The following is a 71,510-nucleotide window of genomic DNA, read 5'->3' as shown; positions in this document are numbered from 1 at the left end:
TTACAGACGCCGTTACAGACGCACCATGACTACCACCGAGGCGTTGCAGTATTTACAGGCGTTGGATAGCAGCCATTTTAAATTGTTTAAAAATAGTATTAAAGTTGTTAAAATGTTAATTTTGTTGTCAGTTAGTTTTTTCCCCCTCTTTTTTTCCCCAATTGTACCCGGCCAATTACCCCACGCTTCCGAGCCATCCCGGTATCTGCTCCACCCCCTCTGCTGACCCAGGGAGGGCTGCAGACTACCACATGCCTCCTCCGATACATGTGGAGTCACCAGCCACTTCTTTTCACCTGACAGTGAGGAGTTTCACCAGGGGGACGTAGTGCGTGGGAGGATCACGCTATTCCCCCCAGTTCCCCCTCCCCCCCCGAACAGGTGCCCCAACCAACCAGAGGAGGCGCTAGTACAGCAACCAGGACACATACCCACATCTGGCTTCCCAACCACAGACACGGCCAATTGTGTCTGTAGGGATGCCTGACCAAGCCAGAGGCAACACAGGGATTCAAACCGTCGATCCCCATGTTGGTAGGCAACGGAATAGACTGCTATGCTACCCGGACGCCCCGTCAGGCGTTTCCTAACAGTCATACTAACATATGTAATGCATTCATATCTCACTTGGGTATTTATCTTGACAGATTATAGAGTTTAAAAACCGGCGGTCATTTTGACCGCCCATGGTCGTTTTAAGTAGGAGTGGAGTCCCGGTCGTTCTAGTGTTAAAACAACAAGTGTAGAACAGGCGTAGAGAAACTCCTTCTTCTACACCTGTTTTCTGACCATATGTTTTACTTATGAAGAGCTTTTCTCATACCGTCATGTTACAGGGAGAACCTCAGTCTATGGCAATGATCCTCCAACTAGTCACACAAGCCTGTGAGCAGCTGGTGCATAGTGAGTCTCTCTCTCTCTCTCTCTCTCTCTCTCTCTCTCTCTCTCTCTCTCTCTCTCTCTCTCTCTCTCTCTCTCTCTCTCTCTGTCTCTCTCTGTCTGTCTGTCTCTCTCAAATTCAAATTCAAATGTGCTTTTATTAGCATGACAAATATACATTTGTATTGCAAAGCATTTTCACATAAAGGACAATAACAGTGCATGAACACACAACATACACTCACCGGCCACTTTATTAGGCACACCTGTCCAACTGCTCATTAACGCAAATGTCTAATCAGCCAATCACATGGCAGCAACTCAATGCATTTAGGCATGTAGACATGGTCAAGACGATCTGCTGCAGTTCAAACCGAGCATCAGAATGGGGAAGAAAGGTGATTTAAGTGACTTTGAACGTGGCATGGTTGTTGGTGCCAGACGGGCTGGTCTGAGTATTTCAGAAACTGCTGATCTACTGGGATTTTCACGCACAACCATCTCTAGGGTTTACAGAGAATGGGCCGAAAAAGAGAAAATATCCAGTGAGCGGCAGTTCTGTGGGCGAAAATGCCTTGTTGATGCCAGAGGTCAGAGGAGAATGGCCAGACTGGTTCGAGCTGACAGAAAGGCAACAGTAACTCAAATAACCACTCATTACAACCGAGGTATGCAGAAGAGCATCTCTGAACGCACAACACGTCGAACCTTGAGGCAGATGGGCTACAGCAGCAGAAGACCACACCGGGTGCCACTCCTGTCAGCTAAGAACAGGAAACTGAGGCTACAATTCGCACAGGCTCACCAAAATTGGACAATAGAAGATTGGAAAAACGTTGCCTGGTCTGATGAGTCTCGATTTCTGCTGCGACATTCGGATGGTAGGGTCAGAATTTGGTGTCAACAACATGAAAGCATGGATCCATCCTGCCTTGTATCAACGGTTCAGGCTGGTGGTGGTGGTGTAATGGTGTGGGGGATATTTTCTTGGCACACTTTGGGCCCCTTAGTACCAATTGAGCATCGTGTCAACGCCACAGCCTACCTGAGTATTGTTGCTGACCATGTCCATCCCTTTATGACCACAGTGTTCCCATCTTCTGATGGCTACTTCCAGCAGGATAACGCGCCATGTCATAAAGCTCGAATCATCTCAGACTGGTTTCTTGAACATGACAATGAGTTCACTGTACTCAAATGGCCTCCACAGTCACCAGATCTCAATCCAATAGAGCACCTTTGGGATGTGGTGGACCGGGAGATTCGCATCATGGATGTGCAGCTGACAAATCTGCAGCAACTGCGTGATGCTATCACGTCAATATGGACCAAACTCTCTGAGGAATGTTTCCAGTACCTTGTTGAATCTATGCCACGAAGGATTAAGGCAGTTCTGAAGGCAAAAGGGGGTCCAACCCGGTACTAGCAAGGTGTACCTAATAAAGTGGCCAGTGAATGTATATACATCAACACATGCAATACAACAACTTACACAGCTACGTCATGGCAACAAGATCCTGTGTGAGTGGATGTGTGTGAATTTGTCAGTCTGCGTGTGTGTGTGTGTGTGTGTGTGTGTGTGTGTGTGTGTGTGTGTGTGTGTGTGTGTGTGTTTGTGTGTGTGTGTGTGTGTGTGTGTGTGTGTGTGTGTGTGTGTGTGTGTGTGTGAGAGAGAGATAGAGAGAGAGTGTGTTCACATAAAAGACAAGAACAGTATACAATACAGCACACATACACGTCAGCAGATGCAATAAAAATCTTTCTGCCATCGTCTGTGGCCCTGTGAGTGTGTGTGTGGGGGGGGGGGCTGTACGTGTGTGTGTGTGTGTGTGTTAATGTGTGTGAGTGTGTGTGTGTGTGTCTCTCTCTGTCTGTCTCTAGCTCTCAAAATCACTACTAAATCATATTCTCTCTCATACAACTCGTGCAGTGCTGTCTGTCTGTTTTGCAGACGAGGTGCTGAAGCTGGACTTGTTCTTAAACGAGATGAGTCGAAAGCCGGCCCCTATTGTGGAGCCGGTTGGGCCCCCAGGAGAGCCTGGTATCCCAGGAGCCAAGGGCCCGCCTGGCCCCAGGGGTGACCAGGGCCAACTCGGAGCGAGGGGAAGGCCCGGGAGGCCGGGATACCCGGGAGAACAGGGTAATACTTGATGATTCTTTTACAGGCCCGAGCACTTGATGTACTATATACCATATGAAGGCCCTCAGCTCTTGTGGTTATTATCTATTTGTGAGTAGAGGAAGCACTTTTTCCACCATGTTGTGACTCCAGAAATGAATGTGATGCATTTAACAGTCTTTCAATATTATATTTGTATCTCATATCTTTCTCTTTTTCAGGGCGGAGAGGTGCGTCAGGGGAGAAAGGTGCCCCAGGGTCCAATGTCCAAGGACCGCAGGGGGTCAAAGGATTTACAGGTGCAACTTTCTTTTGACAGTGTGTTTCATTGCTTCATTAGTAGTATTATCTCTGCTGTGCCAGTATGCTACTATGGGCTGCACGGTGGCGCAGTGGTTAGCGTGGTCGCCTCACAGCCAGAAGGTCCTGGGTTTGAACCCCGGGGTAGTCCAACCGTGGGGGTCGTCCCGGGTCGTCATGTGTGAGGAGTCTGCATGTTCTCCCCGTGTCTTCGTGGGTTTCCTCCGGGGGCTCCGGTTTCCTCCCACAGTCCAAAGACATGTCGGTCAGGTGAATCAGCCATACTAAATTGTCCCTAGGTATGAATGTGTGTGTGTCAGCCTTGTGATGGACTGGCGGCCTGTCCAGGGTGTCTCCCCGCCTGCCACCCAGTGACTGCTTGGATAGGCTCCAGCATCCCCGTGACCCTGAGAGCAGGATAAGCGGTTTGGATAATGGATGGATGGATAATAGTGGAGTCTCCATCACCTCTTTTAAACTGATGACCAACAGATCTTTCAAATAAATGAAATACTGCAGGAAATGCCTCAGTGTGTTTGTGTCGGGGGTCTGGATCTGACCAACAGTATTTGTTGCACGTCATTCTCTCTCCGTCCTTACTGTATTTGCACATTTCTATGATCAAAATGTTCTTTTAAAAGATTGAAGTGTGGTAATGGGGCTGAACCGCGCAGCACGGGAATCTGACAATTACACATCTGGATGACGTGTGACACAGCGTTCAGAAATGCCTTTATGCTAAGTAGCCCTGTGAGTGGGGGCATCCGGGTAGCGTAGTGGTCTATTCTGTTGCCTACCAACACAGGATCTCTGGTTCAAATCCCCGTGTTACCTCCAGCTTGGTCGGGTGTCCCTACAGACACAATTGCCCGTGTCTGTGGGTGGGAAGCCGGATGTGGGAAAGAGTGGGATAATTGGCTATGTACAATTGGGGAGAAAAAATGGGGGTGACGGCTGGTATCCCCGTGAGTCCTTCTTGATGCTTACACTGACTTTTGATCATGAACCCCCCCCACACACACACACACACACAAAAAGTGCTTGAAAACTCCTAATTCTCTTTGGAATTAAATTCATGTTAGATAATGAGGCTACTACCCAAGACTAACGTGTGTGTGTGTGTGTGTGTGTGTGTGTGTGTGTGTGTGTGTGTGTGTGTGTGTGTGTGTGTGTGTGTGTGTGTGTGTGTGTGTGTGTGTTTTGCAGGTTCATTGGGTGAGTCAAAGCTGGGAGACCCAGGTCCTAGAGGGGAACTTGGTAAACCAGGACCCCCCGGGATCCCTGGGCCTGCTGGCCAGCCAGGCGAGATCGGACCCCCGGGTATATGTGACAGTAGTGGTGGCTGCCAAAGGGGCCCCCAACAAATAGGTGGGTTACTGTGCATGGATACTTAGTACACTTTAGAGGGGTGAGATGTACAGTTAACAACATGTGCATGTGGTCGTATGAGGTGGTTCATGCCTGTACGTCATTCCTCCAGTACAGTATTTTACTTCCTGCTGCAGTACACAGCACAAGATACACAACTTGAGATACACAACATGAGAGACACAGCATGAGATACACAACATGAGAGACACAGCATGAGATACACAGCATGAGAGACACAGCATGACAGACACAGCATGATATACACAGCATGATATACACAGCATGATATACACAGCACGAGACACACAGTACGAGATACACAACATGAGACACACAACATGAGATACACAGCATGAGATACACAACATGAGATACACAGCATGAGAGACACAGCATGAGGCACACAGCATAAGATACACAGCATGAGATACACAATATGAGATACACAGCATGAGATACACAGCATGAGACACACAGCATGAGATACACAGCAGGAGATACACAGCATGAGACTCACAACATGAGATACACAGCATGAGATACACGGTATGAGATACACAACATGAGATACACAACTTGATACACAGCATGAGATACACAACATGAGATACACAGCATGAGACACACAGCATGAGATACACAGAATGAGATACACGGCATGAGATACACAACATGAGTTACACAACTTGATACACAGCATGAGATACACAACATGAGATACACAGCATGAGACGCACAGCATGAGATGCACAGCATGAGACACAGCATGAGATACACAACATGAGACACAGCATGAGATACACAACATGAGAGACACAGCATGAGAGGCACAGCATGAGAGAGACATATATGATGTGTTACGAGTTTCAGTACCATGTGTCTGTACAAAGAAAGAAACATGTGATGTTCCATCTGTACAGAGGAATGATCACTTAACAATTTTAACATTTTGGGCGTCCGGGTGGCATAGCGGTCTATTCTGTTGCCTACCAACACGGGGATCTCCAGTTTGAATCCCCGTGTTACCTCCAGCTTGGTCAGGCATCCCTACAGGACACAATCGGCCGTGTCTGCGGGTGGGAAGCCGGATGTGGGTATGTGTCCTGGTCACTGCACTAGCGCGTCCTCTGGTCGGTCGGGGCGCCTGTTCAGGGTGGGAGGGGGAACTGGGGGGAATAGCGTGATCCTCCCATGTGCTACGTCCCCCTGGTGAAACTCCTCACTGTCAGGTGAAAAGAAGCGGCTGGCGACTCCACATGTATCAGGGGAGACTTGTGAGACTTGTGGTAGTCTGCAGCCCTCCCCGGATCAGCAGAGGGGGTGGAGCAGTGAGAGTGGGGTAATTGGCCGGGTACAATTGGGGAGTAAAAGGGGGGGTGGTTTCTTTTACATTTTGGCAGTGTCACATTTGATGTTGTGTCCCTCTTTTCCCATAGAAGACCCTTATTATGGATACCAACCTTAGTGTCTATCAAGAAGCTTGTGATGCTAAACCAAGCATGGTAAGGTGCAGCTGCCACATTGTTCCCCTCTGCCGTTGGAAGGGACAGGGGTTCCACTGGGGATGAGGAGCAGACGTGGGCGGGGGGAGATGAAGCACTAAGAAAGAAGAGGAATGTCTGGTGTGTTGAACCTGCCGGCGACTGACGAGAGGCCTCACACACTCTGCCATTCACGAAAAAGAAAATGGAGGAAGGAACACACTAGATCTTGTTTTTATGATGCTCTGCTTAGCAACAAACATGTCTAACAACAGTAGTGGACTCTCAGACATCAAAGTGGTTGTCTGTTATTATTAATTAAGGAGCGTAAACCATCCTCGCACTGAAGTGTTTTTATTTGTTACTATGTATCTTATTAATTTTTCATGCACTGCTACATGTATCGATGACAAGTAGCGCAGTATAGCTACCTTTACTTCAGAGCTACAGCCCTGTTTGTTTATTTCAGTTTCATTTTGATTTTTTTGCTTTTCTAACCTTAAACTGCCTCAAGAACAACAAAAATGCAATGTCTGTGGTGTAAATGCCCATTTGTTCCATGATATAAATGATACTGTGAGAATGTCTGTTGGTATCTGTGTATGATAAGTTGTATATTGTTGATTATATTTACATTATACTGTATGCAGTTATCGCTCTCTTATATTTGCATGTATTCTCAGTGGTAATCCATGTTTACATTTTCTGCCCTCTTTGGATTTAGGTAACCAGCTTTATGCATCTGAACATGTGTGTGTGTGTGTGTGTGTGTGTGTGTGTGTGTGTGTGTGTGTGTGTGTGTGTGTGTGTGTGTGTGTGTGTGTGTCTGTGTGTGTGTGTGTGTGTCTGTGTGTTTGAGGGCTGCGGGACTTTGTATATGCCTTTGTTTTTGTCAATAAAAATGTGTCTGTTCCGACTTTTGCTTGGTTTTAGTAAAACGCTTAGCTTATCAGCCTATATGCCGACGATATTCTGCTTTTCATAACATGTCGGAATGATCTAAAAGGCCTGGCGGCCTGTCCAGGGCGTCTCCCCGCCTGCCGCCCAATGCCTGCTGGGATAAGCTCCAGCATCCCCGCAACCCTGAGAGCAGGATAAGCGGTTTGGATAATGGATGGATGTTGTGTAAATTACTTGCAAATTCAGCCCTTACAGCAGTGTTTCTCAACCCAGTCCTCAAGGAACCCCTATCCTGCATATTTCCTTTGCAACCCTGAATAGGTACCTGTTTGTAGTTATTCAACCAATCAGCAATGAATTTTGTCAGATGTTGCACACCTTGCATAACTAAGTGCTGCGAGATGATTGGTCAAGTAAGTACAAGCAGGGCTACCTATGCAGGGTTACAATGAAAGTCTGCAGGATAGGGGTTCCTTGAGGACTGGGTTGAGAAACACTGCCTTACAGGAACTTCACATGCAGGAATCAACAGAACAGCAGTGTACATACAACTTCAAACAGAAACTCGCAATGAACAAAACAGAATCCCCATTTAATTTCTATAAATTTATTTCTGATTTTCCCCTTTTTTCTCCCAGTTTAGTGGCCAGTCGATCCCTGTTTTAGTTCAAACACCCACCCTCGTCCTGCATGCGTCCTGCATGCGTTCGCCAACTGCATCTCTCCGGCCGGCAGTCTGGAAGGAGTCGCGTGGCAAGGCGACTCCAGGCCGAACCACTGCTTTTTCCGTCGAGGCTAGTTCCCATCGGTGCAGAGAACGGAAATGGAGTAGAGAACGGTCAACTGAGCATGCGCGAAATGCCTCTACCACGCCTCCACACGCCCCGCGTAGCATCCAGGCGCTGGGATTCTAGGAAGACCCGCCCCTACTCTGCGTCTGATTAGCTAACTTTAACCCTAACCCCGCCCTAACCCTAACCTACCCAAACAACGGAGGCGACGAGTACTTGCGCATGCTCAGTTGACCGTTCTCTGCATCGATGGGAACTAGCCTCTACCCTTCTTTTTCCCCCAGAGCAGTGGTTCTCAACCTTTTTAGGGTCCTGGACCCCCTGCGTATTTTTGATCTACCCTGAGGACCCCTCCACCTGATCTTGGGGGAGGGGGGTTGCAATTTGATAGAAACAGTAGAAACTGCATTTTAAATTGCATTATAGCATTTATTCACTCTTTGAGGCAAAAATAAGAGCTTTCAGTTGTAACTTAGATATAGTTAACAAAACAGAACTCTTATGCAGTAACGTTCAGATATATGTAACAAAACAGAATATGTATTCAGTAACTTTCAGATATATGTAACAACAGAATTTTTATGCAGTAACTTTTAACAATGCAAACGGGAGCAAGATCTCTTATTAAAATACAATAAATTACACTTGTGAAACAGATGTAATTAGAGAAAAAAGTCCTGTTACCCTTTATAGTTTAGGTAGATAAAGGTCTCAGTCACATTTGAGTAAAACAATCCTATTTCTATAAATGTCATAGGATCTTTTTTTTAAAGATATTTTATTTTCACTGACCCCTTGCAATTACACCACGGACCACTAGGGGTCCGCGGACCCCCGGTCTAGAAACACTGGTCTACATGGCCGATGCTGTTAAACTGCACAAGTTTAAGGATAACACTCCTGATACTTGTATCAAGTGTAACGAGGAAAGAGGGACACCGTACCACTGTATACGGGACTGTGTGAAAGTGAAACCCTTTGGGCAGGATATTATTAATGTGATTAATCACATTTTATCAAAGAAATGACCACTGAATCACAAGCTTTTTGTTCTGGGTATACGTACTATATCCGACCAACCCACACTTACAAAGCAAAGAGCTGAGTTTTGTAGACACGTGTATATCACAAGCTAAACGTGTAATTGCTCTTAATTGGAAAAATGTTGATGGGCCAAGAATTGGAGTGTGGATTAAAGAAATGGCTTCAAACGTGTGGATGGAAAAGATGACATATTGTTAGACGTAAGCAACATGTTTCTGATGATATCTGGAGACCTTCTGTGTACTTCTTAAGACATGATGGTCATGTTGGCAGGGGCGGATCTACAGGGTGGCAAGGGGTGGCAGCTGCCACCTCTGGGACACAGTCTTGCCACCCCATTTATAAATCAGATAATATGTTTTTAAAGTATATTTTATGTACATGCATGGTGAAGGTCAATGAGACCCGCACCAAACTCATCTCAAACAGAAGTCGCCTATTTAGAATCCCCCTCCCCCTCACAGGCGCGGATCTACAGGGTGGCAAGGGGGGACAGCTGCCACCTCTGGGACACAGTCTTGCCACCCCTTTGCCACCCCAGGAAAAAATCTCTAGATCCACCACTGCATGTTGGTAATCTGCTCCAGCAGCAACCAGCTCCGAGGGAGTAGGCTGCTATTATGATGTTGTGCATTGATTTTAGAAACACCTTTTTTATTTTATTACCATTTTGTTTGTTTGTTTGTTTGTTTGTTTGTTTTATGTCTGTAATCAGTTTGTAGGGATGGAGAGAGGGGAGGGAAAACAGGGTGGAAAATGTTTGCTGCGTTTCTATATAATCGTTATTCACCGTATAATGTTCTGATTTGCAAACTGAAATCCAATAAAAATATAAATACAAAATAAAATAAAAGACTTGGTGTGGTATACTGACTACCTGTTCATATTATACTTACCTGCAGTACCAATGTTTACCAGTAACCCTAGTAATGAAAATGAGAGCAGATGGGAGTTTTAGAAGTATGAGGTTAGTTAAACCGCTGCTAGAAGAAGTAAAGAACTGAAAAGTGTAAAACACAAAAAAACGAATTTGAAAAGTTAACCCTTACAGGAACTTGTCAAATCGACAAGCTTTTTTTATTATTGAACATTGTTCATATTCATGTACGGATTCTTGAAAAAAGTTCATTACAAAACAAACATGGCAAATATACATTCCATCCAAAAATACATAGATATATCCAAAGTGCCAAAGGGAACAGTATGTAAACATTTCTACACAGTATATCAGGAAGTGCATAGAGATTGAATGTCACATGACAAATATACGGTATGTATTAGGAAAATAAGGGTACAAACAATACACTAATTGAAAATAATAAAACATAGTCCATCATACAAGGGGGAATTAATAAGGATATCAGTCTTCTGATTCAGTGGGAAAATGTCTTAACACCTTATAAATCTTCAGAGCTTTTGTATCGGTCATTAGTTTTAAAGATTTCAAGTATAATCTAAATTCATTCAAAAAAACAACAAATTTGGGGGACGACTTAAAGTATCTATTTTTATGAATAAAGAATGTGGCTAAGCAGAGGATTACATTACAACAGAGTTCATCGTTTTTGTTTTGCAAAATCATACCAAATGTTATATTGTCTCTAGAAATCCAAGTTGGAAAGGACAAAATCCTTTGCTTTATCCATTTGTGAACGTCAAGCCAGAACACAAGTACCACACCACATGAGAAAAATACATGGTCCGTAGTTTCTATGTCATTTTCACAAAATGAACATATTGTAGCGAATTCGGGGGACAACGCAACCACAGGAATTGCCGCGGCCGGGAAGCGAACCCATATCGCCCGCACCGCAGCAGACGTCGCTAACCGCTCGACTGAAGGGTCAGACCCGCCAGCCAGCGGCCAGCGTGTCTTCGTATCCATGCATGTTACAATATATTATCGTCAAAACCAAACCGTGATCTAAGTAGTTCTTTGGAGGGATATATTGTAAACTACTAATAACACACGTTAGCCCCTAGCTAACGGGTCCGAACCTTTAGCCGAGCGGTTAGTGATGTCGCCTTGTGGTGCAGTACACCCCGCATCGAATCCCGCACCGGGCAAGAAAATAATCAGTTACAATATGTTATTCATAATTCTGAAGTGTGTTTCCTTCGCTTTGGGGGGGTAGGAAATGTTAGATACATTGTTCTCAATTTAATAATTGAATTTTTATCAAATTTGTGTAAAATGTCATTTTTGTTTTGTCTTTCAGGGAATAAGTTTTCAGTGAGACAGTTTCTAATAAAATGATTATCACATTTTTTGTCCAAGATTATCAAATCGACAGGCGCTTCCTCCACTCGCGTGTATTTCGAAGGGGATCCGTATCCGGGGTTGCCAAACTTTCAACCTGATACTATTTCCGCTGGTTCCACGGGTCCATTTACACTACAAAATAAAAGCCTAAAACATAACGTGCTGCACATAAATTCCCTCAGTCTCAGATTGCTTACAGGAGGACCGTCCCTTGGCTATTCTTTTGTTGTGAAGAAGTGCAACATCGTGTATTTGTGCCACTGCTCGTATTGGTCCTAACGTACGGCCATGTGGAGACAGGGTCGGTGAATTCATACTACACATGTCTTGAGATCCAGCAGTTCCTTTTAGTCCACTGTAGTGGACGTAGCGTTTTTGCTCAGATCTCTTATGCTACTGTATTCAGTTCTGTTGTCCCTTAAAGGGGTTGTGTGTTTGGCTGTACGAATCGCTACTCTACCAACAGCGGACTGAAGTTTTACCCAATCCCGACGGGATCACGGCCATTTCAGAGCCACCGGAGGCGCCTGTGGCTGCAAGCCAGCAAACGTATTGATGAAAACTGGACAGAGGACCCGATCCAAAATGCTGGCGTTTGCAGTGTCCATTTTCTCTCAGGTAAGTTATCTATCTACTCGTTGGTTTCACTGGTATGCCCGGTTTAGATGGAGACTAGTATCTACAGTAACCGATAAGCAGCGTTAGCCGGTATTATTTGGCTAATGTGGTGTGTCTGGCTATTTACAGGTGAGGCGTCACTGGACTCACAGAATCCTGATTTTGGGCCCTCTGTGTTTAAGTACACAAAACAAAGTCAGAACCCCGAGGCAAAGTTGGAAAGGTCAGAATAATTAGGCCTTGTGGTGACCCACATCTATATAACTAGAGACATTCACCTAAGAGGACAGTGTACCTTTAAGGGAAGAGGCGAGAGGTCAGATAATGCACTTCCGCTTCCGGTTCACAGTTCAGTGTCGTTGTCGAATGTATGACATGCAAAGTTAGAGCTAGTAAACTACCTCGACTACGTCTACTCTCACGTCTCCTGTCTCGTTGTTTTCTAACTCCACATTGGTGACCCCGACGTGATCGAACTACTAATACGAGTATGTCTGACAACGACGACGCCGGTGCTAACAACATGGCTATTGCTAACGCTAGCATTTACACCGCTACTGTGAAGCTACCCGACTTTTGGCAGCATAATCCACAGCCGTGGTTTCAACATGTGGAAGCCCAGTTCCAGCTGAGAGGGATAACGCAGGATGCAACGCAGTACTTCCACGTAGTGGCGGCGTTAGACGCATCGACAACGGCGCGAGCAATGACACTGTTGGAAGCTCCGCCAGCTGCTGGCAAGTACGATGCTATAAAGACATTCCTCCTGAAACTATTTGAACTGTCGGAGCTGGAGAAGGCAGACCGTTTACTGTCCCCGAATGGCCTCGGCGACGGCAAACCGTCTGTTCATGGAAAAAATGCTGTCTGTGCTGGGATCGGCTGATCCGGCCTTTCTTTTCACACACATTTTTCTGAGGCAGCTCCCCGCACCTGTACGCACAGCACTGGCCAGTTCTCCTCTCGCCGCCTCCAAAGACTACCTGTTATGTATGCACACATCGACAGTGCTGCATTTGATTTGGTGCTGTTCTATTGTGCTGGGATCGATTGGTGATGCCTGCGGGCTCTGGGTTGTTTGATCGGGTCTGCCTTTGATGCTGTGTCAGTCTAAATAAAGAATGCCACGGAGAGGTTGTGTCGAGCGACAGCGCTGTGTCCTGACGTGATTTAAAAATACAATATTGGCGACGAGGATGGCTGATATCTCCCTCCCACCACCTGCCCCCTTCCTGGCATTACCTGGCGAGCCTCCGGTACCATGGACTCGCTGGCTACATAGTTTTGAAAATTACATCATCGCCTCAGGGCTCGACGACGTGAGCCAGGCTAGGAAGACGGCTCTGTTGCTACACTGCTTGGGAGCAGAGGGTCATCGTGTGCTCGGGTCTCTGGGGAACGTCACAAGCTTTGCCGAAGCTGTGGGACTTATGAGCACCCATTTCGCTGCTCCACAGAGTGCCCTCCTTCGGCGATTTATATTCCGTCAGCGACACCAACTGCCTGGTGAGTCTGTGCGGCAGTACGTAGCTAATTTGCGAGGGCTAGCTAGCTCATGCAAGTTTGGCGCGCTTCAGGACGAGATGGTTCGCGACCAGCTAATCGAACACACCAACAACGCAAAGGTGCGTGAGACTCTCCTGCTGGAAAAAGACGATCTGCTGCTGTCCAGAGCAATTACCATCGCACTACAGGTTGAGGGAGCAGCTGAGTGTGCTGCTATGCTAAATACACAGCAAGTGGCCACCTCCAGTCAAGCTGCCAACGACTCCTCCCTCTACTCACGGCTGCCCCTCGGGACGCAACCCAACCAGAGCGAGGCGGGCGCCGACTCCACTGGGGACGTCTTGCAACTGCAACGACGGCGTTCTCGGCCCCGCCCTCAACAGTCCTGTGGTAACTGTGGGTCTCGGTCTCATGTTTCAAGGGCTCAGAACTGCCCTGCCCGTGGCCAGACATGCCGTAGCTGCGGTAAGCACAATCACTTTGCCAACGTCTGTCGATCTTCCCCGGCTGGGTCAGAGGGCCACACCCCCCAGTCTTCAACCGCCGTCATTCACAAGGTGAGCTCTGGGCCAGTGTCATTCAAATCATGCACAGTCAACATTAATGATGTGTGCATCCCCCTGCTGTTGGACACCGGTGCAAGTGTGTCTCTCCTGAATGTTGATACCTACAGTCAATTTTTCGGTTCACTGCCACTGTCCGCACCCTCAGCTGTCCTCTGTGGGTATGGTGACTCCAAAATCGATCTGGTTGGCTCTCTCCAAGTGACTGTCCGCTATGGAACCAAGCTGGTGCCCAATGCAGTTTTTCATGTGGCACGCCGTGGGGCCAACCTGATGGGCCTGGACCTGTTCTCCGCTCTGGGGTTCTCCCTCTTAGACACAAGGGGGGCAGCAATCCTGACTGTCGCCACACCTTGGCAGCAGAGGTGGCCATCGCTGTTTATGGGGCTGTGCTGCCTCTCCGCCTTCACCCATCAACCTCTCCTCAACCCTGCTGTGAAATCTGTCATCCAACCACTGCGCCGCATCCCGTTGGCTCTCCGTGATGGGGTCTCCGCCGAGCTGCAACAACTGCTGGAAGCTGGCATCATTGAACCGGTGGACGCGTCACCTTGGGTCTCAAACCTCGTGGTGGCTAAGAAGAAGTCGGGGGGCCTGCGTGTCTGCGTCGATCTACGTGCAGTAAATAAGGCAGTGGTCCCTGATAAGTATCCACTGCCCACCTCAGAAGAACTCACTGCTCAGTTCTATGGCTCTGAGGTGTTCTCCAAGCTCGACCTCAGACAGGGGTACTTACAGGTGCCCCTCCACCCCAGCAGCCAAAACCTCACAGCCTTTGTGACACATGCAGGAGTGTTTCGCTACACCAGGATGCCTTTCGGTCTCAGCTCCGCCCCTAGCTGCTTCCAGAATATCATGGTCTCCGTGCTGGCTGGCATACTGGGCGTGGCCATTTATCTGGACGATATAGTGGTACACGGGCCCATCAGTGAAATCCACGACAAGCGCCTTAACATGGTCTTCGCAGCCCTGTCCAAGCACAAGCTAACTCTCAATGCTGAGAAATGTGTCCTCTCTGTGCCAGCCATCGACTTCGTGGGGTTCCGGCTGTCAGCGAGCGGTGTAACTCCACTACAATCCAACGTGGACGCCATTCAGGCCATCCCTGAGCCCAGCTCGGCCCCCCAGGTCGCCTCCTTCCTGGGTATGACAAGTTACTACCTGAGGTTTCTTCCCCAGTACTCTGCGACCACAGCCCCCCTGTGCCAGCTGCTGTGTAAGGACGAGCCATGGGTGTGGTCAAAGGCATGCAGTGACGCTGTGCGTGATCTCAAGACTCAACTGACTTCACCACCAGTGTTGGCTCACTTCGACATCTCCAGCTCCACCTTTGTGACCTGTGACGCATCAGCCACAGCGATAGGGGCCGTGCTGTCTCAAACCCAGAACGGTGTGGAGAAGCCCATTGCCTTCGCCTCCCGTGCCCTCAACCTGACCGAGCAGCGGTACTCCGTGGGTGAGCGTGAGGCGTTAGCCTGTATCTGGGCTTGTGAAAGGTGGCACCTCTACCTCTATGGCCGCTCCTTCACCCTCAGGACAGATCACCAGGCCCTGACAGCGCTGCTGTCCACATCTGGGACAGGCCACAAACCCCTGAGGCTGCACCGCTGGTCTGACCGCCTCCGCCAGTACAACTTCAGCCTGCAGTTCACCCCAGGCAGAGACAATGTTGTCGCCGACCTGCTCTCTCGCTCTGTCTCCACCCCAGCTCCACAGACGGACACTGACTGTGTGGAAAAGGACATTGTCCAAATGCTACACACACCCCTCCAGGCCACTGTCTCTCTGCAGGAGCTGAGGGCAGCCTCCGAACAGGACCCTGTCCTCTCCCAGCTCCGCACCTACATCCAGAACGGCTGGCCTCACAAGGTCCCAGAGGAGCTGGCTGCGTTCGCCCGAGTCAGACAGGAGCTCTCCTGCTGGAACGACACCTGCGTGGCACGTGGGTTTTGCACAGTGGTCCCAGCTGCTCTCCGTGCACGTGTTTTGAATACGGCACATGAAGGCCACCTGGGCATTGTGAAACTGAAACAGCGCTGCCGAGACCTGGTGTGGTGGCCGGGGATAGACAGAGATATTGAGGCTCTGGTGAAGGACTGTTCTGCCTGCCTTGTGAGTGGCAAGACTGGCCACCAGGCTCCCCCACCCCTGCAACCTCTCGCCTGGCCCTCTCAGCCCTGGGAACACCTGCAGTTGGACATTTGTGGTGAGATCCATGGAGTTCCCCACCACCAACGCTTCATGGTGGTCGCCTACACTCAAAATGGCCTGAACTCACCACTTCCGGCACTGTGACCTCACAGATCATCATCGACTTCCTGGACTCTCTTTTCTCTCGCTGGGGCCTCCCAAAGGCCATCACCACTGACAACGGCCCTCAGCTGGTCTCTGCTGAGTTCACTGCTTATCTCGAAAGCAAGGGCATCCGTCATATACGCACTGCGTACTACCACCCCCAGGCCAATGGCGGCGATGAACGTTTTCACCAGTCACTGAAGAACGGCCTCAGAGCACACATGGCCCAAGGGTGCTCTTTCACGCAGGCCATCCGTCACACTCTGCTGCACTATCGGGCCACACAGCACTCGACCACAGGCGTCTCCCCAGCCTCTCTCATGCTAGGCCGGGAACTGTGCATGCCCCTTGACAGGCTCCGCCCCTCCACACCTCAGGCACCTCCCTCTGGGGTCAGAGCCTCAGTCACTCGTCAGCAGACGCGGATGAAGCAACGGTTTGACCAGTCAAAACGAACCAGGGTGCCAGACATCAATGTGTCAGACTGGGTCAGGGTCCGCAGGCCCCACAGGGACAATAAAATGGCTTCATACTGGTCCTCTCCTCTCCAAGTCACCCGTCAGCTGGGCCCAGCCACTTACCTCCTCAGCTATGGCACTCGGTGGCACTCCAGTCGTCTACGGAAGGTGTCAGCTCCGCCACACACAGCTGGTGACACAACCATAGCCATTCCCTCAGCATGGCGAGACGCCCCGGGGCTTCATGCAGCTCCTACACGGGCCCCAGACATTTCTGGGCCTCAGCTTCCCCTGCCATCTCCCTCCCCACCTCGGCCTGCCCAGCCTCAGGCCGCCCCGCGACCTGTTCTCACACGTTTACGCCCTGGCCACCTAGAGGACTTTGTGTCAACCTTTCATGTTTGAAATCCTGCCGGGGGGGGGGGGGAATGTTATGTATGCACACATCGACAGTGCTGCATTTGATTTGGTGCTGTTCTATTGTGCTGGGATCGATTGGTGATGCCTGCGGGCTCTGGGTTGTTTGATCGGGTCTGCCTTTGATGCTGTGTCAGTCTAAATAAAGAATGCCACGGAGAGGTTGTGGCGAGCGACAGCGCTGTGTCCTGACGTGATTTAAAAATACAATACTACCGTTTCTCTGGCTGCTGAAGGAGACAGGGTTTTCCTGGCCAACCGGCAACAGTTTGTGCATGCCCTGCTACCCCACCAGACCGCCCCACCACCACCTGTGTACGACTATATGGACACGGCGGCTGCGGTGACAGCCCGCCGCCAACCTGACGACGGGCTCTGTTATTACCATGCCAGGTTTGGGGCAAAAGCAAAACGGTTTCGCAAACCCTGCACTTACAGGGTTCAGGGAAACGCCAAGGCCGGCGCTCGTTAACGGCTATGGGCGCCGGCCGTGACTGCAAGCTGTTGTTCATCAGAGACTCCTTGTCGGGCCGGCGGCTGCTGGTTGACTCTGGCGCTCAACGCAGCATACTACCAGCACAAGCTGTGGACACGATGACCGACAGTCACGGCCCCCAGATGGACGCCGCCAACGGCACGTCCATTCGGACGTACGGTATCAGAAATGTGGACGTGTGTTTTGGCGGCCGACGTTTCGGCTGGGACTTTGTGATGGCTGCTGTATCCACCCCGCTCCTAGGTGCGGATTTCCTCTGTGCTTTCAACCTGCTGGTGGATGTTAAAAACTGTCGCGTGATTGATGCCGTCTCTTTTGCGTCATACCCCTGCACGCTTGGGGGCGCTGGAGCGCTGTGCCTCGCTAACACACTCTCCACCGGGGATCCATACCAACGCCTGCTCGCAAATTTCCCCGAGCTCACCACACCCACCTTCTCCTCGGCGGTGGCCAAGCATGGCGTGGAACATGATATCACCACAGTGGGCCCCCCAGTTTACGCCCGGGCCCGACGCCTCGACTCGGCCAAGCTCGCAATAGCCAGGGAGGAGTTTTCGACTATGGAGCGCCTCGGCATTGTCCGCCGTTCTGACAGCCCGTGGGCTTCCCCTCTTCACATGGTTACTAAGGCCAACGGGGGTTGGTGCCTGTGCGGGGACTACCGTCGCCTAAACAATGCCACGACCCCCGACCGGTACCCCATACCGCACATACAAGATTTCTCTACCCACCTGGCGGGCGCTGCCATCTATTCCAAAATCGACTTAGTGCGGGGGTATCACCAAGTGCCGGTCCACCCACTGGATGTCCCAAAAACGGCTGTCATCACACCCGCACTGTACAGTCGCTGCAGGAATTCCTGGGCATGGTGAACTTTTATAACCGTTTCCTGCCCCGTGCCGCCCACATCATGCATCCCCTGTATGAGGCCCTGCGGGGTAAGAAGTCTAAGGACGAGCTGGACTGGTCTTCGGGGATGGACGAGACTTTTGTGGCTGCCAAGACCGCGCTGGCCAACGCTGCGCTGCTAGCTCACCTGTCGCCTGCCGCCCCCATAGCCCTTACAACGGATGCCTCCGACTACGCCGTGGGGGCCGTGTGTGAGCAGTGGGTGGGTGGGGGGGTGGCAGCCGTTGGCGTTCTTCAGTAAACAACTCCGTGAGAGCGAGCGCAAATACAGCACCTTTGATAGGGAACTACTGGGTCTCTTCCTCGTTTAGGTTCCTATTGGAGGGCCGACAGTTCACCGCTTTCGTGGACCACAAACCGCTGACGTTCTGTATGGCCAAAACCTCAGAACCGTGGTCTGGGCGTCAGCAGCGCCATCTCGCGGCGGTTTCCGAGTTTACCACGGACATACAACACGTGTCGGGCAAGGATAACTTCGTCGCCGACTGCCTTTCACGGGCGATTGTTAACGCCGTTCACTTGGGACTCGACTACGCCGCTATGGCAGCGGACCAAGCCAAGGACGCGACCGTTCAAGACTACCGGTCGACCCCTACGGCGCTACGGCTGGAGGACGTGACGTTCGACGCGGCCAACACCACCCTCCTCTGTGACATCTCCACCGGTCAACCGCGCCCCCTGGTGCCTACTTCCTGGCGGCGCCGAGTTTTCGACACCGTCCACGGCCTTTCCCACCTGGGAGTGAAGGCCTCGACCAAGCTGGTGAGCGTCAAGTTTGTTTGGCCTGGGCTCCGTAAGGATGTTAGAGCCTGGGCCGGCTCGTGTGTGGCGTGCCAACGCGCCAAGGTGCACCGCCATACCAAGGCCCCTTTGGCGCCGTTTGTGGTTCCAGAGAGGCGGTTTGACCACGTCAATGTTGACCTGGTGGGTCCCCTGCCCCCCTCCCGTGGTTATACGTTCCTCCTCACTATTGTGGACAGGGCCACCAGGTGGCCAGAGGCTATTCCCTTGTCCTCCACGACGGCAGCAGAGGTAGCACGGGCGTTCATCGGCTGCTGGGTGGCCCGTTTCGGCACGCCGGGTGACATCACGAGCGACCGGGGCTCCCAGTTTACCTCGGAGCTCTGGACGGCGGTTGCTGAGCACCTGGGGATGAAGATCCACCGCACTACGGCGTACAACCCGCAGAGCAACGGACTTTGTGAGCGGTTCCATCGTGACATGAAAGCCGCTCTGCGGGCAAGCCTCACTGGCTGCGACTGGATGGACCGGCTCCCATGGGTCATGCTCTGCCTGCGTTCGGCCCCGAAGGAAGACCTCCAGACCTCCTCCGCTGAGCTGATGTATGGCCAGCCCCTGCGAGTTCCGGGGGAGTTTCTTCCGGATGCTACGGCTCCCTGGTCGGCCGCCTCTCACCTCAGTGCATCCCGGAGCGCTGCCGGTGCCGCTGTCTCAACACTGCCTCCCCCGGTCCTACGTCCCCAAGGATCTGCCATCGGCGAGGTACGTCTTCATTAGGCACGACAGCCATCGGTCCCCGCTGCAGCCCCCATACGACGGGCCCTTCCGCGTCCTGGAGGCGGGGGATAAGAACTTTGTGGTGGACATGGGGGGCAGGCCGGAGCGGGTCGCTATAGACCGTCTCAAGCCCGCTCACTTGGACATTGGGGAGCCAATGCAATTGGCCCTACCCCCGCGGCGGGGACGCCCTCCTAGGTCGGCCCTGGCACCTGCCTCTGTTCCTGCTTCGGCCCCGCCTATGGCCCGGGTTTCGGCCCCATCTGTTTCCCCTCCTGTGAAGCGCAGCCGTTATGGCCGCAGGGTCCGCCCCCCGACTCGTCACTTGTTTTCCCCGTGACTTTGCACTATGTCATTGACTGTTCTGTTGTAGAGTCTATTTTTATGTTCATGACTTGCGCTTTTGCTGTTTTGCATTGTTTTGTGTAGGTGAATTCTGGGGGGGCCTGTGTGGTGACCCACATCTATATAACTAGAGACATTCACCTAAGAGGACAGTGTACCTTTAAGGGAAGAGGTGAGGGGTCAGATAATGCACTTCCGCTTCCGGTTCACAATTCAGTGTCGTTGTCGAATGTATGACATGCAAAGTTGGAGCTAGTAAACTACCTCGACTACGTCTACTCTCACGTCTCCTGTCTCGTTGTTTTCTAACTCTACAGCCTAACACTTCCTAATGGTTTTAGAATGACTCTCCCCCTCTTTCATTTCATGCTATTCGGTACACTTTGGAGCTTGCAGCTGCTGGCTTTGATAAAATGGGGCTGTATTACAAATATTTACCGTCTTAAGTTTCAAGTAGGGATGTCTAAGATAGGGTTTTTCTCCGGTTGGTATTAAGCAAATCATAACTTAATATCTAATCATAACCAAACAGTTAAGCTAGGATCTGCAAGTTAGGGATTTCCTGTAATATGGCCTCTGATCAGTATTTCTGTTCATTAATTTAGCTTTTTTATGTTAAGGCACCATAGGAAGAGGAGACGAGATGAAAGGGTTTACACTCCACCCAATCAGCCTGCTCCTTCTGAACCTCCAGGACAAGTCAGCAGCATGGATCACTGTCCTGGTAAGGAGATATTTTTGTTGTGAGCTTGTACCGGCATATCCTAACTGTTGGATTTTCTGTTAAAGCTGAAGAGGACGTCCCAGTCCCAAGGCCAGAATATGATGATCTGAACCTGAGGTACACTCAGCTTCAGAAGGACTATGTCAACCTGCAGCAGGAGTGTGAAAAACTACGGGCTGAAAATGAGAAGTTTAAAGACGAGCTGCAAAACTCTATGTTTTCCTATGCCACTATTAAGGTCAACATGGGACAACTGATTTTTTTCACAGGACTTACCTCCATTATCTTTGACTGGCTGTGTGCAAAAATAACAGACTGTGTAGAAAGAATTAGCCAAAACCTCTCTCTACAGGATCATCTATTGGTTGTGCTAATGAAATTAAGGCTGGGCCTAACTAATACTGATTTAGCCTATAGACTTAAGGTATCAAAAACCACCTTATTTGTCGGAGCTGGATACCTGCTATGGCCATCGTCCTCAAGCCACTCATTAAATGGCCAAGTAAGAGAGCTGTACTAAAGAACATGCCGAAAATCTTCAAGCGAAACTTTAAAAGATAATAGATTGCATAATAGATCGCACAGAGGTTTTCATTGCTAGACCCAGTTGTCTGACTGATTACTGGGTCTAGCAATGAAAATGATGACAGGGCAACAAGAAGACAATTATTATGCTGAATAATAATTTTTTTCAAGATTTTATGAATCTTGATTGGATTTTTACTGAAGTCATGGAGCAGAGCATTAAAACAGAAACAGTACACAATAGAAACTAGACAATCTGATTTCCAGAATAAGTAATCTGAAGGTAAAGGTCAAACAAATACATTGAAATGACTCAGTGTCTATACGTCGTTATGATTTGCATCTCCGTATTATAAAAAAGCTCGGTTTTCAGGGTAGTTTATGGTGTTACAAGATGCAGGAGAACTTTTGAAAATGAATTAAATGCACAATGACAAAAGGAAACTTATCTAGCCTCTGTCAACTATTACATGCCTCCTGGTTTGACACTGTTCCTCCTAGAAGTTTTGGAAGCTGCTGGGAGCTGCCTGCCTATAGCTTCTGTGGTTTATGGAAGCTGATTTCCCCAAGTGGAGCTGGCTTGACATCTTTCCTGCTTAGGTCTTTCCACACACATGCCTCAGCTGTAACTGCTGCTTTCTCTGGCCTCCCCATCCTAACACAGAGCTCAACTTTAAATAACATTGCTGCTGCATGGCTGCAGCATGACCCAAGTCTGAAATGTGAAAAAGACAGAATAAAACATATTGACTTATCCAATATTTGTTTTAATTTGATGACCAGGGCTTGCAATTAACACTGAATCTCAGTCCAAATTAGGCTGTGGCTGAGAAGACTGTAAATTCTACTATGTAATTTCGCGTTTTTCCACTGCAGATTAATAACATCCACAGCTGGAACTCTGAATCATCAAGACACTGTGTGTAGTTTCTGATGATGTGAATTTCATGACTGGGTTACAGGGAAAGGCACATTTTGATGTGACGAGGGGAGAAATTGACAGTAAAATAGAAGCAGATGTCATGTTGCACAACAACTAGGCCGTTATCATTAACACCCTGAGCCAACTAGAAAAGCAGCAGGACAACAACTGCTCACCCTGCCATGCAGCTACACCTGGCTGTGAGGACGCAGTTCTCAGGTTTTTTTTATGATGACCCATGCCTCGTACATAGCCGTCTTGTGTCCTTGTCTTTGACTTGGCAAGACTTGGGATTTCAGGACACAAAACCCAGAGTCTACGTCATGGTATTTTACATTTTGTACGTGACCACAGACAACATAGTTGTAAGCATCCAGTGACTTGTATGCCCGCAGCTTCTCTCTTGTGTATACGCTCGGTTTCTCCACCAAATGTATATATATCTGGCCACTGGATATTAGGCCACTTAGTAACGTCTTCCACCCACACGGTAATACCACAAAGTTAAGTTATTCAGGTAACTTTCGCGATCTTTTGTCGTTAATCCCCTCGCATAGTTTGACAAGCTAGCTAACTCCGAACTAGCTAACTCCGCCATACTTCCGTTGCCTAAATGCGCGCGCATCCACACCTACGTCATCACTGTTTACAAACAGTAAGAGGGTGTAATTTGTGCAACGTACTGTAACGTGCATGGATAAGACACGCTGGCCACTGAATGGCGGGTCTGACCCTTTAGTCGAGCGGTTAGCGATGTCTCCTGCGGTGCGGGCGATACGGGTTCGCTTCCGGGCCGCGGCTGTTCCTGTGGCTGCGTTGTCCTCCGAATTCGCTACAATACCCTTAGTCCCAAAGGTTTTCTTGTGATTTTGGGCTATACAACTAAACTTGACTACAGTCAGTTATCATTAGTTTCCCCGTTTTCGGAATTCCTCTGGGGTTTTCCCCCAGAAAACAACCCGTTGTTTTCCTCTTGCGTTAGGAGGGGATCTTTCCTGGCTCTGTCTCGCCTACACACGTGTTGTTGTGGGCTATTCCGGTGGTTCTCCGGAGCCTATGAAAGGGACGTTCCTCCTGACCCAGATCCGGCTTTCTCCGGACGCTCAGAGTCTGCTTTAACATACACACCTGAGGAACGATCGGCATTTGGCAGGGTAGCTGCCAAAAACGGATCCCAACAGCCTGGAAATCCCCTACACCCCCCCCCCTGCTTTCAGGCACGGCTTAATGAAACGATCATAATCATCCAGATGGAGAGAATACGCTCCCATAAATCTGAAGCACCCAGTAGAGTCCGGGGCATACGGGGTCCAACTCATTGTTCTCTCAAAGCAAAAACATGTGTAACGACAGTCTGGAGTGATCCAACCCGCTATACTCACTACCTTTTATCTCTGCTCATGTTCTACTGACTGTGTCATTTCTTGAAAACTACTGTGAACCAAGTTATATTGTATACCTATATATGTCTGGCAGCTCTTTCTTCCCTTTTTGTTGTTGTTGTTGTTTTTGTCTGTTAAACTGATTTTTTTTTAAAGTTAGTAGGTGATTGTTGCAGCACCTCAATCACAGAAGGTCACATTCTACAACGGATGTGTCCTCTGCATGTAACCCATCCCATTGAGCAGCTGCAGCACCTGGGGACCAACTCCAGGTCTTCTTTCTGTTGCCTTGCTCAGGGGCACAGGCAGGAAGGAGTATTAACCCTAACATGCATAGCTTTTTGATGGTGGACGGAAACCCACGCAGCCACCATGCAAACTCCACACAGAAAGGACCTGGGACGGCCTGGGGCTCGAACCCAGGGCCTTCTTGTCGTGAGGCAACACCACTGCAGAGACTTGTCACTTTAACTTTTAAATTGAAGGACTGCTTGTATGCAGCAGTTGACGAAAATGATGGTTTTATTGCGCATCTTTTTTTTTAATTTGCAAAAAATACACATACAGGAAACAGCAATACAACTTCAAACAGGAAACAGAAACTCACAACGAACAAAACGGACTCCCCATTAAACTATAACAACGTTCCAGATAATGAGAAAAATACATGAACTGAATAAAAAAATAATAATTAAAAAGGAAAAAAAGAAAGAAACAATTGCATAATAATCCAACAGAATTTAAGAGGTTTTATCGGACGCCTGGCAACAGTTAAAACTGTCGTGACGCAGATGGGATACCAATACGTCGTCTTATTTTGAAATTGCGAACCGGAAGTGGTGTTACGCTCATTAGCTTGTCGCAGCTCTGCCGCTCCGGCGTCATCGCACCGCTATGGCTAGCCGAAAAACTTCGCGCCGGAGGAGCCGAGAAGATGAGGACAAGTATTCCGTGTTGCTACCCACGTACAACGAGCGGGAGAACCTGCCTCTGATCGTGTGGCTTCTGGTGAAATACTTCGGCGAAAGGTGGGTTGTCCTGGCTCATGTGCCAAGCTAACGCTAATGCCGGGTGGAGGCTCCAGTGCTGAGCTGTCACTACGGGGTAGTAGACGTGCAGTTTACGTGTGGACGATCTACTACTAAAATCAGAAGTATAATGGCGCCAACTCTCTCTCTCTCTCTCTCTCTCTCTCGCTCTCTCTTCTGTCTCTGTCTTTCTCTGTCTTTCTCTTTCTTTCTCTTCTCTCTCTCTCTCTCTCTCTCTCTCTCTCTCTCTCTCTCTCTCTCTCTCTGTGTGAGGAAGAGATCTGTAGAACTAAATACCATGTTCTGGCCTTACACTAAAATCTAACTCTGTTTGGTGGGCTTCGGCAGCGGATATAACTACGAAATAATTGTTATCGACGACGGAAGCCCAGACGGGACCTTAGAGGTGGCGAAGCAGGTGCAGCAGATTTATGGAGAGGACAAGATTGTAAGTTTTGGACCTCATTTACTCCCCGTCCCAGTGCGCAAGTTTCATAACACGATTATCACACGAGGTTTGTTATTCTTGAGGGGAGACGTGGACTAGGATTAGTGTTTCGGTGTATGGATAAATCAGAGGGCTGGGGGGGGGGGTAAGGTTGACCAGTCAGGGGTGGGCAGTCTTATCCGGGAAGGGCCGGTGTGGGTGCAGGTTCCAGCCAAACAGTTACACACCTGTGTCTCCTAATCAAGTTCCTCAGCAAAGACTCTGGTTGATTAGTGGGATCAGATGTGTAACTGCTTGGTTGGAAGAAAAACCTGCACCCACACCGGCCCTTTCTGGATAAGATTGCCCCCCCCCTCCCCCCAGTTCTCTGTGGTGGTCTTCTCCATGTAACCAAAAATGAATGTCACATCTAAAATGTAAGCTGCATTAGCCACGTCAGTTGTTTTCAATCCTGCAAAGTCCGAGTTTTAGAATTTGCAGTTTTATTGAATTGCGTTGTTATTAATATGTTAAACTCCAGGGCCAGAGGCTCTGTAGGTTAGATGAAAATATTACAAAGTCCAACGTGGGGATGGCTGTTCGAGTCCCTGTGTTACCTCCGGCTTGGTCAGGCGTCCCTACAGACACAATTGCCCGTGTGTGTGGGTGGGAAGCCGGATGTGGGTATGTGTCCTGGTCGGTGCACTAGCGCTTCCTCTGCCCGGTCGGGGCGCCTGTTTGGGCAGGAGGGGGAACTGGGGGGAATAGCGTGAGCCTCCCATGTGCTACGTCCCCCTGGTGAAACTCCTCACTGTCAGGTGAAAAGAAGCGGCTGGCGACTCCACATGTATGGGAGGAGGCGTGTGGTAGTCTGCAGCCCTCCCCGGATCGGCAGAGGGGGTGGAGCAGCGACCGGGACGGCTCGGAAGAGTGGGGTAATTGGCCAAGTACAATTGGGGAGAAAAGGGGGGGAATCCCCCCAAAATATAAAGTCATTATTCAGAGAAGAGCAAAGAAGAGGGAAACCCTGATACTTGGATGGTGTTGCATGTTTTGAGTCATTCATTTGAACCATATCAAGTTTGATGTCGACATGTTTAATTTTAGTTAACACCCCTTTTTCTTGATCTCTGTTTCAGCTTCTTCGACCAAGGGCAACAAAATTAGGCCTCGGTAGGTGGAATTCTTCAGAATGGGGGTAAAATGGCAATGGACAAGAAAGAGTTAAACAACTTGGCCGCTGTATCACATACCAGGGTCTGTGTAATGCTAGTGTACCCACATTGGTTTCCGGGACTAGCCTTGAATAATTTTGTCGGTTTTCAGCCAAAAAAAACCATCCACTTGACAGATAATGGGAGGCAGAGGGACCTGTACCCACCTTCTCAACCGCCGCTGCTTTACCCCTGACAGGCTTTTGTTTCCTTTCAAAGGGACTGCCTACATTCATGGCATCAAACATGCCACAGGGAACTTCATCATTATAATGGACGCTGACCTTTCTCATCACGTGAGTGGACCTTTTACTTTACTGAGTGTGTGCAAAATGGGGTGTCGGGGCATTGGGTAGCGTAGCGGTCTATTCCGTTGCCTACCAACCGGGGATCGCCGGTTCGAATCCCCGTGTTGCCTCTGGCTTGGTCAGGCATCCGTACAGACACAATTGGCCGTGTCTGTGGGTGGGAAGCCGGATGTGGGTATGTGTCCTGGTTGCTGCACTAGCGCCTTTTCTGGTCGGTCGGGGCACCTGTTCGGGGGGGGGCTGGGGGAAATAGCGTGATCCTCCCATGCGCTATGTCCCCCTGGTGAAACTCCTCGCCGTCAGGTGAAAAGAGGCGGCTGGCAACTCCACGTGTCGGAGGAGGCATGTGGTAGTCTGCAGCCCTCCCCGGGTCGGCAGAGCGGGTGGAGCAGCGACCGGGACGGCTGGGGTGTCATTCATTCAAGCATGGTTACCCGTGTTAGAGATTTGTTTCTAGTCCCCAAAACTTGCTTGCACAGTGACATGACAGACTACCACACAACAGGCCTTGACAACCTCTTGAATGACACCAGAGGTATGTTTTCACCCAAGCCATCATTTTAAATGACCCGCTTTCTTTCTCTCAACTTAGCTTCCTATAGTCCTGCTAAATCACGTTATTTTACCAGCACAATCTCACATGAAAAAGAAGTGTACCACGTTGTGTTTGAGATCTTTTTTTTTTCCTCTTTACTTTCAGCCCAAATTTATCCCAGAATTCATTGAGTAAGTCTCTCTTTTTTCCCTCTCCTGTCGTGTGATTCAGTTGGGTGAGTTGGTCTGTAGTGTATTTTGAGTGTGATCTGTAGGGTTAATATACTTCCAAGAGTTGAGAAGAAGCAACCATGTCTGCTCCCTAGTGTTCTTTCACACATTCAGTACACCGCTCCAGCAGTGACTCTGTAAAACTGTCTGTGTGTCTCTTAAGCAGTGGTTGTGTTTGCTCATTTGTTCATTTATTCATCCTCAGAAAGCAGAAAGAAGGTAACTATGACCTGGTGTCTGGGACTCGATACAGAGGAAATGGGGGCGTATACGGCTGGGACCTGCGCAGGAAAATCATCAGGTGAGCGGACTGGACTCCTTGCTTTCCAATATTCCAGTTTTTCATTTATCCTGCTTGGCACAAATAAGAGATTAGGATTACATTTTATTTCCGGTCTTTGACAATTAAGCCTGTCATCATACCTGTCTGATGTCTCTCTCCCTCTGACTCGCTGACTTACTCCATCGTAGTCGAGGAGCCAACCTTTTGACTCAGGTGCTGTTGAGACCCGCCGCGTCAGACCTCACGGGCAGCTTCAGGTCAGTAGCTGGGGACACTCCGGTGAGGTCAGGGAGACTGACAAGCCGTCAAACTGTGTTTATCTTCTAGTTCATCCATCTTTTGCCGCAGTCTTGATATGTCTTGTGTTGCTGACCTCAGGTTGTACAAGAAGAACGTCTTGGAGAGTCTGGTTGAGCGATGTGTGTCCAAAGGCTATGTCTTTCAGATGGAGATGATCGTCCGTGCCAGGCAGCTCAACTACACCATTGGAGAGGTGAGGTTTTCCTCCCTCCCTCCCTCCTCCCTCCCTCCATTCATTCACACATTCATGTGTTTGTTTTTTAAAAAAGGCGATCCGTCAGTGCCAGTAAAGTCCCCCAATAAGTCCATCCAGTACACGGACAGTGCTGTCTTCTGGAGCGATGTATGCTGTGTCTTGCACATGTCCCGCCTTATGTTAGAACGTCCCGTTAAATCCTGGAGGTCAATTACCCCACTCTTCCGAGCCGTCCCGGTTGCTGCTCCACCCCCTCTGCTGATCCGGGGAGGGCTGCAGACTACCACATGCCGCCTCCGGTACATGTGGAGTCGCCAGCCGCTTCGTTTCACCTGACAGTGAGGAGTTTCACCAGGGGAACGTAGCACGTGGGAGGATCACGCTATTCTCCCCAGTTCCCCTGGTGCCCCGACCGACCAGAGGAGGTGCTAGTGCAGCGACCAGGACACATACCCACATCCCGGCTTCCCACCCAGAGACACGGCCAATTGTGCGTGTAGGGATGCCCGACCAAGCCGGAGGTAACACGGGGATTTGGACCAGTGTTCCCCGTGTTGGTAGGCAACGGAATAGACCGCCATGCCACCTGGACGCCTGTACATGCTTTTAATCTATTCTTGGCTTGATTATTGTAAAATGCACTTAATTCTGGTATCAGCAAGGGCTTCCTCCACCGTCTGCAGATGGTGCAACACGCCGCTGCTCGGCTCATTACCGGGACAAGGAGGCATGACCGCATCACTCCTGTGCTGGCCTCCCTACACTGGCTCCCTGTTAGATTTTCAGTTGGTTTTAAAATGTTATTCCTCACTTTTAAGGCCTTAAACGGTCTTGCTCCTACATACATGTGTGGGGCCGTGCCTATAGTCCCCGGGTCCTATATTCCCCGGGTCCTATGTTCCCCGATCGGGGAACATAGGACCCTTTCGAAAAAAAAGGGTCCCATATTCCCCGTTTTCCCCTAAAAAGGTCCTATAATCCCCGTTGCAATAGACACCGGGGAACATAGGACCCTCTTTTGGAAAAAGGGTCCTATATTCCCCGCTGTTTCCAGGGGAACATAGGACCTTTTTCCAAATAAAGGGTCCTATATTCCCCGCTATTGCCAATCGAGGAACAAACCGGGGAACTTAGAACCCTTTTTGCAAATTATTTCCTTAACGGGTCCAAAATAATCAAAACTGGGGTCATGGCTGAGATGTAGGCTACGACAATCTATTCCTCCGCTGATTAAATTAGGCCGTATTACCATTGTTGGCTGTTGTATATCGCAGGCCACCTTGAGTGCGTATCCAAATCGGGCCTAGAGGAGGCTGTAATTTGCTTTATTGTTATTTCTTACCAATATTTACTGCAGTAGGCCTAGTTAGTTGGCTCTCCGGCTCAGCATGGACAGTCGGCAATCAACGCAAGTTTGTCTTGCAGTAGGCCCACCTACCAGTATAACCTAGCCATTTCCACCTTCGCTCAAAGTTCAATTTGCACAGCACTGGACACTTCAGCCACTTTCTTGTTACTTTGCAGATCGTTTTCCATATTAAATCACTTGGCAGACTTTCTTTCAAAAAGACTTTAATGATGAACTTTTTAGGCAGAGAACTTAGACCAGGAATTGAAATTTAGGACCAGCACAAAGTATCCATCAACGGGGGCCGCTTACCTTTAACAATAGGCTAATTGCCTAATAATAATAATATGTGCTTCTCAAAAAACTAAAGGCTTGTGGAGGTGCTAAACCAAAAACATGAATCAAAGACGAACATCAAAGGATGTAAGGTAACACTCACCAAATGGTAAAAAAATAACAGAGGCAGTCCTCTATTTCACCATTTTATTGTTTGGCATCAGTCATTAAGGTTTCTGAAGAAGACCACCCGGCCAAGTTAATGACTGATGCCAAACAATGAAATGGTAAAATAGAGAATTGTGTCTTTTTTTCATTTGATGAGTGCTACCTTACATCCTTTGATGTTCTTCTTTAATAATAATAATAATAATAATAGTAATAGTAATAATATCAATAATAATAAATAATACATAATAATAATAATAATTACAGCCTAATAATAATAATGATAATAATAATAATAGCCTAATTATAAAAGAGGCCTAATAACAAATAACAATTGCAGGCATAATACTATAGTAATGCTGATAATAGGCTATTAATAACAAAATGCTTCTAGTAAAAGCTTGGCTGAAAAAGGGTTGGTCTATGGCAGAAGCCCCCCAGAAAAGGCATGGTCTAAAACAAAAATCTCCAAGGCCTAACTAGGCTAACGTTAAGGCTTTTTTCTTCTTCAAAAAATCAAAATGAGTAGTCCTAGTCCATTAGGCTACTCAGCAGAGAGGGGCTAAAACCCTGGATTTGACATTGCCGACGCTGCAGGACCCTTTGCGCATTATAGATCCTTCTGATTGGGACTGTTGGCTCCCTCGCAACTTCTGCAACCACCCCCTGTCGGAATTCTGCACGGTGCACCATTTCTCCGTCAGGGGGATGCACGTGTTCCCCAACATCGTGCACAATAATGTTAGCATCCACGTCCTCCACTTCAGATCTATTTGTGATCAGTGGCACTCTACAGTTTCACCTCCAGCACCTCCATCTAATGGTGTCTTGATTGGTGCGGTGCTTCTGATATCTGAAGTTCTCATGTACCAACACTTTGCCCCCTCGATCACCATCCATAACTATCGCCATTGTTTGTCTTCTTGTAGGCTAGTAAGCACATGACAGTGAGTCCACGAGTTATCATCGATAACAACCGATTGTTGCAAATTGTTGCAAGTTGGCGGGCGGTTTAGACATTGGTGAATTTTGATCATGTGGTTTAGAACGCCAGGAAACTTGCGTGCAGATGACCACACATCCTCGACAAGTCTTAAATATTTACAAACTCGAAATCATGTGTGCATTTGGCTATTTATAAATTATTTTTCGAGCAATATGTGTTTTGTGATTCAGCTTTAGCGTTGTTGATTAGCCTTTCATTCATATTTTGTCAAAAAGGCGTATTCATTAGCCTAGGCCTATGTCCCGTTATTTCTGTAGCATACAGCATCTTAGAATCTTAAGAGACCAGGCACATATTATTATTTTATTGTTATTACCATGCTATATTAGCCTACTTTATAATTATAAATATTTCAATTATCCAATTTTTAGCATTTCTAATATAAGGCTATATTGTTATTATTATTATTATTATTATTATCATCATCATCATCATCATTATTATTATTAGGCTATTATTATTATCATTATTATTGTCATTATTATTATGTTATTATTATTATCATTACAATTATGATGCTTAAAGGGCCTTACTGAGCAGATGGTTTCTATCTAATATCTGTCAGATGCTTTTCCCAATAAGCTGGTGTGGTTATGATGGGAACGACGGCTTTCTAGCGAACATAGAAGAAGTGGGTCGGAATTGGCCTATTGTCGATATCAGCTAGCTTACGCAGGAGTCTATCCCTGGTACAATGCACTAGACCTCTGGGAGATGGACTGCTGAGGACGGAACACAACACCTATCCTCAGCTCCCAGCACTTCTCGCACAATGTGCTACTCATACGCTGAGTTGGCGGCACCCGGGATCGAACTCACGACCTTGCGATCCATAGGCGAGAGCTCTACCGGCTGAGCTACGCCCGGGTACAATTGCCCAAGGAACACAAGCTTACTATATTACATTCAGACACAGACGAGCCAGCTCACCTACTCGGCGAGGAGCATTTTCCTCGGTAAGTGACACATTTCGCGCATAAATATCAGAGAACTACCGGGGTGGGTTATGCGCCCAAATGTAGGCTATAGCCTAATAAATTGAATTTGTGTAGTGTCGAAAGTTTCCACATACTTTAGCCAACCTGGACTTTGTGAATTCGTTTTTGTGATATAAAAATAGAAATCGTATGATTCATTGTCTTCTTAATAATCTGCCCTAAATAATGCATTATTGAAAATGCACTTTTTGCGCCAAACAGCGTCAAACCTGCTGACCGGGGAACATAGGACCTTTCTTTATAAAAAGGGTCCTATGTTCCCCGGGTGCCCTAGGGGAACATAGGACCCTTTTTATAAAGAAAGGTCCTATGTTCCCCTGCACATACAAAACGGGGAACATAGGACCCTTTTGGGGAAAAGTGGGGAATATAGGGCCCTCTGTATACAAAAAGGTCCGATATTCCCCGGTCTCATACAAAGCGGGGAACATAGGACCCGGGGACTATAGGACCCGGGGACTATAGGGAGGACCCCACATGTGTGATGTATTGACCTGGTATACGCCCTCTCCACTCTTAAGACCTGCAGGTGGAGTCCTGCTGGTTACTCCCAGGTCTCAGTTTGTTACAAAGGGTGATCGGGCTTTTGCTGTTAGGGCCCAGACACACCAAACCGACTAGCGGCGAGGAAGGCCGACTGTTGCATCGCCTCATGTCGCCTGCCGTCTGGGCCAAAAAGTGGAACTTGAACACACCACAAAGACTACAGCCAACGGTCAACTAGCATGTACATTCTGCACTGAGCCGCTAAGCTGAACAGCCAATCAGAGGGCTCTCTCTCACCGACGAGCTCCGCCGATTCAACGCACCGAATCAGCTGAAAAGCCGCTGACAGGGGTCCGACTAGTGCCGACGGTGGGGGACACACCACAAAAACTAGGCTTACAGACACTCACCGACGGCCCGACATTGACCGATGGCCTGTCGGCCTGGTGTGTCAGGGCCTTTAGAGCCCCCACACTATGGGACTCTTCTTCCTGTCCAACTAAGACTAACCAAGTCTCTAGCTTCTTTTAAATCTCATCTTAAAACTTTACTTTTTATGAAAGCTTTTACAAGTGTTTGATATTTGTTTTTATTCATTCATACTGTTTTTATTTTTATGATTACCTAGTTTTGTAATTGTTTCAATTAACAAATTGCTCTCTTCCCTTTTGCTCTTATTTTATGGTTTTATTTGATAGCGCTTTTAATTTATTCTCTTACAATATTTTTGTTTTTTTTGCTCATTTTTAACTGTTTTATCCTGCTCTGTGAAACGCTTTGTCACCCTGTTAAGAAAAGTGCTATACAAATGAAGTTTATTATTATTATTATTGTATGGCTGTATAAAACTGGCAGCTCACCGTATAACTAATTGTGTTCCGTTATGGAGCATCAGCGTGTGATTACTTGGCCCAGTTCAGAGTACGCACAAGACTTTATTCTGATGTACTGCAGAGCAGAGAGAGCGGCACGGTGGCGCAGTGGTTAGCGCGGTCACCTCACAGCAAGAATGTCCTGGGTTCGAGCCTCGGGGTAGTCCAACCTTGGGGGGGGGGGGTCGTCCTCTGTGTGGAGTTTGCATGTTCTCCCTGTGTCTGCATGGGTTTCCTCGGGGGGCTCCGGTTTCCTCCCACAGTCCAAAGACACGTAGGTCAGGTGAATCGGCTGTACTAAATTGTCCCTAGATGTGAATATGTGTGTGTTGGCCCTGTGTGATGGCCTGGCGGCCTGTCCAGGGTGTCTCCCCACTTCCGCCCAATGACTGCTGGGATAGGCTCCAGCATCCCTGCGACCCTGAGATCAGGATAAGCGGTTTGGATGATGGATGGATGGATGCGGTGCAGAGACACAGGGACAGTGTGCGCTATAATTTCACATACAGGCAGTTGGCACAAACACAACAGCACCTGACATGCAATGTAAAGGGACAGCTGAAGAAATTATAACTCTTAAGAACGTCATATCTCTTACCACTGTGGTATTGTGCCATTCAAAGCCATACATAGCACTTGTCGTGAATATATAGGTTATAACATGTGACACTCACACAGTATTTTGTTTCTTTTCTTGCTTCAATAATAGGTACCGATTTCTTTTGTGGACCGAGTATACGGAGACTCCAAACTGGGCGGCAATGAGATTATATCGTTCCTGAAAGGACTGCTCACACTCTTCGCAACAACATGATTTATGCTGATGTGTTACATCCCAAAATCATTTATTTAGATTCTTAAAATTGTTGTCCAAACGCGGTAGTTGTACTAGATTTGAAATGGGGATCAAAATGTTTTCCAGGAAGTGGCCACTTGCCACACGAGTAGCCGATTTTAAGATCACCCTGTTGGTCTCGGACGTCGATGCTGGAAAGACAGAGGCCGATTCTGATTCAGTCCAGCACCTGTCCCAGTCTGCAGATGGACACTGAGTGTGCAGGTATCTATGGTGGAGACGTGGTCTGAAGCAGAAGGAAAGGACACACCTCATTTGATGGTATAATATATGTAAGATATTTCTCATGTCGGTATTTTTGCAAGAAATCAAACATGGGTCTTATGTCTCCATCACCCTCCATATAAAATTTGAACAAAATACACAATACTCTCAGACAGTTGCTGTCGAATGGGTGCACACTTAATCTAATAGGCCTGTGATGACTGTTGTTCATAATTAAAGTATTTGTTATTTCCCAACACTTGGCAGTCATCGCTGTGTTCTTCTCTGATCTTTATGTAATCGTTCCTAAGGGGTTCAAGACGAAGAGTTGAAGGTGGACTGTTTCAGTTTGTGGATCCTCCAGAGGAAGCTTCATCGTGGGTCAGAACACAAAATGGGCTATGGTTCTGTTGCTGACGAGGCACTGTGTTGTCATTAGCTCGGATGTTCCAGTAACGAGTAGCTTTCCTCTGGAACGTGAGTCACCCGAACACCTCCTGGTACACGGTGTAAAACGTGGGTCTTTCCATGATCATCTTCCGATTGATATTCGATGAGCAAGGTCAAGTGTAAATGACTAAGAATAAGGGGGTGCTTCAGGTGGTCAGTTACGGCCAGGCAAGCCAGTGGTGTGACACGTTAAGTCGGCCGTCCAAAGAACCCCGAGGCGGATCTGATGGTCTCGAGACGAGCCTTGAGGAAAGACCACCGCAGGCCTGCCTGTCTGATGTTAATGAGGCACTTGGTCATCACACTTGAGTCAAATAACGAGACTCAACCCCACACTGCACTGCTCTCACATGGAAGTCCACGCCAGTGAACAGGCCGTGCCAGGGTCACAGCTGGAATGGCGATGGGGAAGTTGGGGGAAGTTGGGGATTAGTCAAAGCTGATCTCGCTAACCACTACTAAAGGGCAATAGTCATGAAACCGGTGCTTTCTCCATGCCGAGAGGCGCACAGAACACTGCCTACAGCCTTGGGGGCCACCCCAGCCGCTGCTCCGGAAAGTAGTCCCGGCCGGTTTAGCAGAGTCGAAACTGGCACGGTACAGCGCCACCTACGGCCGGCCGGCCCCAGACAACACTCCCGGAGGTCTCGAGTGCTGAGGCAGTGTGCACATCCGACCCTCTGCGGGGGAGGGGGAGCGCCAGATGTAGTCGCACGGCGCATGCGCCCGGCCCGACACGCCGAACGGGGAGGGCGCCCGCTGTCGGTCACAGCGGTAACTGCCGCGCCGGCCTGTTTACCCCTTAGGTGCGGGCGCAGCGACGGAGGGATCTTCTGGTCTTCCGCAAGTCGCGACAAAGCTACCCGCTAGATCGCCCCGCTAAGCGGTTAAGTTTGAAAATTGCCCAATTAAGAGTTGTAATGAGTGACCTCCCCACCCCCCCCAAAGGATCTCACAATGGGGTTTTTTTTATGCTAATCAAACATATGTCACTTCCGCTCCTCTATTTGCGCCATTTTGGATAGGGCAGTTTCTAGGCTCGGGCTGTATTGTCTGTCAGAGAAGAGAATGGGGACGCGTTATCAGTAGCCGAACAATCAAAGGCCGAGTTGAGTCGATTTAAAAAAAAAAACAAAACAAAAACAATTTTTTTGGAAGAAGAGGGAACGCCGCCGGCAGCAGCAGCAGCCGCCGCCCCCCCCGCCGTTAACTTCGAAACCGGGGGGGTCCACGTTCATCCCCGCTCGGAACGGGAGTTTAAAATGACCTAATGAGGTTCGGCGGGTCCGTTTATCCGTCGGCTGAGCGGAGGGAGGAGGACACCCCGTGTCGGCGGCAAGCGCGAGGCGGTTTGGGAGGCTAGACGGCGAGGCGGTTCGGTTCGGTCACCCACCCACCACCACCCCTCACCCGCCCGCCCGCCCGGCAGCCCCGGGGAGAGCCGGAAAGAAAAGTGGAAGAGTGTCCCATACAGCCGCGCCACAGTTCGCCGAGGCGACGTCGCTGATTCACCCGGACCCGGTCGAGCGGAGGATCCGAGAGCAGGTAAAACGTGTTCGTCGCGTCCGGGCAAGCGGTGCCGGAAAGCCCGGTAGCGTCCGCCTCGGGTCGGCGTTAGCTGCCCCGCTAGCTTCGGCGGTAGGCTGGCTCGCGTCGGGGGCGCCAGCTAACGCTAAAGTAACTCGGCTCGTCTCCCGCTAGCTGGCTGGGGGGGGGGGGTTATTACGTGTGACCGAAAGGCTCGAGATTGACCCAAAGTTAGAGCGCGCCCGTGTCGAGTCCACCCGCGTCGAGCGGGGGGGGGGGGTCCGGACGGCTGTGGTTCTGCGGAGGGGGAAGACGCTGGAAACTGGCGCGGTGAAGCCCTGTGTTGTTGGCGAGAATTAGCTTAGCATGCTAACCCCGAGGAGTGTGTGTGTGTTCCCTTCTTTGTCAGCGGCGGCTCCCCCCCCCCCAACACGGGCTATCGATCCGGATCCTGCCAGATGTTGCATTCAGATCGGATCCAGAGGCTCACAAATCGGGTGAACGACGACTCGTTACCCATGGCTCCGAGGTCTTTCCCATCTCTGCCTTACCCAGGGACGCTGTGACTATTTTGCAGTCTTTTCCTCTAGTTAGACCTAGTGGGGGTAGTGGGCAGCGTACGGGTAACGTCTGATTATACCCGTCGGTTAGCATTAGCACGGCATATGAGATCAACAGCTCCATCCACATTCATTCACAAGATGCTTCAGCGGTAGTTGACACCGGGGTCGTGATGCCTTGACACCTTACGTTTCATAAAAGAGGGGGGGGTACGGAAACACAGATGGCTACTGGTCAAGGCGAGTGGCGGATTATTTAGACACCCCCACCCTCCCCTCCCCTCCCCTCCCCTCCCAACACACGCACACCACTACCACCACCTCCAAAAAAACACAAACACGCACCCCCCACACCCCCCCCCCAGTTCTTTTGGTTATTTGACAGGTGCGCTTCGTCCTGACACACCTAACCACTGTGTGTAAAGGCAGATTGATTGCGTTGCCCTCAGTCTTAGAAATATGTCGTTTTGGGCGCTGCAACTTTTCTTCATCTCGCAGGAGTCGAAGTGAATGCCCCTGTCATTTTCTGTTCCCATCAGCCTGCTCCGTCAAAACGGGTGTCCCTGATCAGGGAATGTAGCTGTGAACAGAACTGATTTTAGAGTAATTGCGAAGGACTGACTGAGCATCTGAGGATGGGATGTGGTTTGGTAAAGGTGTGTAGGCCACAGTCTCTTCCCTCTCCCCAGTGTACTCTGTCTGCTACCTACAGCGGGGCTGAACAGTTTTCCTCTTGCCTTCCTTCCTTCCCTCCTGTCTCTCCTAGGCTTTTCCCTCTCCTTTCCTTCCTCCCACCCTCCCTCTCTCCCCTCACTCCAGCCTCTCCATTCCTCACACCCCCCTCACCCTCTTCTACTCCTCTGCCCTCTTTCTACCTCCCCTCCCCCTCCTCTCGCTCTCTCTCTCTTCCTCACCCTCCCTCTCCTCCAAGCCTCTGCCTCCCCACCTTCCCCTCCCCCTCCACTTCCCTCGCTGTCTCTCTGTCCTCTCGCTTACTCCCATCTCCCTCACTCCTACCCTCACACGCTTCCCCTCCCCCTCTCCCCATCCTCCCTCTCTCTCTCCCCCCTCTCTGTCCCCCTCCCCCTTCCCTCATCTCCTCTTTTGTCCCTCCCCTTCCTCCCTCCCCTCCCCTCCCCCATCCCCTCCACTGCAGACATGTTGTAGAGGCGGCCACTGACTCAATAGGAGGCGCCATTCTGTGATTGCACTGCGAGGCTGGGAGAAAAGGGGCAGGCTGACTAGAAGGAGGCTTACATAATGGAGGCAGTGCTCCCCTCTAGCGCCATCTACAAGCAGTGGGGGGAAGCAAGCAAGGAAGGGAGAGAGAGGGGAAGTGGGTGAGGGTGTGTGTCTGTCTGCCCTCCCTTCTTTCTGTCTGTCTCTCTCCCTGTCTCTCACTCGTGTGTTCACCCACCCACCCTTTCCTCTTTCCTTCTGTTTGTCAGTATGTGAGACAGAAGGCCAGGAAGTCAGACACAGTCTCTCTCTCTCTCTCTGTCTCTCTCTCTGTCTCTCTCTCTGTCTCTCTCTCTGTCTCTCTCTCTCTCTCTCTCTCTCTCTCTCTCTCTCTCTCTCTCTCTCTCTCTCTCAGTTCATCACAAGGCCTCTAGTGAGTGGAACCATACAATTCAGCTGTCCATGTTGTGGTGATTTCTAGAAGGGGAAATTGCTGTGGTGATACAGAAGTTGATTGGGGCCAAACAGTTGGTTGTCACTGAACTGCATTTGGGATGCGTGTGACTCGTTGACCTTTGACCTTAATAAAGTCTCAATGTAAATTGAGATACGAGGCCAGGGGCTGTATTCATGGAGTATTTTATCTTGGCACGTATGCCTAGTTCACACGTACGTGGGTATTTTTGAAAACGTAGCCTTTTCTATGGGTTTTAGCCTTTTCTCCACACGAAAACTACATTTTTGGTCACTGAAAATTTACCTTTTGGAAAACTCCTTCCAGGGTGAAGATTTTCAGAAACTCCGTTTTCAGTGTTGACGTGTAGACAGGGAAAACTGTGTTTTTGGCTTGTTGTTGGCTTATTTTCAGGCTTCTGATTGGCCAACATGGCTTTAGGGTTGGGGTTATATCACCGCCTATTGGTTTGGTGTGCTCTTGACAGCCCATTCATTGTGTTGTAGCATGTGTTTTGGGGTTTTCATTTGGACGGAGATTTTTTTTTTCAAACAGTGCTGAACGTTTTCAAAAATACCCGTGTATGTGTGACTAAATTACATTCCTTCTTAAAACTGATTGAAGGGTGTGGTCTTAAGAGGACAGGGCGGGGTTGACCCCCGTTGCCATGGATCGCAACACGCTTCATGAACGCACTCACGTATGATGCCCACAACGATTGGTTGACAGGGGACCGGTCTGTGTCGGTGAATTCTTTGGGGGGGAAAAAGTTTGGATTGAATGTGTTCCCGAAACATTTTGGAAGGGATTTGAACATGGTCAATACAGTAGACCGTTAATAAGTATTTGATTGGCTGCATCCACAAAGCATTTGTAGTAAGGTGCTGATCTTTAAAAAGGACTATGAAAACAAAAATAGAGTCCATACACTTGCTTAAAAGCTCCCATTTAAATTTATTCGGTCAACATTTTTACCACAACAGGCAGATCTGTCAAGACGTGAACAAAGATGTGACAATGTACAGTTGACTGACAATGCAATGGTAGGAGGCACAAACCATGTTGCTAGAGTCAAAAGAAATATTTATTTAACCCCCCCCTCGCCCCAATTGTATCTGGCCAATTACCCCACTCTTCCGAGCCATCCTGGTCGCTGCTCCACCCCCTCTGCCAATCCGGGGAGGGCTGCAGACTACCACATGCCTCCTCCAATACATGTGGAGTTGCCAGCCGCTTCTTTTCACCTGACAGTGAGGAGTTTCGCCAGGGGGACGTAGCACGTGGGAGGATCACGTTATTCCCCCCCCGAACAGGCACCCCGACTGACCAGAGGAGGCGCTACTGCAGCGACCAGGACACATACACACATCTGGCTTCCCACCTGCAGACATGGCCAATTGTGTCTGCAGGTACACCTGGCGGGGATTCGAACCAGCAATCCCCGTGTTGGTAGGCAACAGAATAGACTGCTATGCTACCCAGACACCCCGAATAGTTTATTTTTAAAGACAATGTTATGTGCTGTTCACTATATACTACTGCTACTACTAGTGCCACTGAGTATATACATGAAATGAAATATGAAAATACTTGGATCTTTATTTTCAGGTAATGTAGCCTCTTAAATGTCTGGTGCCTTCTAAAATATTTAGGAGGGACCAGACATGCTCTATAGGCTTTAAAATGCAGCTTTTTCATTGATAATATAGAGTGACCATGGCTGATGGGAACAAGCCGGCATATCACCGTGCTAACATGAATAAAAAACAAGTTGGATGCAAGACCGGCTCTTACTTCTTGTACATCTTGTCCATGGAAGGAAAGAAATGATCAAATGTTGACCTTCCAGTTAGAGCAGCAGCTGTTGATGGCAGCAGCCCCTTCTGGGACTGGTCTGCTTTGGTCTTGATGATTTCAGGGTCCTCTTCACTACTAATGTTTTGCAGATTTAGGAGCTAGTTTTAGTGTCAAAACACTTCATTAATAACAACTGTTAACCAGAAAACTTAGGAGTCTTAAAATTAGGGGTGACACACCCCTTACTTTTACGATTTTCTCTTAAATTGATTAGCTAGGTCTAAACTATTCACATTCGTGGGGGAAAATAAAGTTTCCTTAGTATTGCCCCTGATGGTGAAAACTAATAGATGAGAAAAAAGATTTTATATTTGTCATAGAAATTTTTCTTTTTCATTTTTTCCCCTTTTCTCCCTACTTGTATCCGGCCAATTACCCCAATCTACCGCGCCGTCCCGGTCATTGCGCCACCCCCTCTGCCGATCAGGGGAGAGCTGCAGACTACCACATGCCTCCTCCAATACCTGTGGAGTCGCCAGCTGCTTCTTTTCACCTGACAGTGAGGCATTTCGCCAGGGGGATGTAGCGCGTTGAAGGATCACGCTATTCCCCCAGTTCCCCCTGCCCCCCAAACAGACTGACCAGGGGAGGCACTAGTGCAGCGACCAGGACACATACCCACATCCTGCTTCCCACCCGCAGACATGGCCAACTGTGTCTGTAGGGACACCCGACCAAGCCAGAGGTAACACGGGGGTTCGAACCGGCGATCCCTGTGTTAGTAGGAAATGGAAAACATTTGTCTTTTTAAGTAAGCAGGAATATTAACAAAGCCAGGGACTGAAAGTCTGTGAATATTTGGGTTTTTCTGATTTCGACATGGCCTTTGCTCAGATAAGAGGCTACAGAAACGTAGCCTAATGGCCCCGCATGTATGTTAAAGCTCCGGTCTCGAGAGTAACAACATTACTTTTCTCTTGCAACAGATGTGACGACAACTAACATGAGCGACACGGGTGCTGTAAACTCACCTGTTGCTCACATCTGAACAGCTGTTCTAAATGGCACCTGGACCATGTTGGGAATTGGCCACAACATTGAAATCATACTAGGCTGAGAATACTAATGGCTTACTAATGAATACAGCTTCCTAGTAAGTGTCGGATTGAGTCATTTAAATGAAAGGTTCGCTTTTGATGAGGGCAGATTTTTCTCGGGCTGGGCAATACGGCCTAAAGATCAAATCTACATTTATTCAAGCTTGCAGATGAATAGCGATTTTTTTTAAACAAGTTTTTCTCCACACAGACTAAGGACCAATACATAATTCAAACATATTTACGTATTTTATTGAAAAAAACTTAAAGCGCCATCAGGTGCACTGGTAATGAGCCATACAACCAATTTAAATATCTAGCCTGTTGTGTTGTCACATTGGAAGGTGACTGATGAAATCCAGCCAATCATTTCACACATGTTTTACCTTCACAGTGACTGTGATGTCACAACAGATGTCACAAGTGGCTAGATTTTTAATTTGCTTGTATGGCTCGTTACCTGTGCACCCGGGGGTATAATACCAGGTCTGTAAAGCTGCTATGTGTAGAAGGTTTGATGTAATTGTATCTTCTTTGAATATCTTTTATTCCTCCCCCCTTTTTCTCCTCAATTGCATCTGGCCAATTACCCCACTCTTCCGAGCCATCCCAAATCTCTGCTCCACCCCCTCTGCCAATCCGGGGAGGGCTGCAGACTACCACATGCCTCCTCCGATACATGTGGAGTCGCCAGCCGGTTATTTTCACCTGACAGTGAGGAGTTTCGCCAAGGGGATGTAGCACATGGGAAGATCACACTACCCCCCCCCCCCCCGAACAGGCACCCCAACCGACCAGAGGAGGCGCTAGTGCAGCGACCAGGAACACATACCCACATCCGGCTTCCCACCTGCAAACACAGCCAATTGTGTCTGTTGGGACCTCCGACCAAGCTGGAGGTAACACGGGGATTCGAACTGACGATTCCCGTGTTAGTAGGCAACAGAATAGACTGCCACGCCACCCATTTGCCCTTCCTTGAATATCTTTTCATCGCACATATGTTCGTCTGTTGAAAAATGAGACAATGTTAGAAATGTGTTCAATCTGTGTTTGGTTTTCACTTAGTGTCCCTTGGCTCAAAACACTACAAATAGAGCTGCACTGCTTATTGGCACTAGGACGGCATTTCAGAAGGTAGCAATGTTAGTTTTTCCATTTGGACAACTCGCGTCGGGGAAAGTTTGCGTTTCATGGTCAACTCTCAGGCTAGCAAAGTCACATTAAGCTAAGTTAGCTAAGTTACAGTAAGTTACACTCGCTAAGTTACATACAGGCTAGCTAAGTTAGGCTAGCTACATAACTATAAATGTACAGGTTGTTGACTCCGCTAAATAAACCATGCCCTCACACACAACCACAGACATAGCCAACACCAGTCCAGACATTACAAGGTTTTGGTAGCACATTGAAACCCTCAATGGTGTTTCATTTGTATGTTTAGGAGAAAGAAAGCCAGCTCAACGTCAGTCGTGAACCCCTTCAGCCCTCGGCGCTCTCGCCGGCAAGTGAATGTCCAGCCAAGATTTAGTCTTTTTTGATTGCGCTCTATCACACTCCTTTGCTTTTGTAGCGTCCTCTAAAAAAGGCTTCTTCTGCCTTTTTCTTGTTGAAGTTTCTGCTATGCTCACGCCGTCTGCCATAATGAGTGTTTGTAGCTTCAGTGAAAGCAATTGAGAGCCATACATCTGCTATTTTACTGCACTGACCAACACCTTTGTTCTGCTGTAAAGCAGTTAGCACGTTTAAGTGCAAAAAATGTGTGACCTGTCAGATTATGACCATGCTGTTAAAACACACTCTTTCAGCCAGGATACACCGGTTAGAAAATTTCAGCTTTAGGCGTTAGGTTGGAGATAGTTAATTTTTAGACGTGGTTTTGTGTGGTTAAGATTAGGATTAGCATCTGGAGGGTGGCCAAAATGGCACGTTTTAAGGACATGGTCATATAATCTTACAGGTCACGGATTTCTGTGTAACAACAGCAGTATTTGTGGGTTTTCGTGACCGTGGACACAGAGTGAAAACTAAATGCAGAGTAAACGTTTTTTGGCACTTGTGTTGTCTCCTGACTAGATCCTTGCTTGTATTGTATTAACTCTTAGATGTATGTCACTTTGAGGAAAAAGCATCTGCTAAATGAAATTGTTACATTGTAAACCAATTTTCACCGCGATTATCTCATTTTTCTACAGACGAACATGTGATTACAAGATATCCGAGGATGATACAATCAAATAAAAATTCTACACATAGCAGCTAGGGGTGGGACGACTCACAAATCTCACGATTCGATACGGCTCATGATTTCAATACATCACAGTGGATGCCTTGATAAGCAAGACACAAAACACCATTGCAGTTCGCTATTTTTCATTTATTTCAAGACTTAGGCCCAACGTTTTGGCATTATCAAGACATGTATTCAAACATAATGCAAGCGCAAAAGTTCTAGCAAAATTTTGTGCCAGCTTTTTAGGATTTTTCCCCCCTTTTTCTGCCAAATTGTATCCAGCCAATTACCCCACTCTTCCGAGCCATCCCGGTCACTGCTCCACCCCCTCTGCCGATCCGGGGAGGGCTGCAGACTACCACATGCCTCCTCCGATGCATGTGGAGTCGCCAGCCGCTTCTTTTCACATGGCAGTGAGGAGTTTCACCAGGGGGACGTAGCGTGTGGGAGGATCATGCTATTCCCCCCAGTTCCCCCCCCCCCATCCCTGAACAGGCACACCGACCGACCAGAGGAAGCACTAGTGTAAAGACCAGGGCACATACCCACATCTGGTTTCTCACCCGCAGACACGGCCAATTGAGTCTGTAGGGATGCCCAACCAAGCTGGAGGTAACGCAGGGATTCGAACCAGCGATCCCCGTGTTGGTAGGCAATGGAATTGACCGCTATGCTACCCGGATGCCCCTGTGCCATCTTTTCTTGTTGTGTAACACAATTGCTTTACTTTAAAACTTTAAACTTTAAAAACTACTAAAATGACCAAGGCGGTCATTTTGGCGGTTCTGGATTTTCAAAGTAATAACTTTGTGAAGAAGAAAAAAAAAGATACAGACCTGTCGCTCCCTGAATGCTCCTAAAATTGCATACATTTGCATTAAAATGAGTTTTAGATCAATTGCACAAAAAAGTTATAAGTGCTACCTAAAACGACCATGAGTGGTCAAAACGACCGCATGTAATTTGTGCGTCATCGTGCACGTCATGTCACTGTTTATAATTGTGTTATCCTCTTTCAATGTTGTATTTTGTAAATTGTGTAAACAATATCCATTGCACGTTGTCCGTCTTGGGAGAGAGATCCTCCTCTTGCTCTCCCTGAGGTTTCTTTCTGTTTTTTCTCCCTGTTAAAGGGTTTTTTAGGGAGTTGTTCCTTATCCGATGTGAGGGTCTAAGGACAGGATGTTGTGTTGCTGTAAAGCCCCTTGAGGCACATTTGTAAAGTGTGATATTGGGCTATACAAATAAAACTGATTTGACTTGACTAACAATATGACTTGACTTGACTAACAACATAACTTGAGTCTTGACAGTAATGTAAACTGCGATGTGGATGGCAGATCGGCTTGTTGGCATAACTGGAATGTGAAGATGGACAAATTAGAGCATCGTTAGTTTGACAGAGTAGTAAAATTCTGCATTTGCTCACATCATCATATAAAATCTTGATTCTGTAGTTCAGACTCGCATTGTGTGTGAACATAAATTCGAATTAATCAAATTATGATTTATCAAACAGCCCTAATCAGCCCTAACTGATTACAATGCTTTGGGGGTAGGTTCACTTCTTTTAGGCTGGATCTCAATTGAAAATGTGATTAAATGTCATTTAGAACCTTACAGACAAATTTAAGGTTTGAGAAATTTAGCACTTTGCCGACTCCTCTTACTGGGTTTCAACATAGTCCAACGGGGCAATCCTTTAAACCTTTAGAAAACTATGACTTAGTCTACCGCTTTATTTTTTACCCCCCCCCCTTTTTCTCCTCAATTGTATCTGGCCAATTACCCCACTCTTCCGAGCTGACCCAGTCGCTGCTCCACCCCCGCTGCCGATCCGGGAAGGGCTGCAGACTACCATGTGGAGTCACCAGCTGCTTCTTTTCACCTGACAGTGAGGGGTTTCACCAGGGGGGCATAGCGTGTGGGAGGATCACGCTATTACCCCCAGTTCCCTCGCCCCCCTGAACAGGCACCCCGGCCGACCAGAGGAGGTGCTAGTGCCGTGACCAGGACACATACCCACATCCGGCTTCCCACCCGCAGACATGCCCAATTGTGTCTGTAGGGACGCCCGACCAAGCCGGAGGTAACACGGGGACTCGAACCGGGATGCTCGTGTTGGTAGGTAACGGAATAGACCGCTATGCTACCTGGGCGCCCCAAGTCTACCTCTTTAACAGAAATGGAAAGCTCATACTATAGTCACAAGTATCATTATTTATTTTTTGTTTATTCAGAATATGTTTTGAATAGAGCCCCATTTAACGTTGAACTGCTTCTTGCAGTTGGTGCAGTATGTCCCAACCAACTGCAAACCCATACACTTGTGAGAGCAGTAGCACTGGACAATTAACCGAAATTTGGTTAACTTAAGGTGTTTAAAAAGCGCTCAAGATTGGTTCAGTTATTAGAAACATTGAAAATCAGAAGACTTTTTTCTTCTGAGCTTGGTGCCACGAAGAAAATAATGCACAGTGCGTACTGTTATCTTTTGAGGGCAGAAACATGCAGTGTCTAGCCTGCTGGAATAATGCAACACAGTTCATCGTTGCATTAACGACACCGACCATAATCCGTTGCACACACTGGCGTTTCCCAGTTTCCTCAAACACCTAATGGAAGTGGAGATAGCAGCCATCCGGGTAGCGTAGCGGTCTGTTCTGTTGCCTACCAACACAGGGATGGCCAGTTCAGATCCCCGTGTTACCTCCGGTTTGGTCGGGCGTCCCTACAGACGCAATTGGCTGTGTCTGCGGGTGGGAAGCCGGATGTGGGTGTGTGTCCTGGTCACTGCACTAGCACCTCATCTGGTCGGTCGGGGGCACTGGGGGGAATAGCGTGATCCTCCCACGCGCTACGTCCCCCTGGTGAAACTCCTCACTGTCAGGTGAAAAGAAGCGGCTGGCAACTCCACATGTATCGGAGGAGACATGGTAGTCTGCAGCCCTCCCCGGATCGGCAGAGGGGGTGGAGCAGCGACTGGAGCAGCTTGGAAGAGTGGGGTAATTGGCCAGATACAATTGGGGAGAAAAAGGGGGAACCCCCCCCCCCAAAATAAAAAAGTAGAGATAGGCCTGGAATGGCTGAAGGAGAAAGGTGATGAAGATGGACTGCATTTACACAGTGCTTGTTGACCATTCATAATGGATGTAATGATTGGCTGAAATTGAATTTCTCAAACACTGAAGTGATCAGTGAAATTTTTGTCTGTATTATGTTAAATTAAGTTTACACAACATGTTAATGGGGGCTAGGCTCGCTAAAAGGATCTGGACTTAAAAAAAAACCTTTTAAGTCGATTAAACATCCTGCATCAACCAACTGGCTCTGCTCAGTGTCTTTTGGGTCTACCGACTGTTGACCGATGAGGGGCACCTACCTATTGCTGACACCGTGTCCCTGTGTGCTCTACAGGTGTGCAGAATGTTTCAGCTCCCTGTCAATAACCTGGGCAGCCTGCGGAAAGCCCGGAAGAATGTCAAGAAGGTCCTGGGAGACATTGGCCTGGAGTTCTGTAAAGACCACATCCAGGTGAGAACATGTACATGCTTAGTGTATTTCTGTATTGTCAGCAATTACTTCTCTGCACTAGCCATAATGAACTGAATAGCTTTATTTATTTATTTATTTATTTATTTTAGTTCTTTCCCAGTCCCTCTTGCATCAGTTTCAGTTCCCGGTGAGGTTTAAAAATTGCTCTTATTTGGAATTAAAAGGGTAGTAAACCTTTTTTTGGGGGGGGGGGGGGGGGACTGAAAACATGTTGATATAGGTCTAGGGTGGTAGAACTGTTTGCCTTCATGATGAAATCAACAAAACTGAGACGCATCACACTATCCCGCTTAGAAAGAAGTTCTGTTTTTTTTTTTTTTTTTTTCTTGATACGCATTACAATCAACCCCCTTCGAACTCCCCATGTCATATGTGAGGATGAAAGACAACAAGACCCTGGTGCCCCCCGTAGTGGAATGGTTACAGCTCATGCGTGCTACATGGTTGCAACTGTCGCTGGTTTGATTCCAGCCAGTGACCTTTGTTGCATGTCATATCCTTCTCTCTCTCACCCATTTTCTGTCTGCCTCTTCACCGTCGCTGTCTAATAAAGGTGAAAAAAAAGGCCGAAATATAATCTTAAAAAAAATTTTCCCTGTGACAAAGGCAAACACACGGGGTCCAGTGCATTATACCAATAAAATGTGAGACGAGTAGAGAGGCATTGGGATTCGGCCCAGTGGTTAGCACTGTTGCCTCACAGTAAGAAGGTCCTGGGTTCAAACCCCAGGCCGTCCCAGGTCCTTTCTGTTTGGAGTTTGCGTGTTCTCCCCGTGTCTGTGTGGGCTTCCTCCGGGTGCTCCGGTTTCCTCCCACCATCAAAAAGACATGCATGTTAGGGTTAATACTCCTGCCTGTGCCCCTGAGCAAGGCAATGGAAAGAGGATGTGGAGTTGGTCCCCAGGTGCTGCAGCTGCCCACTGCTCCTATACAGTCGGATGGGTTAAATGCAGAGAACACATTGATTGTAAGAATAAAATTCGTTGTAAGAAAAGAACGTCAAGCAGCGCCCTGGTGGCTCACCTGGTAGAGCGCGCGTACCACATAAGGCTGAGTCCTTACCACAGCGGCCTGGATTCAAATCCAGCCCAGGCCCTTTGCTGTATGTCAACCCTCTCTGTCCCCTACCTTTCCTGTCTCTTTCTGTCTCAACTATCACTATCAGATAAAGGTGGAAAGTTCAACAAACAAAAAAAGAGAAAAGAAAAAAATTACAAAATAAAGTGTCTTTCTTCTTTCATTAGCTAACTAAACAACTAAACTGTCTGGGTAGACTTGAGAAGCCCCCCCCCATACCACCATCATTGTTGTCTTCATCCATAGTCCTTTTTTTAATTATTTTTTCGAAATGTGAGTAGGCAGATATGGGCAAAAAAGTGCTTAATAATGAGCTTTTCTTCTAAAAAAAAAAAAGTTAGCTTCACGTGAGTAACAGCATAGGACTGTACCTTTAGATTGACATTCTGTTTTCTTGTGTGAGCAAACATTGTCATTTTGGGACAGTCAGTGCTGGATTAATTAAGAACATTTTGTCTTTCTCACCTCCAAAGTGCTCAGCATACATTTTTGCATGCAAGAGCCTCTGGACTGGACTCCTAAAATGATGCCGTAGATGATATGAAATAATATACATTTCAATGTGGCCATATTCAGTGACAGCATATCTAATCATCAGCATGATCCATGGTGTCAAACTGGTGACCAGACACCAACATGTTGTGATTTCTCATTCACCATTTAGAGTTGTCCCCGGCTTAAAGAGAAGCTTAGGCGTTGGTCAGCAATGTTGTGGGTACGACATTAAAATGCGGAGCTTAGAAAAAATGGGACACACACACACATACACATTTCCTAATTTTTGTCAGATAAATGTTTCAAATCACCAATTCCTTTTTGGGTCCAAATCGTGTCTCTTCCAAAAAGCTAGCATGGGAAACAGAAAAGTGAATCTCTTAGCTACACTTGCCATTAGCCACTCCTTTCATTGAAACAAAGTAACACAAACTTACGATTTTGTCGTTTGTCCTTTTGTGTTATTTGAACATCGTTTGGACAATGTGTCACCAGTCTCTTCACTTTCAATGTTTCCTCCAAAGACATGGAAGAAAATGGATGATAAATAATCCATCCATCCATCCATCCATTATCCAAACCGCTTATCCTGCTCTCAGGGTCGCGGGGACGCTGGAGCCTATCCCAGCAGTCATTGGGCGGCAGGCGGGGAGACACCCTGGACAGGCCGCCAGGCCATCACACAGGGCCAACACACACACACACACACACACACACACACGCCGCCAGTCCATATACAGACGTGCTCAGATTTGTTGGTCCCTTCCACAAAAAACGAAGAATGCACAATTTTCTCTGACAGTAAATATTATCCCATTGAAGATTAGTTAATTAATTAAATAGTCCAAAGACCTGTAGGTCAGGTGAATCGCCCATACTAAATTGTCTCTAGGTGTGAATGTGTCAGTGCTGTGACAGACTGGCAGCCTGTCCAGGGTGTCTCCCCGCCTGCCGCCCAATGATTCTTGGGATAGGCTCCAGCATCCCCCCGACCCGAATTCGAATAAGTGGCTTGGATAATGGATGGATGGATGGATGGGGAGCTTAGATGTTCTCCGGTGTGTAAGAGCAACCATAAAGGACAAATCCGAAGTGTTTGCGACTCATTCAGAAGCTCTGTGTAATTATGCTTTCCGTATTTAAGAATGTATTTATTTTTTGAGGTAGTCACAGAAACACTTAAGATGGTGTTTAAAGGCAGAAATCTGAACTTTGTCAATTCATTTCATGCACTTGCACACATGGAATGAAACAAAACATAATTTCCCCCAGCCCACAGCAGTGCAACACAAAGACAAAAACACATATCCAAAAACTACAAGAACACATATATCCAAACTAACACATATATCTAAACAAAAAATCACTGTCCAGGAGAACGAACGCCAGCCAGGATGACTGTCGGAACTGCTGGTCTGCATGGGCTAGCAGTTAGCTTAGCCTGCCCCGCTTCCGTGTCCTGTTAGACCGCCCTCAGTGTTACGTCTTTGGGCACAGCTCCAGGCAGGGCCGTGGTACCTGGGCCCACAGGACTCAATACAATTTAAGAGTTCACCACAATTTAGCGTTACATTTGGCCCAGTGGGTGTAGTAACCTGTTTCTCGAATGAACTTGCATCTAGTTAACTTCTGGTTTGGTTTGTTATTGTCGTCTGTATTTGGCTGTCTGTTTTGGAATGTCAGACCGTAAAATAGCTCCTCCCTTTTAAAGCTCACCAGTATGGAGCCCGAATCCTCGTTAATCAGCATTCAAGTTCATGCTGTTCAACAAAGGAGAGAAGCAAGTTGCGAGAATGACTGAAGAGTAGCCCATCATCACACTGAAAAATCCCCTGATATGACTCAAAAATAGCCTTGGACAAGGCAAGGAATAAAACAAAAATTAAAATTGTTGCCCACGAAAGGTAGAGTAGCCTAAGAAAGGAGTAGGGACTGACACCCGATGTCGAGTTAGCTGTTGATGTTCTCGGCAGGCGTGCACACAGTGCTGTTTGTGGAGGGGGAGGGGGGATGTGGGTGAAGTCAGGCTTTGTTTTTATTTTGATTCAGATCCCTTGTGTGTTTAAAGGGTGTATATCTTACATAGTATAACCTACCTTTTGAATAACCAGAGAAAACTTGTAACGTCATTGACTGTTGTATTCTTTTCATTTGCTCAAAATAAACTAGCATTTGGTCGGTAGCGGACAGCTCTCCTTCGCATGACCCTTATTTTTTCCTCAAAGAATTTTTTTAATAATTTGTTTAAATAAGAGGAGCATAAAGTCATGCACTGCATTCAGAATTTAACTGTACAGTCAGCTTTTACTTGCACTATTTTGCATCACCAAGTAATTTCAACTGCAGTGTCGAGTAAAAGCAAAGAAAAGAGTATTTGCCAAACACTCATGTCAGTCTGAAAGCAATCCAAGGTTAAAGTAACATCCCTACACATGTACCTTATACCTCTACAGATTTAGTGATCATCTATCACTATCTTATAAACCGACAGCTTTTTTTTTCGTTGCTTGATCTGTTGATAATCCCCCCCCCTTTTGTTTTGTTGTTTAACAAGGATTATAAAGACTTTACTCCACCTGAGGTGTACATCAAGCATACCACCTGGGATGATGTGTGCATGTGGGAGCCATCACACACCAAAGTCCAGGTATTTAACAAACACATATGCGGACACAAATAAATTGTTCCATGCAAAACTGGTGTTTATGTTTATTACTCTTCAAAATCAACAATCTGTCAGAAACACACACAATGGTAAACGAAAACACTGCTCCAAATATTAAAACGTTATGTATTACATTCATTGTAAATGCAAATGGAAGAATTATGAAAGAGAAACTTGGTGTGACCAACCTCTGTTCTCTACTTCTGTTTCTCTAGGACTACAGATCAAAGCCTTTCTGCTGTTCGGGCTGCCCCTTCTCATCAAAATACTTCTCTGCCTACAAGAGCCATTTCCGCAATGTCCACAGTGAGGACTTTGAGAGCAGAATTCTTCTCAACTGCCCCTACTGCACCTACAATGGCAATAAGAAAACTCTGGAGACCCACATCAAACTTTTCCACATGCCCAACAACACAGTGCGGCAGGGCCCGGGTGGAATGGTGGCGGCACCAGCGGGAATGATGATGACGAAGGACGGAGTGATGAAGAGAAGTGGGGATGGTGTGGAACAGGCAGTGTACTACTGCAAGAAGTGCACCTACAGGGACCCTTTGTACAATGTGGTGCGAAAGCACATTTACCGGGAACACTTCCAACATGTGGCACAGCCCTACCTGGTCAAACCAGGGGAGAAGACCTCCGCACAAAATGGTGGAACAGGAAACAAGGAGAGTAATAACACAAGTACTACCGCAAACAATGTCAACAACGCAAGCAGTAACCAGATTCACTGCAAGAAGTGTCTCTTTGTGCCAAGGACGTATGAGGCACTTGTCCAACATGTTATTGAGGACCACGAGAGGATTGGCTACCAGGTGACCGCCATGATCGGACACACCAATGTGGTGGTCCCCCGACCCAAACCCAATGTCGTCATGGTGTCTCCTAAATCCCAAGGGGAAAAGACAATCATTGGGATGGGCCCCAAAGGGGCAGTGATGGCCTCCACAAGACCCGCTGCATCACAGCAATTGGGGAGAATCATCCTCCCATCAAAGACAGGCCTCAACTCCCAAGGTTTGCTGTCCGGGCTGAAGCAGAGTACAATGGGTCTAAAGGCTGGTACTACTCAATCCTTCTCCATTGGTGGACAGCAGGTGAGGATCACACTACCGGGGAATGCCCAGGTCTCAGTGCCTCAGCAGTCACAGGCAGCCAAGCAGCTAATTTCTGGAGGTGGCTTGCGGAATCCCATTGTGTTGAACGCCTCCTCCTCCCTCAAATCCAGCCCACTAGGTTCCCGTGTCCAAGCAGCCGCTACTACGGTAGCCTCTGTCACAGCCAAGAAAAGCGGCTCCTCACTCCTTGGCACATCGTTCACCCAGAAGTGGAAAATTTGCACCATCTGCAATGAGCTCTTCCCAGAGAACGTGTACAGTTCTCACTTTGAGAAGGAACACAAAGCAGAGAAGGTGCCCGCTGTGGCCATCTACATCATGAAGATCCACAACTTCACAAGCAAGTGTCTGTACTGCAACCGCTACTTGCCTAGTGACACATTGCTCAACCACATGCTGATCCACGGCCTGTCCTGCCCACACTGCCGTGCCACATTTAATGATGTGGAGAAGATGGTGGCCCACATGCGGCTCTCACACCCCGATGAAACCGTCGGCCCTCGCACAGACTCACCCTTGACCTTTGACCTCACCTTGCAACAGGGAAACCCTAAGAATGTTCAGTTGATTGTTACTACCTACAGCATGAGGGATAATCCGGAAGAGTCAGTGGCGTTTCATGCCCAGAACAACGCCGCCTCTTCATTGACATCGCCATCCTCCACCTCACTGACACCAAGCAAGAGAACGGTGCCTCAGCAGTCATCTAAAATGCCCTTGGAGGCTACTGATGGCTCCTCACTTAAGAATATCCCACAGACAGCTGTGCCATACAAACGGGATGTAGGCAAGACACTGTGTCCTCTGTGCTTCTCCATTCTCAAGGGTCCTATCTCAGATGCACTGGCCCACCACCTAAGAGAGAGGCACCAGGTGATTCAAACTGTCCACCCTGTTGAAAAGAAACTGACCTACAAGTGCATTCACTGTTTGGGGGTCTACACTAGTAACATGACCGCCTCCACCATCACACTGCACTTGGTACACTGCCGGGGTGTAGGAAAAACTCAGAATGGACAGGACAACCGGCCTGCCCTCTCTTCACGTGTCAGCCAGGCCCAGAGCAGTGCCCTCAAACGGGCCGGCTTTGAGGGCTCAGACGGTAATGAACCAAAACGGAGACGGATGGGTCCTCCTGGAGAAAGAGCCCACCCAACAGGCAGCAATGGACCCTCGACATTTGTAGAAAACCCAGATGACCCTGTAGTCCTGGCTCTTGACCCCAAAGGCCATGAAAACGAGTCCTATGAGTCTCGAAAAGCATTTTTGACACGATATTTCAACCGAGCACCCTATCCAACGCGGCGGGAGGTAGAAAAGCTGGCGGCCAGTCTGTGGCTGTGGAAGTCTGATATTGCCAGCCACTTTGTCACCAGGAGGAGGAAGTGCATCCAGGCCTGTGAGACCAAGAACGTCAGTGTGTTGCTTGGGTTTAACATGCATGAGGTCAGCCAGCTCACTCATCAGCTGGAGTTTGACCAGGACTGTGTGTTTGAGAGCAGAGAAAGGCAACCACGGACATCCAGGACCCGCATGGGCATATCGGAGCAGGCTGGCGACAGACGCAGGGTGCTGATTGTGACTAATTACGGCATGCCACCATCAGAAAAGGTAAAGCCGGCCAGGACTGGGGCAGGCGTTAAAGCCTCACCAGCTGTCACCAAACACAATGGTGCCAACAGAGACCAAACCAAGACAATCAACAGCATTTTAGAGCAGAAAAGGCCTCTGGATCTTTCTGAACCCATTGCCATTGACTCTGACAGCGATGAGGAAGAACAGGAGAAGGATGAGGCAGCAGGAGGGGGGAAGGGGCATCTCCATGGTAACAACAGGCTCTCTAGAGCTAAGCGGGGAGTGGAGACAGGGTTGGAGGGCCACGTTATTTCTGATGGAGATGATGTATCAGATGATGATGAGGATGACGATGAGGATGATGATGACGACGACGATGATGAGGAGGACCGCGCACATCTAGAGAATGGCTTTCGTCCCCCTGAGGGTCCAGAAAGACAGCTGTCTAAAGGGAGAGATAGTCTACCCATTATTATTCCGAAATTTGTACCATCGTCGGCACGAAGCGAGAGGGCCAGGGCCCAACTTGGCAAACAGCAGGTCTGACCAATGAACTGATATTGGAAAAAAATAAATAAAGACTTGCACAGGGACTTAAGATTTAATCCATGCCAACAACTCTGCCTCACACAAACTGAAGGAGCTCAGCTGTACAGTACCCAGTTGCATTAAGATGGGCGTCTGTGTTGTGGAGCGCGACAGAGCGAGAGAGATGTTCCCTGTCATTTAAAACAAGCCATCCAGAGACATTAAAAGGCCAGTTTAAGCTACTTGGCAGGACACAACAAGCAGGTAGTAAAGATGTAAAGATTGTGAACAAAGTTTTAATTTTTCTTCTTTTAACAGAAGGAAGATAACAGAGATGATACCCAGTGCTAGAAAAGATGGGGTTTTTTTTGTTTTTGTTTTTTTTGCCTTCTATACTCTTAACTACTTTGGGAGAAGTACTAATTCATTTCGATTTAGCCACTTGTGGCTTAAAAGGTTGAGTTGTTGTGAGCTACTAGGTTTTAAGTTGACCAGTTAATATCGAGATCCATCATTTTCAATGTAGTTATACTGAGACAAATTTGTACAGTCTTTTAGACATACATGTACCCTTAAAATATTTGCTATTTACTGTGTACAAGCTAGCCTTATATGTTCTACATTGGTTCACTAGATGATAGATGTTGCTTTGGTGGCTGGTATTTTCTTGTATGTTTAAGTTTATTTTTTATCAAAAAACATAGTTTTTTGGCAAAATAATATATCTATATATATATAAATGCAATTAAAGAACGGAATTGATCGCTTTTGTTTTTTTGCCGTTAACTTGACTATAATTATCTTTAAATTTCCTTTTAAACGAATTTGGTTCTATTGCAAGAACAATGGCTCCCCATATTCTTATTCTCTCACTGTTTGTTAGTATAAAAAGGGCATTTCAGCATTTTTGCAGGTCTTCACTTAGTAACCTAGACTACTTTCTGTTTTTTCCCCCCACATTTTTGACCTCCTTATTTTTGCCCCACAGGAGCAGACAGTAAACACGTTACTAATGCCGTTGCAGCTGAAAGCGTTTTTCTCCAATAAGACCGTTCGGTGTGTTTAATTTGTGATCCTTGGCTTGTGTATGTTCTGTTAGGTTTTATTTTTCACTTACGCATTTATGAACAATAAAGTGCTGTATTGTGCTTCTCACAGTGCTCATGGCCACGTCTCTTTTCTCTGAAGCCAGTCATTTCTTTGGAGCCGTCATGTGGGCTCATTAGTTTTGGTTTAGTTTTCTTAAAACAGTTCTGCGAGTAAGAACAACATGAATGCCTGTTCTGACAAATATTCCGGCACAGAAGCGGTCAAGTGAATACACCTGAGCACCCACCCACTGTTAATATTTTACCCTCTTTATGTTTGTCCCTTCTGTTCCAGAGACAGGGCCACGGCCTACGGTTAGAAACTGAGCATGCCCGTCGTTTTGAAGAGCTGTACAGACATGTTCAGCTGTGGCGCTGCTAAGTTCAGTGCTGAACTTGACAAAGCAGACACTAGAGCCTGGCCAGCATCCAGGAAGTCCTTCTGGCAACCTCTGCCCATTGACTGTATCAGACTCTGGCCCTGACCATTACTGTGAAACCTTGTGACACCACTTTTTGACCCCCCGCTTTCCCTCCTTTTTTGGCCCAATTGTACCCGGCCAATTACCCCACTCTTCCGAGCCGTCCCGGTCACTACTCCACCCCCTCTGCTGATCCGGGGAGGGCTGCAGACTACCATGTGCCTCCTCCGATACATGTGGAGTCGCCAGCCGCCTCTTTTCACCTGGCAGTGAGGAGTTTCGCCAGTGGGACGTAGCGTGTGGGAGGATCACGCTACCCCCCCCCCCGAACAAGGCGCCCCGACTGACCAGAGGAGGCGCTAGTGCAGCGACCAGGACACACACCCACATCCGGCTTCCCACCCGCAGACACAGCCAATTGTGTCTGTAGGGACACCCAACCAAGCTGGAGGTAACACGGGGAATCGAACCAGCAATTCTCATGTTGGTAGGCAACGGAATAGACTGCCACGTCACCCGGACGCCCTCTACAGTGGCTCTCATTCTCTTTACTTGACCTTTTAATTCAGTCTGACTTAAAAGGCTATGTAAGAGAATTGAGGCTGCTTTGCACATATTAGTTTCCCATCACAGCAATATACCTTTTATACCCCACTCTTCTGAGCCGTCCCAGTCGCTGCTCCACCCCCCTCCGCCGATCCGGGCCGGGCTGCAGACTACCACATGCCTCCTCCGGTACATGTGGAGTCGCCAGCTGTTTCTTTTCACCTGACAGTGAGGAGTTTCGTCGGGGGGGGGGTAGTGCGTGGGAGGATCACGCTATTCCCCCCAGGTCCCCCCGCCCCCCGAACAAGGTGCCCCGACCGACCAGAGGAAGCGCTGGTGCCGCGACCAGGGCACATACCCACATCCGGCTTCCCACCCGCAGAATGACACCACTTTATGGCAGGGCTCTGTCAATACGCTTTTCCGTTCTGAGTTGTAGGTTGGACTCAAGAGATGCCTGTCACATGATCACCCCCCTTAGTTATGCCCCATCACCGCATGTGGACAGGCAGAGGGTGTGTTTAGGACAAAAGGAAAGCTTGCATGCTCATCTCCACAGCCGCTAGCAGTTTAAGCCATGGTGGAATCATACACGTCTCTCAGCAAAGTCTAGCATTGTTTGGTAACCAGAGTTAAATTTGCAGATGATCTGGCTCTTCGGAGTAGGCATTGTATCACTGTGGCAGTCACATGACGTCGCCAGTCATTTAAACTGAAAGCTTAATGACTAATCAAGCTAATATTTCATGCAGGCACACGAGTGCATGTGACTAGCTGCGCTATTGATCCGCAGCGTACAAAGCCAGCTGTTGTAACCCGTTACAACCCTACACATTTTAAGCTAAGCTTCTCTGAGTGCCCCCACCACAGGTGCACATGGAGAGGGTTTGCGGAGCTTTGTGAGAACATGAAACGGAATACACAATGTTTGTGAGCTGGCCGCGGTGCGTGTCTCTCTGGCCCGGCTGCATATTTACGCCAAATTGACCAAATTCTGTTGTTGCACAACGCCGGCTTGACGCTTTGGTTGGAAATAGCATGCAGTAACATTAACCCTTTGTTGAGGCGCCAGATGGATGACGGGCAGTCTCCCAGAATAGGGATCAGTCAGATCTTTACTGTTGTTGCCTCTACTGAGTTTTACTGTACAGAGCCAGACAAACAGAGCAGGAAAGATGGCTGCGTACAACACATGTGCTGGTACAGTGTATATTCCATTCCTGTCGCTTCCTTTGATGCCCTGGAAAGAGGAATCTAAAATGGAGGGAAACTGCCCCTGTGTGCGAATGGGAGAGGGAGAGAGAAAGAACACCCTGCCCCCTGGCTGGCTGCTCAGTGTTGCTATGCTGTTACAAGGAGCGGCAGAGAGGGGAGGGAAGGAGTGGCAGGGGGGAGAGATTGGGGGAGGCTGGAGAGAGGCCTCGCAGAATGTGGGGGAGGCGGAGGCCTCATCTGCAGTGCTGTGTGCAGAAGGAGCATCTTAACAGCCTTTCAAGGGGGGGAAGGGAGAGGGGGAGAGAGAGAGAGAGAGAGAGACGGCATGGGGGGGGGAGAGAGAGAGAGACAGCATGGGGGGGGAGAGACAGCAGTGGAGAAAGGGGTAGAGAGAGGAGGAGGGGAGTTGGGGGAAGAGTGGTAGGGACGGGGGGAGGAGAGCTAGGGGGAGGGAAGGAGAGAGCGAGCATAGAAAAGGGAGGAAGGGGTTGCAAAAGCAGCGCGGGGAGGGGAGGAAAGGGAGATGGAAGAGAGGAGAGGAAGTTGTGGCAGGAGGAGGGGTGTTGGGAGGGAAGGGAGTAAAAGAGGGAGGGGGGAGATGGTACTGGAAGGAGGTTGGTGGCTTGGGGGAGGCAGAAAAGAGGATCTTTGTAATGGCAGCAGTGGAGTTGCCGCTGGCGCCCCCTGTAGTTAGAGAGAGAACCTTTGCCTCTGTGCTTTTTCCTCCACCGTCAGACACAAAGAAGCACGAGCAGAGACGAAACGGCGCTCGTGGTTAATAGGTGAGAGACTAATTGGTTGATTTGGGCACAACTCAATTTAACCGCCCTCCACCCACCCACCCACCTGGTGTGCCACCCACAGACTCCACCTGAATGGTGATTGTATACGACATCCCACTAACGGAGACAATGACACCAGCAGAGATCTGCAGCCAGAGATGGGGAAAGATAAGGGAGGGATGGAAGGAAGGAGGAAGAAGAGGAGAAAAAGTGCAGATTGGGTGGGTGGGGTGGGGGGGTATGAGGTAAGGGCCGACCGACAGAGAATGGCAGAAGATGAAACCTCATCTGCAGTGCTTTCAGAGAGGAGGAGAAAGGGAGGGGGAGGGGAGAGGCTGGGGGGAGGGGAGACAGACGGACAAACGGACAGAGGGAGGGGAGGGGGCGGGGAGAGAGAATGAGCGGAGGAACAGGGGAAGAACTGAAGTAGGTAGAGGGGAAGAGAGACAGGCTGTGGGAGAGAGACGGGAGGGGAGACGGGCGAGGGGGAGGCAGTGAAGCGGCTTGTAATGGCGGCAGTGGAGTCAGCGATGGCGCCGCCTGTTGGAAACGGGCGAGAGAGACTTGCGATACGTTCTCCAAACAGGGGGAGGGGGGGCGACTGTGTGGCCGTGGAACAGGATTTCATCATGTTTCTTACATGTTGTCACTATCGCACCGGGCTAGAGGTCATCTAGATCAGGCTCCCTCAAACCGGGACAACAACAACATCAGCAGAGGGAGAGAGAGGAAGAGAGAGAGAGGAGCCCTGTGAGAAAACGTAGAGAGGGGAAGGGATAAACGAGAGGGAATGGTGGAGGGGGGCAACGAGGGGCAGATAGACACAGGGAAAGGCAGGAAATAATGGAAGGAAGGAGGGTAAGAGAGAGCAAAAGTGACAAATAAGGGCAGCTGGCCAGAGAAAGAGAGAGACATGGAGGAGGGAGGGGTGGCAGAAGCAGAAGGCCTTGCAGACTGGGGGGAGGGGGGGCGGAGGCCTCGTCCACAATGCTGTGTGATGAAGAGGCGAACAGAGGGGGAGAGGTGGGAGGGAGAGGGAGACAGACACGGCAGAGAATGGCTTGGGGAATAGGGTAAAAAAAGAGAGACAGCGAGAGAGAGGGAGACAGATGGTGTCAGTGCCCGGCTGTTAGTAGCGCCCCCTGCAGTAGTAGTGGTAGAAAGACTCCTGCGATTGCTGTAAAACACCACACAAGTGACTCGTGGGGAGAATTGGATAAACTGAAATATGATGAACGATAGAGAGAGAGAAGTGGGAGATGGAGGGATGTCGGGGGGGGGGTGAAGTGGTTGGGGTAGTTTGAGACAACAGAAACGGGAAGAAAAAGGAGGAGGGGGGAGGGGACACGGTAGAGACACAAAGATGAGGGGAAGTGGAAATAAAGAGAATCGAGCAGCGCTGCAGAGACTGAGTAAAGAAAGGAAGTTGCCAGTTAACTGTTTCGTCTCCCCTCCGTTACTCCGCAGTCCTCCTTCGAGAGGGAGGACTGCCCGAGTCCTGTTGCCGCCTGCCTCGAGAAAACAAGCCAGGTCTTTTTTGGGGGGGGGGGGAATCCTGTTCTTGGTCAGCTTGGCCTTTTCGCGATTTTCTAAAAATGACACAGACTCAAAATGCATGTACCGCACGTGGCCGCGATGGTGATGAGGGAATCCCTCATCATCCCCCTCCTACTTCTATACCCGTCCCGTCTGGGCCTCCTGTCATGGCGGACATGAAAGGACTCCCCCGTCACCAAAGGTGTTTAAGGTCGTTCCTCGTGTCGGTGCGCGTTACCTGCAGAAACGCGATCACACGTGCAGGCGAGCGGGCTTCTGATTTGCCAGTCAGACCTCGAGTCAGTTCTGCGAACAGGGCCGCAGAAACCGACTTGATTACGTCATCGTCGGTGGAGAGGTGGTTGGCTGGAGGGGGGGGGATTGAGAGAGGGGGCAGAGGGAGGGGTGAGGGTAGAGGGGAGGCAGACTGGTGGGAGGTCAAGCAGACTATCTACAAATGTTGCGTACACAGCAGGCGGGGAGGGGGAGACAAAAAGGGGGGAAGGGTCCGTGGGGAAGGGGACACACTGTATTGGTGTGTCTTGAGAGCGGCGTCCATTGTGTGTATGCGTCCATGTGTGCGTGTGTATACTTGGCACTATTTCTGTCTTGGCACAGCCATCCCCCCCATCCCCCCCTTCAGGGCCCACTTTAAACACTAGAACGACCATGGCGGTCATTATGACCGTTTTGCATTTTCAAAGTTAAATAACTTTATGGGGGGGGGGAAGATACAGAATGCTCCTAAAATTGCATACATTTGCATTTAAAATGAGTTTTACATCAATTGCACAAAAAACGTTATGAGAGGATCGACCTACAACCCCCACGAGCGGTCACCATGAGCGCTCGTAATTTGCGCGTCATGTAACTATTTTTGACGCGTGTTGGTCGCGTCGTTTCCTTCGTGAAGTTCGTTGCTCTGTCCTAGAAGCACACTAGCGCCCTCTAGTGCAGAGAAATAGTCTAAACTTGATTTTTGGTTATGTCCAACATGTCTGGTTACAGACGCACCATGACTACCACCGAGGCGCTGCAGTATTGTTTGAAAAATAGTATTCAAGTTTTTGAAATGTTAATTTTGGTGTCAGTTAGTTTCATAACAGACACAGTAACATATGTAATGCATTAATATCTCAGTTGGGTATTTTTCTTTACACAATATGGAGTTTAAAAACCGTGGCGGTCAAAATGACCGCATACGGTCGTTCTAGTAGTTTTTAAGTTGTCGTTGTTTGGGACTGTTTTAATAGTTATTCAATTCAATTTATTTTCATTAAAAACAATGTACAGGCACATGTTAAAAATGAAATGAGGGCTGTGGCTTCACCAATCAGTGCAAGACAGACACAGACAGACACAGCAAACACAATATGAGATATACACACATGAAGACCAAAAGCTAACAATAAATTAGAAAAGAGCTGGAGTACAAAATATTTAAAAATATCTACAGACATTCAGTGGGTGGCCAGGTTCAGGTGGGTAACAGCTTGGGGAAAGAAGCTGTTTTTGAGCCTGGTAGTGCGGGCTCTGAGGCTCCTGTAGCACCTCCCAGAGCACAGGGGGGAGAACAGTCCATGGTTTGGGGTGGGTGGGATCTGTGCTGATGCTTAGACCCCGTCGAAGGCAGCGTTTGTTATAAATGTCTTTTGTGGCTGGGAGCTGGGTACCGGTGATATGCTGGGCCGCCTTGACGACCCGCTGCAGAGCTTTCTGGTCTACTGAGGTGCAGTTGCCGTACCACACTGAGATGCAGATGGTCAGGATGCTCTCTGTGGTGCAGTGGTAGAAGTTGGTGAGAATTTGGGGGGGTAGATGGGCGCTCCTCAGCCTCCTCAGGAAATGCAGGCATTGTTGGGCCTTTTTCACAAGGGCCTGGGTGTTTAATGTCCAGGAAAGTTCCTCAGTGATGTGTATGGGGGGGTGACTGCAGCTTCTAGACCTCCTGAAGTCCACAATCAGCTCCTTCATCTTCTGCACATTGAGGACAAGATTGTTGGTAGTGCACCATGATGTGAGGTGCTGAATCTCGTCCCTGTAGGCCGTCTCGTCATTATTGGTGATACGGCCAATGACTGTGGTGTCATCTGCAAACTGAACTATAACATTTGAAGGGCGAGTTGGCAGGCAGTCGTGGGTAAATAGGGAGAAAAGGAGGGGGGCTCAGAACACAGCCTTGAGGGGCACCTGTGCTGAGGGTCAGGGTGGAGGAGGTATGGTCACCTAACCTAACAGACTGAGGTCTGTTGGCCAAGAAGTCCAGGGTCCAGTTACAGAGGGAGGGGTTGAGGAGTTTGGTGGTTAGTTTGGCGGGGATGATGGTGTTGAAGGCAGAGCTGTACTCTATAAACAGCATCCGGATGTATGTGTTGTTAAGTTCAAGGTGGGTCAAAGCAAAGTGCAGGGCAGTGGCAATGGCATCCTCAGTAGACCTTTTGGGACGGTAGGCGAACTGAATGTGGGTCGAATGTGGGGGGGGGGGGGGGTAATGTTTTTGATATGAGCCAGAACCAGTCTCTCAAAGCACTTCACGGCAACGGAGGTGAGTGCTATGGGTCGGTAGTCATTCAGACATGTGGGTGTTGGTTTCTTGGGGACAGTAATGATAGAGGTGGTCTTAAAGCATGCCGGGACTATGGATTGGGACAGTGAGAGGTTATATAGTTGTGAAGACCTCAGCCAGCTGGTCGGAGCATTCCTGGAGGACTCGACCCGGTATGCCGTCCGGTCCGGCAGCGTTCCGTGTGTTCACTCTGCGCAGTGAGTGAGCTCCTGGTTTTCGGGGTGGCTGGGGATTTTTGTGGCCGGGTCAGTATTGCCCTTGTCGAAGCGGGCGTAGAAATATTTCAGTTTTTTCAATTTGCTATTCAAGTTCGACCACGCCTCTCTGAGGTTTACATTGTTTAAAAATATCATCATAGTTGTTAAAAAAGTCTCCTCAATTGTCCTTGGCCAATTACCCCACTCATCCGAGCCGTGCCGGTCGCTGCTCCACCCCCTCCGCCCCCTCCGCTGATCCGGGGAGGGCTGCTCCATACATGTGGAGTCGCCAGCCGCTTCTTTTCACCTGACGGTGAGGAGTTTCGCCAGGGGGACGTAGCACATGGGAGGATCACGTGATTCCTCCCAGTCCCGCCCCCCCCACCCTCCGAAAAGGCGCCCCGACCGACCAGAGGAGGCGCTAGTGCAGCGACCAGAACACATACCCACATCCGGCTTCCCACCCGCAGACTCGGCCAACTGTGTCTGTAGGGACGCCCGACCAAGCCGGAGGCAACACAAGGATTCAAACTGGCGAGCCCCGTGTTGGTAGGCAACGGAAATCATTTGTCTTTTTATGCAAGCAGGAATATTAACAATGCCAGGAAGTGCACGTCTGTACTTGTATTTTCATCAACAGACTCATATGATGAGGAGCTCACAACAAAGCCCAAAAACATCCTTTCTGCCGCCGACACACAACGACACACAACACCCGGAACCTTCCACCGGTTTGACTCAGCTTGTCAGATAACAAGGACCGGTTGTGTTGTTGCCTCTCAGTTACACAAAGGTTAATGTTGGTTAGGTTTTTTCATTTTCACCGCCAGATGTGTGTGTGTGTGTGTGTGTGTGTGTGTGTGTGTGTGTGTGTGTCTGTCTTTCGGAGGAGGTGTTTCTGGGACAGATTAAGAGGTAGATTCAAATGCATGCACTCCTGTAAGAGTTGCCCCCTCTTCTTTCTTTGTCACGGGGAGGTGCTGTGAATCTACCGCCCTGACACACCAGCTGACTGACATGTCCATCACCAACCATCCATCATCATCCAACCATCATCCATCCATCCATCCATCCATCCATCCATCCATCCATCCAACCATCATCCATCCATCCGTCCGTCCGGCCATCCATCCATCCATCCATTCACCCACTCATCCATCCATCCCTTCACCCACTCATCCATCCATCCATCCATCCATTCACCCACTCATCCATCCATCCATTCACCCACTCATCCATCCATCCGTCTGGCCATCCATCCATTCATCCATCATCCATCCATCCACCCACCCAATCCATCCTTCCATCATCCAATCCATCCATCCAACCATCATCCACCCACCCATCCATCCATCCATCCATCCATCCATCACCAACCATCCATCCATCCATCCATCCATCCATCCACCCATCCACCCATCCATTCACCCACTCATCCATCCATCCATTCACCCATCCATCCATCCAACCATCATCCATCCATCCGTCCGGCCATCCATCCATTCATCCATCCATCCATCATTCAATCCATCCACCCACCCATCCATCCATCCATCCATCCATCCACCCATCCATCCAACCATCATCCATCCATCCACCCATCCATCCATCCATCATCATCCATCCACCATCCATCCATCCATTCACCCACTCATCCATCCACCCATCCAATCCATCCATCCATCATCCAATCCATCCATCCAACCATCATCCAATCCATCCATCCAACCATCATCCACCCACCCATGCATCCATCCATCCATCCATCCATCACCAACCATCCATCCATCCATCCACCCATCCATTCACCCACTCATCCATCCATCCATTCACCCATCCATCCATCCAACCATCATCCATCCATCCGTCCGGCCATCCATCCATTCATCTATCCATCCATCATTCAATCCATCCACCCACCCATCCATCCATCCATCCATCCACCCATCCATCCAACCATCATCCATCCATCCACCCATCCATCCATTCACCCACTCATCCATCCAACCATCATCCATCCGTCCGTCCATCCATCCATCATCATCCATCCACCATCCATCCATCCATTCACCCACTCATCCATCCACCCATCCAATCCATCCATCCATCATCCAATCCATCCATCCAACCATCATCCAATCCATCCATCCAACCATCATCCACCCACCCATCCATCCATCCATCCAACCATCATCCATCCACCCATCCAACCATCATCCGTCCATCCAGCCAGTCATCCATCATCCAAACCGCTTATCCCGCTCAGGGTGGCGGGGATGCTGGAGCCTACCCCTGCAGCCACTGGGCGGCAGGCGGGGAGACACCCCGGACAGGCCGCCAGGCGTGCTGCTCTTTATTTGGATACCACGTGTCTGGTCTTCCTGAGTGTGACGTAGTAATCAGGTCGGCGTCAGAAGGAACGCTCGGCGTTCAGCTTGGTTAGCTGAGGAGCGGGGTTTTCCACACCTTTTGTAATTGAAATTTTACAATCAACATGTGATACAGACCTATATGAAGTCAATGTTTATATTTACATAGAGAGAAAAAATAACAGCAACTGAAATTCAACATAGAAAAAAAAAAGAAAAAAGGAAGAACCCCCCCCCCCCCAAAAAACCAAACGGACATGTAGCCTGGCCGCCTAGCCAATTAGGGAAGACACAGCTTGAATACTCCAGACAAATAAACAATATTATAAAAGGAAATTATGGATTATACAGAAAAAATATAATGGTAAAAAAAGAGTGACGGGGTACACCCACCCATATCACCACACAGGTCAACAGATTACCCCAGGTTTATGGGGGGTCCAGTGACCGCAGCTCCTTAACAATTTTAAAGAAAGGACCCCGTGTCTTATGAAATCTGCTTGTTGAACCCTTTGTGGCACATCCTATTTTCTCCATCTTAATAAAACACAAAATGTCCCTGAGCCACACACCGTCAGATGGAGGGTGGAGGATGTCCACTGCAAGAAAGTGAGGCGTCTGGCCAGGAGAGTTGTGAAGGACGCAGGTCTGATTTATAAGACGGTAAAGCTAAGGAGCGTTTCATCATCACCCGGGTCACCTCCTCTGCTGCACCTGACTGCAGGTACCCCCACCCTTATAAACAATACAGTGATGCAGGTACACCACCCTTATAAACAATACAGTGACTGCAGGTGTCCCCACCCTTATAAACAATACAGTGACTGCAGGTACCCCCACCCTTATAAACAATACAGTGATGCAGGTACCCCACCCTTATAAACAATACAGTGACTGCAGGTACCCCACCCTTATAAACAATACAGTGACTGCAGGTACCCCCACCCTTATAAACTATATAGTGACTGCGGGTACCCCCAACCTCATAAACAATACAGTGACTGCAGGTGCCCCCACCCTTATAAACAATACAGTGATGCAGGTGCCCCCACCCTTTTTAACAATACAGTGACTGCAGGTGCCCCCACCCTTATAAACAATACAGTGATGCAGGTACCCCACCCTTATAAACTATATGTAGCGCTATCTATCCCTTTTAACTGTCAAGGACAATGCTCCTGAGTTCTCTATACAACTCGGTATCCAATAAACTATTGAAGTATGTTAACTTCGCTTCTTATGTGTTTAAAGTATGTTCTAAAGGCTCTAAATGTCTTACCGTGTCATCTGGTAACTCCAACTAAAAAAGTTGACTACCCCTTTAAGGCGCTCAAATATGGCATATGACCCCTTTAAGGCAATCTAACATGGTCTAGACACCTCAATGTGTCACCGAGTAACTTTTATTAAAATGGTGGACTAGCCCTTTAAGGTTGTCTCAACATGTCACTTACCATAGCCTAGACACCACAGGAATAAACACACATGAATAATCCACACTCACACAGGTACATAGAATTATATATACAAATGTATTATGAGTAATAATTATTAGAATGAATGAAAGTGATAAGCCTCAATGGCTAACAAGCATCTGCATTCAGATACACACAAATTAATCAGACTAACACATTAGCATACAGCTCAATAACCCTATAACTAAGCCGGCAATAAAATAAAAGAAAGTCAACCCCCAGTTGCAGGCCTGTTTCTTTATCGGGTACGTTGAGACCCTAAACAGCCCTCTTTGCTCCCCTTGGAAGCCCGCACATCCGGCTTGTACTCACAATGAATGCTCCTCTTCGTCTCAGGGCAGCAGTGAACATCAGGCCGGCAGCCAGCCTAGCTAACTGGCTAGTTAGCCGTTAGCACCATCTCACGGTCGAACCGTGCGCTCGCCTCGGCAGCACCACACGGCAACAGACGACTCCTTATGCGTTCCTTGATGGTCGCATGAACCCACCACTACACTGTAACTGATAACGTTACTTCGCTAAACTAGAAGACGGCCCGACTCACTGTGGGGAGAGCCCCTCACCGCATCCAGTCCATTCGCCCGTCTTGCTGTGCTAACAACGAACACCGACTGGCTAGCTCGCTCCGTAATGTCGCTGGGTCCACATATGGGACTGACGAGTAGTCAGTTTGTCTCCCAAATCCACACAAACAGTTCCCGGGATGGGTCTCGGTCAGACACCCGCACACATCACTGTTCACTAAGCTTCAATTACATTTCTCTCACCGCAAAATAGCATCTAACAACTCGACATAAAACTGCGCCGTTTGGCTCACACAAGGGACGAGAGACCTCTTTCTCCCAGTCCAGTCTGCTCGTGCTGACGTTTTCCGCTGCCCTCTCAACCAATCACATTCAAGGTAAGGTATTCTCTCCACAGCCAACCAATCACAACAATGGTAAGTTTCAACACTAAAGCAAATGCATTTCACATTGGTAAACAACTGTTTTGCAGAACAATATCAACAATATAATATATTCATATTCAAAAGGTATACAAAATAACAAACATAGGCCAAACTCTTATCTAATAGTGCAATATAATATGTCTAAGGCCTATAATTTAACCACAGGGTTACACCCTCCCCCTACTGAACGTGTGAATGCCCTCATTCACCTAAATCTAACTAGTAAGGTCTCTGAACATCTGAGGGTATAAACTAAGTGTAGTGCACTAACTCTTTCCTATCCTGATAGTGACACCTCTGTGTACTATAGTTATAGGCGTATCTCTGGCTTTTCCTGGCTCATCATAGGTAAGTCTTACGACTGGCTTTACTAACCTCTTCGGCCTACCTACTGGTTGTTTTTGGGGACTAGCTTCCTCATCTACGCTGCTAGCTTGGCCCTCATCTATGTCAGACTCTGACTCTTGAGCTAACTCTTCTTCAGACTCATTCGCCCTCTCTTCTTCTTCTTCACTTTGGTCTTCATCATTGCTGTCATCATTTGGGCCTTCGTCATTATTCTCTTCAGTTCTAGCACCAGGAGGTTCCTCTTCCTCCTGAGGGATAACTGCTTGTTCCCGTGCAGCTCTACGCTTGTTCAGGACATCTTCCAGGTAAGTGCTGTAGGGTCTTGGTATCGGTCTCTCGTACTCAGACTCTGTAGATGAGTCGGTCGAGCCCTCTTCACTATCCTCTTCTTCTGTACTGACTGTTTGAGACTGTTTGGTTTGTTGCTTCTTTCTTGTATCGGCTCTTGTCTTTGGCCTTGGTGGTGGTCTGTGGTCGCTCTCTTCTCTTTGCATTCTGACTTGCTGCCCGATAGGTAAGAGATGATCTCAGTGCAATGTTCTGATTCCTCCGTTTCCATCCTCCTGCTTCACTCTGTAGACAGGTAAGTTTGGCATCTGACTCACAACCACATGAGGAATCTCTTTCCATCGGCTTTGGAGTTTGTGCTTGCCTTTGAGTCCGAGATTCTTCACCAACACTCTGTCGCCGGGTTCCAGGGTTTGTGATCCCACCCTGCTGTCATAGGCTCTCTTGTTCCTCTGGTGTGTTTTGTCGGCTGTGGCAGAGGCCAGTTGGTATGCCTTCTGCAGATCTTCTTTGAGTCTAGCCACATAGCGTGAGTGGTGACCGACATCATAGCCATCAGGAGACGTCCCGAAACATACATCCACGGCCAGCCTTGCCTCTCTCCCGTATAGTAAGTAGTATGGCGAGTAGCCGGTTGCATCAGACCTACTGGCATTGTAGGCATGCACAACGTGGGGCACTTGCTCACTCCACCGCCTCCTCTTCTCTGGATTCAGTGTGCCTAGCATGGACAGCAGGGTACGGTTGAACCGTTCTGGTTGTGGATCTCCTTGTGGGTGGTAGGGAGAGGTCCTGGACTTTCGTATCCCCATCACTTTCAGCATTTCTCTGATTGTCTGGCTTTCGAAGTCTCGGCCTTGGTCTGAATGGATCCTTGCTGGCAGACCATAGTTTACGAAGAACTTCTCGTTGAGAACTTTTGCGACTGTGAGTGCCTTCTGGTTCTTCGTTGGGTAGGCTTGTGCATAGCGGGTAAAGTGATCAGTGACCACTAGCACGTTGCCAATACCCTTGCAGTCTGGCTCCATGGAGAGGAAGTCTATACAGACTAAGTCCATTGGCCCATTGCTCCGGATCTGGTGGAGCGGCGCAGCTCTCTGACAGGGACTCTTCTGTGAGACACACTTCCCGCAGTTTTTGACATACTGCTCTGTCTCTCCTGCCATTCTCGGCCAGTAGAATCTTGCCTTCAGCAGGTCAGTTGTTCTCTCGATGCCTAGATGTCCCATATCATCGTGTAAGGACTTTAGCACGACACCTCTGAACACGGCAGGCAGCACCAGCTGAGAGGACTCTTCTCCTGATGGTCTCTTGCTAATGCGATGGAGTAGGCTGTCTCTCAGTTGTAGTCTTCCCAGCTCCCTTTTCATCTGGCTCACATCTGGATTGGCTTCCAGATCCTCTGGCCATTGGCCGTGTTTCAGAGCTTGGATCGTCAGTCCTATCACAGGATCCTCTTTCTGTGCGGCTTTAAGCTCGGACCTGGACATCTGTCCTAGCGCACTCACATCCACGCGCGTGGGGAAGGCGTAGAGCTCAGGGACACTTTCAGGACGAGCTCCTAGCTGTTCAGCATATCTCGGAGATGTCTTTGGGGAGCTCAGAACGCTTACTCGTCGACAGATTGACTGCACTCCAGCTTGTGAGATGGTCTCCCAGTCTCTTTGCCTCTCTTCACCCCTCTCTTGCCTCGACAGCAGGTCGGCGTCGATGTTGCTTTTCCCAGGTCAGTAGCGGATGTCGAACTCATAGGTAGACAGATCGGCCAGCCACCGATGCCCTGTGGCGTTGAGCTTGGCTGTAGTGAGTACGTACGTGAGGGGATTGTTATCAGTTCGTACTGTGAATCTGGCTCCGTAGAGGTAATCATGGAACTTGTTTACCACTGCCCATTTGAGGGACAGGAACTCCAGTTGATGGATGGGATAGTTCATCTCAGATGCGGACAGCTTCCTGCTGGCAAACGCCACCGGTCTCAACCCCTCTGGGTACTCCTGGTACAGGACGGCTCCCAATCCCGTTAGACTGGCGTCCACATGAAGGACGTAGGGCTTGTTGGGATCAGCAAACGCCAAGACGGGCGCGTGGGTGAGACAAGTGATGATCTGGTGGAATGCTGCAGTGCAGGCCAGGTCCCATCGCTCTCCGAAGGGTTCAGACTCCTTCAGGTAGACTTTCTTGGAGTCCTTCGCAGCTCTCTTTCCGTGCTGTTTTGGGGCGTATCCTTTTGTCAGCTCGGTCAGGGGCCTGACGATGGAGGAGTAGTTGGCGATGAACCGTCTGTAATATCCGCAGAAGCCGAGGAAGGATCGCAGAGTCTTCAGGTCAGTAGGCTGGGGCCAGGTGGTGACTGTTTCGATCTTGGCTGGATCAGTGGCGACACCGTTAGCAGATACGATGTGCCCGACGTACTTGACTTTGCTCTGGCCAAACTGACACTTGTCCAGAGAGATCTTCAGCCCCGCCTCTTGCAGCCTGTCGAGGACTTTGACGAGCCTCTCCTCATGTTCCTCCAAGGTCCTTCCGAAGACTATCAAATCATCGAGGTAGACGAGCACTTCCAGGAGATTCATGTCACCCACGGCTTTCTCCATGAGCCGCTGGAACGTGGCTGGAGCTCCGGTGATCCCCTGGGGCATTCTTTCGAATTGGTAGAACCCCAGTGGGCAGATGAACGCCGTCTTCTCCTTGTCTTCCTCCTTCATGGCGATTTGATAGTATCCGCTTCTTAGATCCAGTACGCTGAACCACTGGCTTCCGGACAGGCAGTCCAGTGCGTCGTCAATACGAGGGGTTGTGTACTGATCGGGGATGGTTCGACTGTTCAAGGTGCGGTAGTCGATGCACATCCTCACTTT

General features: G+C 48.6%; 3 protein-coding genes across 3 annotated transcripts in view; all 3 read left to right on the top strand.

The window, feature by feature from the left end:
• LOC130130296 (collagen alpha-1(XIV) chain-like) overlaps positions 1-7,060 on the top strand; it is a 12,386-nt gene extending 5,326 nt beyond the window's left edge. The window contains exons 10-14 of the mRNA XM_056299958.1: positions 837-903; positions 2,831-3,019; positions 3,220-3,297; positions 4,505-4,666; positions 6,106-7,060. Of these exons, the coding sequence (XP_056155933.1) occupies positions 837-903; positions 2,831-3,019; positions 3,220-3,297; positions 4,505-4,666; positions 6,106-6,134 (525 nt within the window). The 3' untranslated portion in view covers positions 6,135-7,060. The remainder of the gene's footprint in view (positions 1-836; positions 904-2,830; positions 3,020-3,219; positions 3,298-4,504; positions 4,667-6,105) is intronic.
• Positions 7,061-24,673: 17,613 nt separating this feature from the next.
• dpm1 (dolichyl-phosphate mannosyltransferase subunit 1, catalytic) lies at positions 24,674-34,814 on the top strand. Its single transcript, XM_056274023.1, has 9 exons — positions 24,674-24,854; positions 25,203-25,302; positions 26,421-26,454; positions 26,715-26,791; positions 27,504-27,529; positions 27,774-27,869; positions 28,040-28,108; positions 28,230-28,344; positions 34,211-34,814. The coding sequence occupies exons 1-9, from the start codon at positions 24,721-24,723 to the stop codon at positions 34,313-34,315; spliced, it is 756 nt and encodes a 251-aa protein (XP_056129998.1). The 5' UTR covers positions 24,674-24,720; the 3' UTR covers positions 34,316-34,814.
• A 1,229-nt stretch (positions 34,815-36,043) lies between these two features.
• Positions 36,044-56,031, top strand: adnpb (activity-dependent neuroprotector homeobox b). Its single transcript, XM_056274472.1, has 4 exons — positions 36,044-36,556; positions 47,276-47,392; positions 51,540-51,632; positions 51,866-56,031. Exons 2-4 carry the CDS (start codon positions 47,285-47,287, stop codon positions 54,887-54,889), a joined length of 3,225 nt encoding a protein of 1,074 aa, XP_056130447.1. The 5' UTR covers positions 36,044-36,556; positions 47,276-47,284; the 3' UTR covers positions 54,890-56,031.
• The last annotated feature ends 15,479 nt before the right edge of the window (positions 56,032-71,510 follow it).

This window comes from Lampris incognitus, chromosome 2 (assembly GCF_029633865.1).
Source record: "Lampris incognitus isolate fLamInc1 chromosome 2, fLamInc1.hap2, whole genome shotgun sequence".
Lineage (NCBI taxonomy): Eukaryota > Metazoa > Chordata > Actinopteri > Lampriformes > Lampridae > Lampris > Lampris incognitus.
The sequence above is the reverse complement of the archived record's forward strand: the minus strand, read 5'-3'. Positions and strand labels throughout refer to the sequence as shown.

Bases quoted from the DNA above. Each gene is read 5' to 3' on its own strand.
- dpm1 (XM_056274023.1), top strand. From the start codon at position 24,721: ATGGCTAGCCGAAAAACTTCGCGCCGGAGGAGCCGAGAAGATGAGGAC. The intron at 26,792-27,503 runs GTGAGTGGACCT...CTTTACTTTCAG, and splicing joins ACGCTGACCTTTCTCATCAC to CCCAAATTTATCCCAGAATT. The intron at 27,870-28,039 runs GTGAGCGGACTG...ACTCCATCGTAG, and splicing joins CTGCGCAGGAAAATCATCAG to TCGAGGAGCCAACCTTTTGA.
- adnpb (XM_056274472.1), top strand. From the start codon at position 47,285: ATGTTTCAGCTCCCTGTCAATAACCTGGGCAGCCTGCGGAAAGCCCGG. The intron at 47,393-51,539 runs GTGAGAACATGT...TTGTTTAACAAG, and splicing joins TCTGTAAAGACCACATCCAG to GATTATAAAGACTTTACTCC. The intron at 51,633-51,865 runs GTATTTAACAAA...CTGTTTCTCTAG, and splicing joins CATCACACACCAAAGTCCAG to GACTACAGATCAAAGCCTTT.